Source organism: Schistocerca americana, chromosome 2, assembly GCF_021461395.2.
Source record: "Schistocerca americana isolate TAMUIC-IGC-003095 chromosome 2, iqSchAmer2.1, whole genome shotgun sequence".
Classification (NCBI taxonomy): domain Eukaryota; kingdom Metazoa; phylum Arthropoda; class Insecta; order Orthoptera; family Acrididae; genus Schistocerca; species Schistocerca americana.
In genome coordinates, this window is record NC_060120.1 from 506155098 (window position 1) to 506227186 (window position 72089).

The window sequence follows — 72089 nt, forward strand, 5'->3', positions numbered from 1 at the left end:
AAAAAAGAGTTGGGGATGCTTCAGCTGTCATCTACAGTTATATCACTATGTCCAACCTCGATTGTCATGAATATGAAAAACACTTTCGGAAGGAGCAACAGTAAAGGCAACAGACTAAAAGTTTGATACAGCTTAATATGTCATCAAACTTTGAGTAGCTGGATTTATGTGGTAATCATACATTTGGAAACATTCTCAAAACTGTCGATGTATTCCAGTCTCTGTCTTCTTCTACAGCTTTACCCTCTACAGCTATCCTAGTGCCATGGAAGTTATTCCGTGATGTCTTAACAGATGTCCTACCAACCTTTCCCTTCTTCTTGTCAGTGTTTTCTATATATTCCTTTCCTCGCCGATTCTGCACAGAACCTCATCAATCTGTAACCTATCAGTCCACCCTATTTTCCACAGCGTTCAGTAGCACCACATTTCAAATGCTTAGCTTCTTTTCCGGTTTTCCCACAGTCCGTGTTTCACTACCATACAGTGCTGTGCTCCAATTGCTAGTGTTTTCTTTATTTTCTTTATTCATTCATTGATATATCATGTTCCATAAACATCATTCAGCTAAACAAGTCAAGGTATACATTAAGAGCAAAAGGAGGCACTGTAGGTCATTCATGGGAACTTACAAATAAATCATGAGAGGAAAAAATCATCTGCTCTAAAAAATCATCTGTCTACACTCTCGAATAATAAAAAATTGATTAAATTTAGCAATATTGCTAACTAGAAGTTACCTACCTACGTCCAAATGTTCTGATAAAATATGGGAGTGGCTAGTAAGTTGGGGTTTTAGTTTTTTTCGACTATCTTTGGATTTTTCGTATCTTACTGTAACACGATACACTTTTCACTCAAAGTTTGCTAGCAAATTTCTCTGTTTCCACTTCAATTATATCCAGGCGTTTTAAAGGATAACTAGATTCGTGGCAGTGTAGGAATATTTCTTTGGAGAGACGTTTAATTATTATCTTCTGTGGTCTTAGTAATCTTCCTCGCGTTATTCATGTAGTAAATTATCTCCGAATGGCATGGCTGAATCAGTATTTAAGTTTCAAACTGTAATTTTCCTCTTCTTTAACCAAACATGACTGATGAAGAAGGTATATTCGTGCCATATGACCATCATAGAAAAACCATTTACTATGTAGTTCACATCACATACTTTTCATGAAAGACAACTTGAATCTATACACATTATGAAAATGTGTGTGTGTGTGTGTGTGTGTGTGTGTGTGTGTGTGTGTGTGTGTATGTGTGTGTGTGTGTGTGTGTGTGTGTGTGTGTGTGTGTGCGTGTGTGTGTGTGTGTGTGTGTGTGTGTGTGTCTCCACACCTCCTAAGCCACTGGATCGATTCAACGATACTTGGTATGCATATCCCTTATTGTCGAGGAGAGGTCCATCTGCCCATCAAATCTCTGGAGATAACACACCTTAAACAACGATATGCATGGTACAATGGCGCATCGCGCATGACATTTAAGTATATTACTTATGTTCTACTACCTGTGTTAACAATAAATTCCGGCCGGGGTGGCCGAGTGGTTCTAGGCGCTACAGCCTGGAACCGTGTGACCGCTGCGATCGCAGGTTCGAATTCTGCCTCGGGCATGGATATGTGTGATGTCCTTAGGTTACTTAGGTTTAAGTGATTCTAAGTTCTAGGGGACTGATGACCTCAGAAGTTAAGTCCCATAGTGCTCAGAGCCATTTGAACCATTTTTTAATAATAGATTTCGCAGGCAGTATTCACATACGCCGCTAAATGCATCTACAAAGTATATCATGCTACTGCACATAGTTCAGGAAATATGACGTCATAAGCACTGAGAAGCGTGAAATTCTGCCACACTGTGAATGACGTTTAAATTTATTACTTATTTGCTACTAAAACTAGTCGCAACATATTTCGATGACAGTATCCACATATGCCACTGTATGTACCTACACAAGTTTATAATTATACGATATATAGTTCTAGAGAGGTGACATATAAACACTGAGATATCTCATCACGCGTGACGTTTTCATACACTTATTTCTTTACTGCTAAGACACTCCTACAGTACAGTAAGCTTAAGGAAATCTCCGATTCATGGCAGCGATCTAGACAGTTTTCAACGGCAAATAGCAAGTAGTTGCAGGCGAAAACGATAGCCATGGAGACATATACAGAATCGCGTTGTGGACAAGCGAAACAGCTGCGCCCAGCTTATAGGAACTGTCCACGATGCGCATTTCTTTCTATGTCTGTTTCATGATTGCAAAGGTATTTTCACGAATATACATAGAAATGAGATTTTTTTCGATGTACAATTACAGTGCCTTGTTCGTTTCTAATAGAAGATTGCTAATACCCAGGCAATGCCAGGTTTGTCAGGTAGATATAAACTGTCAGTCACATTCTGTCTTCAGGCCTACAAACATGTATGTGAAGTAAATCGTCAAAACAATTTCACAGTCTCAAAAGTCGTACGGCGATTTTGTTCAGCAATTTTTTATGTAATGGTAAAAATTTGATTAGTTTTATTACGAAGCCATGTAGGGAAAGAAAAATGGAGAAACTAATGCAGTTAAGGTATGAAACTCTTGAAGTTCCTATAGCTGTACCATGCGTCACAGCGCAGTTCGTGATACAGACTCGGTCATCTGTAAGTGACGTCTCCAGGCTTGCGTAGGCTTGTAGTCCAGGTGGTGTTCCAGTTCAGCCAGATCGTCACGGTGAGCCATTGACAGAAACGAAATCATTTAAGTGTAGCGCATGTATTGCGTTGGTGCGTAAGTTCGTAGCTTTCTTTCCCGTAATTTCAATAAACACAACAGATACACATAACAGGAAATTAAGTAATCAATAATATGTTCTTCTGTAACATTTAGATGTCTGCCAATGCTGGGGCATCTTTTCTATTCGCCGACTGTAGAAACCACGTGGTTTTGAGACGAATAAGTCTTCAGGCCATGTTCTGAACGCATTTTCAAGCGAAGAGGAAGTTTCTTGAGGGTTGTTAGATAGAGAGCCGAAAAAGTGAAAATATAAGGGCGCAAGATCAGGTGAGTAAGGTGGGTGAGAAAAGACTTCGCAATCCAACTCCTGTACAGTGTTATTTGTCAGTCTAGCAGAATGCGGAAGGGCGTTATCGTGGAGTAGCATCAATTCACGCAGACTTCTGAGTCGTTGTTCTTGGATTGGGTCTGCGAAACGTTTCAGCTATTGCCAATAAATGTCAGCAGTGATGGTTTCACCTTTAATGCCATCACCCCTCTACTGAATTCACACAGAAAAATATGTCGGAAACGTTCCTATTTCTCCTCTTGGAACTCCAATATCTAACGTCCACAGCTCCGTTCACTATTCCTGAAGGACAAAATGAAAACATGTTAACTAACAACAGTGAACCGCTAATTAAAAACGAAAATCCATATATAAATCCACAGCAATTCCGTGAAGACGGTGCTTCACTATTTTCGTCAAGTCAACGGCACTGAATTTCTTATATTTCAAAGCATTGGACGATGGCAGCAGCGGCTTCATCCTTTTTTGCGGAAAATGTGGCTACAGGCTATTTTTACATAAAATTATTGGCCATGTGACTTATCCACAGCGTGCGAGAATATAAGAAAACTTTCGTTTAACATCAGGACGGAACACCACAACACAGGTACCAGTGTGTGAGAGAGTTTCTTAACAACGAGTTGCCGCAATGAACGTACGGATCTCGCTAAATTGCCATTGCCCCCCAAGGTCGCCTGATTCATTATATGTCAGAGTCTGCGAAAGTCTCTGTCTAAGTGCCTCCCCTTCAAACAAGTGTGGCTGATCTACAACGACGAGTAGCAACAGTGTAAATCCAGACATGAGTTTGTCTGTTATCTGGATATCTGCCATGCATCCTATCGGTACCATGTTGTAAACTCTTGAAAAAAAACTAAAAAAAAGACTAAAACTCCGTCCGATCACGCCTTGACAACCCAACAGTGCCGACCGACCGCAGTGCCAAGCTCAACCCACAGGCGTGACTGAACGGAGAGATGAAGGGCATGTGGTCAGCATAACGCTCTGCCCGTCGTTGTCAATTCTTGTGACCGGAGCCGCTACTTCCACATCAAGTGGCTCCTCCATGGGTCTCACAAGTGATGAGTGCATCCCGCTTGCCAACAGCGTTTGGCAGACCGGACAATCGCTCATCCATGTGCTACCCAAGCCTGACAGCGCTTAACTTCAGCGATCCGACGGGAAACGGTTTCTCCACTGCGGCAAGGCCGTTGGCGGGACCCTCTTCAAAGCTAACTCAAAACTTTGATTCTAAAGATCACTTCAAATATTAGCTCAAGACATTTTTTATTTACTATAATGATCGAAGCAGAAGAAATGAATTAAAATTTTAGCTGCGGTCGGGACTTGAACCAAAGTCTTCTTGCTTGTTTGGTAGAAATGCTAACCATTGAACCATTGCAGTACAATGGTTACTATTGTTGCAAGAACAACTCAAGGTGAGTGCCTTCCCCAACACAAACGCCAATTCATATCTTCTGCTTATTTTCACTGACCCCAACTATATCTAGACTGAGCAGTTGTATTACCCTTTAAAGATTTTCTAGCTTCCCTACCACACTCAAGCTTCTGACATCCCCAACTCTTAGAACGTTATCCTTCCGTTGATTATTCAATCTTTTTCTCTTGGTCACTTCCCTGTTGGCTGTCCCTTCCCCGAGATCTTCAGTCAATGGAGAGATTTTTCATGACACTTATTCAGTTACAGGCCACAAGTCCTGTGGATACACGTTATGTGTGTTTAATGCAATGGTTTCCACTGCCTTGGCATCCTCATGCCGTTGATCATTGCTGATTTTTCCGCCTTTAGGGGCAGTTTCCCACCTCAAGGTCAAGCGAGTGCCCTGAACCTCTGTCAGTTCCTCCGCCCTATTTAGCAAGGCTATTGGCAGAATGAGGGTGACTTCTTATGCCGGAAGACTTCGGCTACCATTGAAGATCATTAATCAAATTTAAAGCATTAACTCTTTTTGCATTTTGTTCGTTATTGATCGTTGTATTTAGTCGTAGCGGACGTCATGTGACATGCATTGAAGTTCGTTGTTCATCCGTTAGCTCAGTTTTCTTATTACAGAGACCAGCCAGCTGTCTGATGGAACACGCTGAGTTACCGTGACAGCGTGGCCTTCGAACCCGGCGCTGAGGACGTTTTCTTTATAAATCAAAGCTGCTAGCACTATACCACAAGTGCTCCTCATGTCCTCAAAATGTCTTCCACGAATGGCATCCTTTAATGGCCTAAAGACGTGGAAGTCCGAGAGGGCTGGGTCTGGGCTGTAGAATGGATGGAATAACACTGTCAAACCCTGTTTTGCGATGTGTTCAGGAGTCCTCAAGTTTGTGTGGGGCCGAGCGTTATCGTGTTGCAGTGAAACATCTCCTGGGTTGCTGTGGCACCGAAGTCGCCAGATGTGCGTCCTGAGTTTTGTTAATGTGTTGACATGCGCTTCTGAATTAATGGTACCGCCTCTTGGCATCACATCAGTGAGAGCCACACCTTCAATGTCCCTGAACTGTAATCATTCCCTTACCGGCGGAAGTAATTGCTTTGAATTGGAAGTAGGAAGGGCGGCATTCCGTCGAGTGTCGTTTTGTTTCGGGCTCAAAATGGTGAATCAGGTTTCATCACCTGTCGCAATCCGGACAAGAAGGCCTCTCCTTCAGATTCACAACATTGCAACAAATCAAGACAAAGGTTTTTTTTGTGCGGTTTGTGATCCACACTTAGACAATGCGGGACCCATCTTGCTCACACTTTTGAATATCCAAGAACGCGGATAATTGCATCCACACTTCCTTTGCTGATTGACAGATGCAGCGCCAACTCCCGGTCGTAATGCATCTATCCTCTCGAATGATAGCACCAGCTCGCTGCAACATGTCAGGTGTGACAGCTGTGGATGGTCTCCCCGACCGCCCCAAATCGTGGAGCTCCGCCGAAACGCATTCTGATGACCTCACCATACGTGCCCAGCGACTAACTGTACATCTGTCGACAGCAGAAGTTCCATAGACTTTGCACAAGCGTTTGTGAATATTCCCCACAACTTCTTTCTCTGCAGTGGGAAATTCAATGACGGCACGTTGCTTGTAACGTACATCACCTACAGACGCCATTTTGAAGCTGTCCTGCTGCTGCGCTGTGGGAAGTGACGGAAACTTGGCGCGCTCACTCAGGAGGCTTCAAATAACACATACATAACGTTTCACATTCGTAGCATGGTTTCCGACTTAGAAAAATAAATGCGGCGCATTACTTTCTGGGCAACCCTTGTAGGTGCTGAAAGAGGGCGATAATGTCAAACATTGACAACTACGATCACCATATGTTGGCACTTTGATCGTGGTAGATATTATAAACATGCAAGGAAGGGTCACCTAGCATAATCCGTGAAATTAAATGAATAACTTTGAGGTCACATTACGGATCTTCTAATTGTTAGATGGTCCTTCCGAAGGATTGCACAGCACTTTTAACTGGAGGCAGTAACTCTGTATCATGCCGGGTACTTTTTGGCAAAGATAAGTGGAAGTGCTATATCTACTGTATCTGGACATACGAATTGATTAGACCCAAGTAACAGACGAACGAAAAACTTTGGACAACGTGGGACCCACTGTGTCAGTTAAGTCAAGAAGGACACTTTTGGCAAATACTGGTCTCCAATCAACATTAATTTAGTTGATGACTGAAATCAAGGGGTGATTGGTGCGAAACTGCGTTTCATGGCAAAAGAAATTATGCCTCGCCTTTGTTAAGGTTCGTTTTGACGTGTGTTCTAAAAGAGACCAGTAGCCTTTACCAGAGTGAATGAGGCACAGACGTTCAGAGCGAGAAACCGTAATTCATAATGAACGTACACCTCTGGTGCAGTTGTCGAAAGGGTGACCACTGCGTTAGCAGGCGGCACATCACACCGACTACCCTGCGGCCCTTCCTACAGCGATAGCGATGAGTGCTCTTCTAGCAGGGAAAACCCGCAACAGAAATCTCTCGTGGTACCGCACACACTCTCATACATCTACATCCGTTCATCGAATCTACAGGCAACACGTTCCCAAGATATGTCCTTCATTCAATGTACAAAGGCTGTTCTTATTTTTTCAAAGGTCCGACCGCTCGTGAAATGGAAACCACAGTGTAAACCAAAAATGATTTTCCGAAACATTTAGCTACATCTTCCAGCAAGTTCTCTTCACAGTCCCCGCTCCGACTTATGTTGTAGTGTGGCACCATCTTTCCAGTATCTTCGTCAAAGAAGGCATCCGCAAGTGCTTTCTGCTAATTCTCCACACTGGTTTGCAGCTCGTTGTCTGTGCCATAATACTGCCGTCTGTAGACTCGACACAGGAAGATTCCAAGAGTAATAGTGGCAGCGGGATCGTAGAGTTCGTGCATTCCAAGTCACGCTAAAAATTTTAGACGAAATGTCGACTGTCATGGCAACAGCGTAGCGCCGCAGTACAAATCTGTAAATCGAAACAGATCACAAAAATGCAGAATCCTTCGCATTTCAGTAGGTGGCAGAGAAATAACGACAGCTTTAGGCCTGGGCACAATATTAACCGCAACGATATCAACATGAATGGTAGAATTAATTTGGGACTTAATGTCACATGAATATTATGAACCATGCGCCATCTAATAAAGATACCTGAAAATCCAGCAATAGAAAAGCCTTAAACCACAGACCGCATCCAAGTGGGCAGCAACAACAACACAATCATGTGATAATCATTGTGGAGGTGGACATTCCAACTAGCATATCAAACGCAACCTCACCAAACTCCTTGATGCTGGTCACAGGTTGGGGTGCGGGCACAAAATTAAACCAAGAAGTTCATGTGGTATGTTACAGTAATGGTACTGATATTAGGCATGACCTCTGTTATGACGTTTTATTGTGTAAATAACGAGATGAAGAAATTGTTCAAGCAGCTGTAAATGCAAATGTTGGTGGATTCCTATTACCCTGGTACGACACTTGTGCTATGGTTAATGTGATGGCAAGTAATTTTTTAGAGGGGTAGCTGAGATAACTAAAGTACCCCCCTTCCTGCTCCAGCCAGTACAGAATTTTGTAATCTCTAGCGCTACTGACACTAGATCTCAGAATGTAAATAGGTAGGCATATGTTACAGTAGATTTTGGAAGTAGAGTCACATATTATACTTCTTAGTAAAAGGCTTACCTCTCAACTGTCTATGGACATGGATTTCGTGAATCCGGGAAGTTATCTCTAGTGGATAAAGTCTTTGACGAATGGTATGAATAATATTGTCTTCGACTTATCGTTAACTAAGGCCCATCATGTCAGATTTTGCCAAAGGGTCAAGGTTAAAATGATAACATCCAAGGTGCTATAAACTCACAATAACTGGCCTCGTTCCTCACATGCACTTACGGCGAACCACTCTGTTGACACAAATAACTACTCGGCTACTATTTACAGGAAAACCAAGGAATCGGAGTGTCTGAATAATAAACGGCGAGCGGAACTAATCAATTTATTATTAAGCCGATTTTTCTGACAAATGAGGAATAATAAAGGTTATTAGTAGCATATGGATGTAGTATCTCACAAGACATACTCCCTTCCTTGGGCAGAGAAGGAGGCAGTCAAATGGACGACTAAGAGAATGTTGGGACGGGGAATAATTGAAGCATCATAATCATTTTCTTTATGTATATACGTATGTAGATACGTGGTTAACGACGACGCTGTTCTAAACTTCAGTATAATGCCCTCTTACGCAGAGAGTATTAAAATGTGCTGAACATTGTACACTAGAAACGAGTGTACCTATTGACTGTAAGTAAATGAGTGATGAATTTTTCTAATGGAGTGTCTTATATTCAGTGATTAACGCAATATTTTGTAGTGCACAAAGCCCAATGAACTACCTATGGAATTATGGAAGACTAATCTTGTAAATAAATTTCTTGTGTCCATGGAACCATTACCACAAAAGAGAATTTAAAGCAGTTCTTTTTTGTATTAAGAGACTGCACAGACCAGTATAATCTGCACAAATCAGTATAATTTAAGGCTAATGATGTTCACCATACACATTTGCTAAGTGATTACTCACTTTTCTTTTTCTTGATTCAGTATCATGGTACTGTATTCAGCATGGGACATTAATTATCTAGTGTATGTTTATTTACAGTCAAGACAGGCACTTCCTGTTCCCATAAGTGCATATCTTTTCACGTACATGGTAGTTTTTTTTCTGATTCATGTTCCGTTTAGTTTAAGTACATGTCAGAATTAATTCTTCGTAATTGAGATAGTGATGTCCTCAATGTAGTAAGTGTGTTTAATTGATGGAAAAGAATACTTTTATCTATGAGTGTCAGATCAGCGCGTTAAATACGCAATCCATAAGGCAATACAGATAACAATTACGAAAGGCTTTGTACGCAAGAGAATACTGTAAAAGCAACAAATGTTACCTAAACCATATGTAAACATCAAATCTACGATCCGGGTTACAAAGAAAGACACTGTTCGTTCCCATGTGGAATTAAATGCATAATAAATATCTATGAGAAAGTGAGTGCAAAATGAATGTTTCTGTAAAAAGTAAATGCGAAATAAACACTTGTGTGATCTGGGTGCTACTGAACAAGCGCTCAAATTTACGTAAGCTCACATTGTAAGATTTTCACGTGAACGATATCATTGAGTCCAACAAGACGACGAAAGTTTGAAAACATAAGGCACATGGTGAAAGTAAACTTACCTCAGTCAAGCTGGAAATGTACTGTTGTCGTAAAATTCAATCCATGGACAGCAGCTGCCTGGTGAAACTTCTACACGAATTGGGGAATGCTGCCTCTTCCGAACACTTAAGCAAGGACACAAATCCAGTGAATTTTATAGCTGTAGACGAAAATAATGCCTGAAGTACATTTAACTGGTATCCCGTGTTATTCTCAGTCTGTAAGCATTGAAGTGTTAAACGTTTCGACTGACAACTGTGAAACAGCATGATGAAAATTAGCTACAGAGACGCATAGAGATCTAATGGTCGTTTATTAGTGTTAAACTTTTGAAATGAAGTCATAGATCATAAGCAGGCTTACCAACTAAAAATAAAAATAAGACAAAAATCTCCACTATGTTTTGTAAATAACTAATTATTATTCTGGTACCACTGCATTAACAGAATTTTATTTCAGAGCAGCCTAGAACAGTTTCGTTATAATTTAACACTGACACTGTTTACTCTCTGCGAGGATCGACAAATCGGACCTGACGTTTCCGACAATCGGCTGTTACTCGGGCTTCTGCGTCGGTGTTCCTACCAGTTCATGGGGGATCATGGGGTCGACGGCCGATATCATTACTCGTCGCTGGACCGTGAGACACCATGAATTCGTATCAACGATATTCTCTTTGTTAAAAAATTGTAAATGAAATTGTAACTCAACTAGGTTGTCACACATTATGGTATTCATTCTTTGATTCATATTTATACTAGATACAACGTATGAATTAAATTTTGAAAGAAAGCCTATTTAACCGTGATTACCAGGTCATGAAAAACCAAGCACTAAATATGCACCCATCACAAGTCATAAAAAGCAAATTTATAAAAGAAAGTACGCAAATTCGAAAAAATTGTCAGTGTTTGATAGTCGTAAAACAGCATATTGCATCTAAGCCTATTGAAAGTTTATTTTTGACATCGATTTGAAAGCCTTGGTGCGGTGCTAGGTTAGGTTTTCCGTGATGCATGCCGTAATGGGGTGGCACAATGTACAATACTAGTCCATGCACGGTTATGTAGCTCTGCATTCCGTAATGCGCTAAAATATTCAAATGTTTCTGCCAAATAATCTGTATATGGCAGCCTAATGACAAACGAAAATTATTTATGTGACGGAAAGCTCGAAAAGAGTGCTGTTAACGCCCGTAACTCCTAGCATTCAAGGAGGCGACATAGCATAAATTTTTCAGCCACAACTGAAACATGTGAGAATTTTTTGTATAGGCGATACTTAGAATCTAGAGAAATGAACTTTAATCACTCGATATCCAATTACCAATGTACATCACTAAGAAGACACGGGCGCTTTATTTTCTTTGTCAGGTTCATGTTTTAGTTACACTTGACCTTTACGTACACTCTGTCTGATCGTGGTAGAAGCAACGTATTAGATTTATGTAATATCTTTGTATGGGATAATAAATTAAAAAATAACTACCTAACTGTGCCTAATTTCATGGTACCAGATGAAACACCTTATCTAAAAACCGTTTTTGGAATACATATGCTTCTTAGTATTTTCAGAGACTGACTTAAAAGAGTTGGAGCGCCAGATTTCCCAGTCACCAAACAAGTCGACATCCATTTGTAGTCTTCCATTCCTTAAGTAGTGAAAGAACCTATATCCGCCAATATCGAAGTCTGATTGCATTAATTTCCACACTTTTCAGTGTTCGAATATCATTAATGTTTCACAGTAAAGAGTCACTGAACAATGACAGCAGACGACAAAAATGCACTGGCCTGAGGTGTTATAATTTATGTTTATTTGTTTTTTTAAATTTTTTCGTAATTTTTCAACTGCCAAGGGATAAATACACATTACCGACTTCATCACATATTCTAATCAGACCTCATACACAGTCCAGTGCATCTTGTCTGTTTAACTGAATCACTGTCTTGTCACTTTATGTATCTATAGTATGCGAGCACCTGTATTTCAAGTTTTTAACAGTCGCTCTAGAATCATCAGTTCATTACTTTCCTGTAACTGATTTACGATTTAACAAATGTTGCAGGTTTCAAAATGAACGTCTTTTATTTTTTCATTTACTTTTTTCAAAATCCTTTCAGTAGCTCTTTTCAGTACCCTAACAATTAGAATTCGTCAACAGACTCAGTAATATTATTTTTAATCGCTATATTCGTAGGAGACTATCGGTTATTAAACTCATTTACAGAAAAAAACAGAAAACGACTAGAGACAGGATGTTCATATTCACAAGATACGTACATTAGTATATTCTGCTGAAATGATTAGCATTTCAGTCACTTCGGTTCGGCCTGTCTCCCAGCAGACACAGGGACACCATGGGGCCTGATAACTTGTTCCACGCATGATGGCATCGATGGGTATAAGGCACAAGTGGCGTCCCGTGGTATAGCCATCCATGCTGCATTCACGTGGTTCCATAGTTCATGTGTGGTGGTTGACATTGGGTCACAGCGTAGCACCCGTCCTTTCGCCGTATCCCACACATTTTCGGTCGGCAGCAAGTCTGGTGACGTTGCAGGCTAGGGCAAAGGGCTGAAATGTTGTGACCCCAAGAAGGCACATGTTCCTGCAGCAACATGTGGTCGTGCATTGACTTGCTGAATAATGCCGTCTGGGATGTTATGCAGAAAGGGTATGGCTGCGGGTCGCTGTATGTCATCCACATAGATCACACTGGTCGCACTGCAGTGGACACGCACGAGCTGTTGTTTGCGGTTGTACCCAACAACAATTCACGACATAAGGCCTTGAGTAGGCGCTCTATGTCTTGTGCGAATGCAGTTAGTGCGATGCCGCTCCCCCTGTATGTGGCGAACAAAATGCGGCCACAATTTTCAAACAAACAGAACCTGGATTCGTCCGAAGACACTACCTGATGCCACTCTTGTCCCTAGTGACATCGTTCCATTCACCATTGCCGTTAAGCATGTTTCTGCACATTCGCCGAATGTAGGCGGAGAAGAGGACGACGCGCACGTAACCCATGCCGTAATAAACGACGACGGACTGTCGCCCCTAATAGTGTACGATGTTTTACACTCCTGGAAATGGAAAAAAGAACACATTGACACCGGTGTGTCAGACCCACCATACTTGCTCCGGACACTGCGAGAGGGCTGTACAAGCAATGATCACACGCACGGCACAGCGGACACACCAGGAACCGCGGTGTTGGCCGTCGAATGGCGCTAGCTGCGCAGCATTTGTGCACCGCCGCCGTCAGTGTCAGCCAGTTTGCCGTGGCATACGGAGCTCCATCGCAGTCTTTAACACTGGTAGCATGCCGCGACAGCGTGGACGTGAACCGTATGTGCAGTTGACGGACTTTGAGCGAGGGCGTATAGTGGGCATGCGGGAGGCCGGGTGGACGTAACGCCGAATTGCTCAACACGTGGGGCGTGAGGTCTCCACAGTACATCGATGTTGTCGCCAGTGGTCGGCGGAAGGTGCACGTGCCCATCGACCTGGGACCGGACCGCAGCGACGCACGGATGCACGCCAAGACCGTAGGATCCTACGCAGTGCCGTAGGGGACCGCACCGCCACTTCCCAGCAAATTAGGGACACTGTTGCTCCTGGGGTATCGGCGAGGACCATTCGCAACCGTCTCCATGAAGCTGGGCTACGGTCCCGCACACCGTTAGGCCGTCTTCCGCTCACGCCCCAACATCGTGCAGCCCGCCTCCAGTGGTGTCGCGACAGGCGTGAATGGAGGGACGAATGGAGACGTGTCGTCTTCAGCGATGAGAGTCGCTTCTGCCTTGGTGCCAATGATGGTCGTATGCGTGTTTGGCGCCGTGCAGGTGAGCGCCACAATCAGGACTGCATACGACCGAGGCACACAGGGCCAACACCCGGCATCATGGTGTGGGGAGCGATCTCCTACACTGGCCTTACACCACTGGTGATCGTCGAGGGGACACTGAATAGTGCACGGTACATCCAAACCGTCATCGAACCCATCGTTCTACCATTCCTAGACCGGCAAGGGAACTTGCTGTTCCAACAGGACAATGCACGTCCGCATGTATCCCGTGCCACCCAACGTGCTCTAGAAGGTGTAAGTCAACTACCCTGGCCAGCAAGATCTCCGGATCTGTCCCCCATTGAGCATGTTTGGGACTGGATGAAGCGTCGTCTCACGCGGTCTGCACGTCCAGCACGAACGCTGGTCCAACTGAGGCGCCAGGTGGAAATGGCATGGCAAGCCGTTCCACAGGACTACATCCAGCATCTCTACGATCGTCTCCATGGGAGAATAGCAGCCTGCATTGCTGCGAAAGGTGGATATACACTGTACTAGTGCCGACATTGTGCATGCTCTGTTGCCTGTGTCTATGTGCCTGTGATTCTGTCAGTGTGATCATGTGATGTATCTGACCCCAGGAATGTGTCAATAAAGTTTCCCCTTCCTGGGACAATGAATTCACGGTGTTCTTATTTCAATTTCCAGGAGTGTATATTGCTCCACTATCGCGCCAGAGCCAAGGAGGACACAGATCCGTCCTGTAAGCTGTTCGGATGAGGTAACTGGGTGATGCGGCTTGACCCATCTCGTCGTGTTCTTCGACCTTGCGTGAACTATTCTGCACACACCCATAGCAGTGCCGGTAAACTTCGTCTCGCTCGAGCAGCAGTTTCCTGGTTACATCCATTACATTCACTCATGCCAATAATGCGCCCTCTTTCAAACTCACCGATGTAACAGAACAGTTCGCGAATGTGTCTCCGAGGAATCCTGCACGTCTTCTCTAGTCACGCTGGCCGCGTGGAGTGGCGGTGCGGTTTGAGGCGCCGTGTCACAGATTGCGCGGCCGCTCCTGCCGGTGGTTCGAATCCTCACTCGGGCATGGTTGTGTTTGTTGTTCTTAGCATAAGTTAGTTTAAGTAGTGTGTAAGTCTAGGAACCGATGACCTCAGCAGTTGGGTCCCTTATGAATTCACACTCATTGTTTTTCAAGTCACGCTGATCCAATACCTTCGCTTTATGGCGACAGCGAGAGCCGCAGGCACAATTTAGCGGTAGGTGCTGATGCGCCGTGATATCGATGTTGACCTTGAAACCGCGGGCCGACATGGTCCAAATTCTAATCATTTATGAAGAACATAGTAATACACTCGTGCTGTGAATATAAACATCTTATCTCCAGCCGTTCAAAGTGCTCGTTTTTCATTTTTTTTTATTAGTGTACATCATTTTTGTCTTACTGCTTAAAGGTAATTTTAAAGTCTGTCAATAGTCTTGCTCTCATACTTGTACTACTGAGTTCATCCAGTTTTTTAATAAGTTGTTCGTCAATTAAAACAAAGAGAAAATAAAACTAACCTAGTATTTCTACGGCATGTAAACAGGATTTCTCTTTTGGAAACTATATGAACCTAATGGCAAATAACGGAACTACGACTAGAACCACTTTTTAGCAAGTATACCACCGTTTAAGTAGGTGGGCTAAGTAGGTACGCAGGTCTATCGTCGACTTATAACCTTTCATCGTCCAGTAACACTCCACACAGTTCTGTGATATTTTTCGCATCAGATAAATAACAATTTAAAGTACATCCGTAATATACAGCTCATATTGTTGAGCACTTACAATGAATTTCATAATAGTGGCAGTTCCAGATTACTAAGTGGAGAGAAGGGCTCTGGCAATAGGTGGCGTATTATTCTTCTTCAGACGGTTTAGTCTCTATCTGAAGATGCTGGTAAGAATGTCCATTTACTTGTAGCAACAGTGTTTGCTTTCTATGAAGAAGGCAAAAAAGAAATGATTACCTGAAGGACTGTCTCAGCATGTAGAAAAGTCAAAGCCACTCTCGGTGACATTAAAAGCAAGGGTCTTAAATTACGAACGGGAATTCCACTGTTAAGTGCAAAGGAGATATCAGATAGGTGGAAAGAGTGCATTAAAGGCCTCTACGAGATCGAAGATCTGTCGGATGACGTGATAGAAGAAGAAACAGAGTTGGTGGAGAATAGTTAGGGGATCCAATATTACAATCAGAATTTAAGAGGGGTCTGGAGGACTTATGATCAAATAAGGCAGAAGGGATAGATAACATTCCATCAGAACTTCTCAAGTCATAGAGGAAGTGGAAACAAAACGACTACACACGTTGGTGTGTAGACTGCGTGAATCTGGCGACATTCCATCTCAAAAAAATGGTTCAAATGGCTCTGAGCACTATGGGACTCAACTGCTGAGGTCATTAGTCCCCTAGAACTTAGAACTAGTTACACCTAACTAACCTAATGACATCACACACATCCATGCCCGAGGCGGGATTCGAACCTGCGACCGTAGCGGTCTCGCGGTTCCAGACTGCAGCGCCAGAACCGCGCGGCCACTTCGGCCGGCATACCATCTCACTTACGGAAAAAAAATTGTCCATACAATTCCCAAGACTGCAAGAGGCGACAAGTGGGAGAATTATCGCACAATCAGCTTAACAGCTCGTGCATCCAAGTGGCTGACAAGAATCGAATGAAAAGAAAATCCAGGATATGTTAGATGATGATCAACTTGGCTTTAGGAAAGGTAAAGAACCAAAGAGGTAAATCTGACGTTGCGGTTGATAACGGAAGTAAGATTGAAGAAAAATCGGAACACGTTTATGTCGACTTGGAAAAAGCATTTGACAATATGAAATGGTGCCAGATGTTCGAAATACTGAGAAAAAAGTGGGTAAGGAATAGGGAAAGACATGTAGAACGTGTTCAACAACCAAGAGAGATCAGTAGGAGGGGAGGCCAAGTAAGAAGTGCTCCGATTAAGAACAGTGTAAGACAGCGATGTAGTCTTTCGCCCCTGTTGTTCAATCTATACATGGAAGAATTAATGATAGAAACAAAAGGAAGATCCAAGTGAGGAATTAAAACTGAAGGTGAAAGATTCGCTGATGACAATGCTGTCCTCAGCGAAAGAGAAGAAGGATTACAGGATCTGCAAAATGCATTTAACAATCTGATGAGTACAGAGTATGGAATGAGAGAAAATCGAAGAAAGACGTAAGTTATGAGAAGTAGCATAAATGAGAACGTCGTGAAACTTAACAATAGGATTGGTCATGGCGAAGTAGATGAAGTTAAAGAATTCTGCTACCTAGGCAGTAAAATAACGCATGACGGATGGAGCAGGGGTGAATAAAAAGCAGACTAGCACTGTCAAAAAGTGCGTTTCCGCCCAAGAGCAGTCTACTAGTAATAAACACAGGCCATAAAATTAGGAATAATTTCTGAGAATGTGTGTTTGGGGCACAGCATTGTATGGTAGTGAAACATGGACATTTGAGATGTGATGCTACATAATAATGTATAAAATTGTGTGGACTGATAAGAAAATAAATGAGGATGTTCTCGGCATAATCGGCAAGGAAAGAAATCACCGAGAAGAAGAAGGGACAGGATGGTGAGACATCTGTTAAACTAGCATGGAACAATTCCATAGTTCTAACGGAAGGTATAGAGGGTGAAAACTGTAGAAAAAAAAACAACAAAGATTGCCATACATCGAGCAAATAACTGATGTCCTATGTTGTAAGTCCTACTCTGATATGATGTTGGCCTAGGAGAGGAATTTGTGGCGGCTCGCATCAAACCTGACACGAGATCGGTGACTCAAAAAAACAAAAACAAAAAGAAACTGTATACGAAAATTCTGTACACCAAAAATGAGGTTTAAAGAGAAATGTTTTAGATCGTTACTTGATGAGGCCGTTATTTCATCCGGTAAGAACGAATGAACTGGCAAACCATTAGGATTGGTTGATTCTTTAGTTCTGTTACGTCATTCTCATGTTCTTAACCTACCTCTTACGATGCATCATTTTCATAGCTAACAGCGGGCCTTTGGGTGACTAGTACGGAAAAAATGATGTAATTCTAAAAGATGATAATGTTATTTGTACTTACGCAACTTGGATTTTGATAAGACAAGTGTGACCTTGTCTCACCTGGTGTCTCCCACGTCGTTATCTCCTTCATCACTAGCTTCAGACGGCGACCGTCGATCGTCCATTTTGGTTGATAGCCCACTTACATACATATCTTACACGTACATATTAATTTGGGTGGTTTTGTGTGCGTCCACAGCATGCTAACATGAGACAGAACGTTGGACGCCGTGCTTCCAGTTCAGTTGATATTCTTCAGTTGTGTTTCTAATGGTTTCAGCATTTAGATCTTGTCTAATAACAGTATTTATTTTACGGTCCAACAATGAATATTCCGATGCAAAGCGAATGAACTTCACCTTTGATGATTCGATTCTTCGTAATTGATTAGGCGTTACGGTCCAGTATTCTATACTATTCAACAGGAAAGGAAACGCTGTTAGTCGGTAGAGTGTAATTATTGTTTCTTTCCTCATGTTATGTCTTATTGTTTGTCGTGTAATTCCACAGAAATATTTGGATCTGGCCAGTCTTAGCTCTATATCAACTGGCTTTGGACCCTATATACTTAAATTCTCTTACTTTTGCAATTATTTGTCCTAATACAACAATTTTGGCTATTGAGAGTTCCAGTTCTTGAAGTGCCATCACTTCTGTCTTATCTAACTTTCCTTACTCAGCGGCAAATTGACTCCACTTTTGTACTGTAATTTGAAACTTTTAATGAAGAATCTGCTATTATAAGCTGATCATCATCAAACAGCAATGTCACAAAATTCAGATTACCATTTCTTAATGTGCCATTTAATAAAATCAAGCATTAACGAATGAAATCGTCAATATAAATACTGGAAAGAATTAGCGACAGTGGGCGGCCTCGTCTCACTCCTTGATCAATGTTGGCAGATTCTGTAACATTCCTTACAGTACGGATACGCCTTTCGTTGTAAGTATTTTTGTGTAATGACTGAATTTACTTAATCAGATGAGGTGGAGCTCCCATTTTTTAAACTGATTCCGATACCTCTTTCCGCTATACCTTGTCAAACCTCTGTTCATAGCCGATAAAATGTAATATGTTGGCGAGAGGTTAATAGGGAATTTACAACCGCTGCAACACTTTTTATTTTATTTGCAAAACTAAATTCTCTTCTATTCTCGATTTCTTGCGCACAAAGTGTAAAGACAACGGGAACGTGATCTATATTTCTGGTTGTACCTCTAACGTAAGGGCTTTCACTACTGATATAAATCTCTTGCTTATAATTTAAGATACCTTTTATAACAGGAATTTAGCAGAATTATTCCTCGATAATTTTCGCATCGTGATTTATCGCCTTTCTTGTATCAAAGCTCCATTTTTCATTGCTCAGGACGTTTCGGTAGTAATACATTTGGTCTTCATTTTAAATGCACAGAGCAGGTTTAGGCACCACGTTGTCCATTATGCTGTAGTCTGATTAGGTTTCTGAGGATCATTTGATCAAGCAGTAACACTGCAAAACAACAGCTAACAATAGAGCTTTAAGTACCAACTGGACGTAATGTTTCACGTTGTAAGAGTGGGTTGAAGACTGGCACCCACCACCTCTGTCTTTGTATAAGTGTGTACAGCTACTGAGCTTCACGTTTGCTAACGTGTGAAGTGTGTACTGTGAGTGCATAGTTTTGAGTAACACCCTGAGCAGGCAGAAGGCGTTTTTTCATGAAGATAATGACCGTCTTGCCTCACATGGGATAAATGTATTAAGATTTATGGTCATTACTTTTGAAATAATAAACAGTTTACTTAAGTTTTTCCATCTGTCAGGTTTTAAATTGATACCTCTTATATTATACGTTACTTTCAGCATTTTTTTAAGACAAACGTATGTCAGTAATTACACAGGTTTCTTCATTGTGTCTCTGCATATTATTCTATTCGAAAAAAGAATATGAACCAGTAAGAGATCTAAATCCCGGCTCCTTTTTTAACAACTTCAGGCACTTCTGTTCCATCAGAAAAAACTTAATCTGGTTTTGTAATCTTTCTGCAATCAGCTAGTAGCGTTTACGTTGATTCCTCGTCCTAGATTTACAGTAGATGAATAAAATGCAAAAGAACGAGTGATGTGTTGCAGTGATTGAGCCACTGTACTTACATTTCGCGTTCTGGATCCAAATGTCATGTAGCCGTCCAGACTCAGGTTTTACTCGATTTCCCTTACGACGAGGGCAGGGCTGCCACCCTTTCCATTTACCGGTCCTTGTCTGATCCGAGCTAGTCGCAATATCCATTGACCCCTCTGTCGACGGGACGCTAAACGCAGCGTTTCCTGGACGGCAAGGTCTCTGTGCCGCAAGTGTATACCAATAAAGCTTGGCTCTGTGGCGAGGTTTTTACAGGAAATATCTAAATACGGGATTCCGACTGGAGGCAGCACAAAGAGCATGGCAACAAGTTCGCGCTCCAGGAGTCGCCATCGGGCGTCCATAGTGTGTGCTGTGATGTACTGTGTTTTATATTATAAGTTATCTGATTAAAACTGTGTACTATTAAATGAACATTATACGGTGTGGTCCAAGTGAGGGAGACAGTGCAGTTGTTAAGAAATTGATCTCACATTCTGAGTGATGGAGTTTGCTCTTTCTGTCCATCCTGATTTAGGTTTTCCTTGGTTTGCCTAAATCCTTTTATGTAATGCCAGGATGGTGCCTTCATCAAAGCCACGGACAATAACCTGTCCTAAATTTGTTAAAACGCGTTTATAAGTTCTATGTGTGTGCATATTTTGAGCCGTCCGTTTTCATTGTATTATGGTCATTAGACCTATATCACTATGACATAATCCATGGGAAGTAAATAGAAGAATTCACATAATGTAGTTGCATAATACAATTATTTGGCAACGGAATGTGATTATAGACTGTTAATGTAATATATAAACTGAACTACTAAACTAAGTTGTAAAATAATTTGATTTCAGGTATTATCCAGAGTATGGCTCTGAGCACTATGGGACTCAACAGCTGTGGTCATCAGTCCCCTAGAACATAGAACTACTCAAACCTAACTAACCTAAGGACATCACACACAGCCATGCCCGAGGCAGGATTCGAACCTGCGACCGTAGCGGTGGCGCGTTTCCAGACTAAAGCGCCTAGAACCGCTTGGTCACACCGGCTGGCTATCCAGAGAAAGTGTAACGTTAAATGGCATAGCTTTAAGTCCTGCACACTCCCTTTAGATAAACAGGTGAACCTCTGGTGTATCGGCTATGAGTCACGATGTATAGCTGATTGCCCACACTGTAACGTGGTTCCCGTTATCTGCGACATATCAGAGATTATGATCTCGTCTTCTTTCAGCCCTGTCAGCTGTCAGTTATTATAATCGACATGCTGTTGTCTATTAGAATCAAATAATTTTCACAACTAATATGGAGAAGCACTTAACTCAAAATACGTTTTCTTGTCATAATGTCAATCTGCTTAAGAACGAATACACAATTTAACACTTTCCTTGCCTTCGTAAAAGCTCTCTTCCTGTAAGTGACAATACCATAGTATTGTAACCAAATGGCTATAAAAGATATCATTAAAATAATTCTATACTGCTCGACTAGACAGAGAACAGAGCACTATCGATATCAAGATCTTAAGTTTCACGATCAGTTTTGCTTTAGTTAGTCTCCTGGAAAACTACACTCCTGGAAATTGAAATAAGAACACCGTGAATTCATTGTCCCAGGAAGGGGAAACTTTATTGACACATTCCTGGGGTCAGATACATCACATGATCACACTGACAGAACCACAGGCAGATAGACACAGGCAACAGAGCATGCACAATGTCGGCACTAGTACAGTGTATATCCACCTTTCGCAGCAATGCAGGCTGCTATTCTCCCATGGAGACGATCGTAGAGATGCTGGATGTAGTCCTGTGGAACGGCTTGCCATGCCATTTCCACCTGGCGCCTCAGTTGGACCAGCGTTCGTCCTGGACGTGCAGACCGCGTGAGACGTCGCTTCATCCAGTCCCAAACATGCTCAATGGGGGACAGATCCGGAGATCTTGCTGGCCAGGGTAGTTGACTTACACCTTCTAGAGCACGTTGGGTGGCACGGGATACATGCGGACGTGCATTGTCCTGTTGGAACAGCAAGTTCCCTTGCCGGTCTAGGAATGGTAGAACGATGGGTTCGATGACGGTTTGGATGTACCGTGCACTATTCAGTGTCCCCTCGACGATCACCAGTGGTGTACGGCCAGTGTAGGAGATCGCTCCCCACACCATGATGCCGGGTGTTGGCCCTGTGTGCCTCGGTCGTATGCAGTCCTGATTTTGGCGCTCACCTGCACGGCGCCAAACACGCATACGACCATCATTGGCACCAAGGCAGAAGCGACTCTCATCGCTGAAGACGACACGTCTCCATTCGTCCCTCCATTCACGCCTGTCGCGACACCACTGGAGGCGGGCTGCACGATGTTGGGGCGTGAGCGGAAGACGGCCTAACGGTGTGCGGGACCGTAGCCCAGCTTCATGGAGACGGTTGCGAATGGTCCTCGCCGATACCCCAGGAGCAACAGTGTCCCTAATTTGCTGGGAAGTGGCGGTGCGGTCCCCTACGGCACTGCGTAGGATCCTACGGTCTTGGCGTGCATCCGTGCGTCGCTGCGGTCCGGTCCCAGCTCGACGGGCACGTGCACCTTCCGCCGACCACTGGCGACAACATCGATGTACTGTGGAGACCTCACGCCCCACGTGTTGAGCAATTCGGCGGTACGTCCACCCGGCCTCCCGCATGCCCACTATACGCCCTCGCTCAAAGTCCGTCAACTGCACATACGGTTCACGTCCAGGCTGTCGCGGCATGCTACCAGTGTTAAAGACTGCGATGGAGCTCCGTATGCCACGGCAAACTGGCTGACACTGACGGCGGCGGTGCACAAATGCTGCGCAGCTAGCGCCATTCGACGGCCAACACCGCGGTTCCTGGTGTGTTCGCTGTGCCGTGCGTGTGATCATTGCTTGTACAGCCCTCTCGCAGTGTCCGGAGCAAGTATGGTGGGTCTGACACACCGGTGTCAATGTGTTCTTTTTTCCATTTCCAGGAGTGTAGATTTCGACTAATAGCGTTACAGTTACGGTTTCGCAGGTGCCGCAGAGACACTTGACAACTCAAAAAATACCTGGAAGTGAAATTTCAGCTTTCTGCAAAGTTACTTTAGATCCAAAGTTCATAAATGACTTAATAACGAGCCTCAATACGGATTAGTGAACACAGGGCTGTCGTAGCGAGATTGAATATTGTAACCCCCAAATCCTCCAAAACTAAACGAAAAATATGCCTATTCAAAAAATCAGATAAAAATTCAGTTGACGCCTTCCTGAAAGACTATCTCCACTCCTTCCAAGTTAGTTATACAATTGTAGGCCAGGTGTGTCTTGAATTCAAGGAAATAGTATTTGCAGCAATTGAGAGATTTATACCAAATAAAGTAACAAGCGACGGAACTGATCCTCCTTGGTGCACAAAACGGATCAGAACACTGTTGCAGAAACAACGAAACAAACATGCCAAATTTAAACAGACATAAAATCCCCAAGATTGGCGATCTTTTATAGAAGCTCGAAATTTAGTGCGGACTTTAATTGGAAATGCTTATATCAGTTTCCACAACTAAACTTTGTCTCAAAACCTGGCAGAAAATCCAAAGTGATTCTGGTCGTATGTGCAGTATGTTAGCGGCAAGAAACAATCAATGCCTTCTCTGCGCGGTGGCAATGGAGATACTGTTGAAGACAGTGCTGTCAAAGCAGAGATACTAAACACAGCCTTAGGAAATGCCTTCACAAAAGAAGACGGATTAAATATTCCAGAATTCGAATTGACAACAGCTGCCAACATGAGTAACGTAGAAGTAAATATCCTCGGAGTAGTGAAGCAACTTAAATCACTTCATAAATGCAAGTCTTCTGGTCCAGACTGTATACCAATTAGGTTCCTTTTGGAGTATGCTGATGCATTAGCTCCATACTTAACAATCATATACAACCGTTTGCTCGACGAAAGATCCGTACCCACAGACTGGAAAGTTGCACAGGTCACACCAATATTCAAGAGAGGTAGTGGGAGTAATCCACTTAATTACAGGACCATAAAATAAGGGAAATCAGACCTCGTACGGAAAGATATATGTGTCCCTTCTTTCCGCACGCTATAGGAGACGGGAATAATAGAAAACTGTGAAGGTGGTTCGATGGACCCTCTGCCAGGCACTTAAATGTGATTTGTAGAGTATCCATGTAGATGTAGATGTAGATAATTACTTGCAGATGTGAGTGTAAAGAAGCATTCTATAAAAACGAAGAAATTGCAAAGTCTGATTCCTAGTGTCACAGCTGAGGAAAGAGCTACTGTTCTATTAAAATGAACTCGAAGACGTCACAGAGGTAAAAAATACTTTCGTGTTGATGAAACTAGGACAGCGTATGAGTAGCTCCATGGATGTGGGAACTCTACATACTGATGCTGGATGTTTGCTTTAGTCTACGCCTGAGATACCCACACCTCCCACAGTTAATTTTTAGGCTACTTTCGTACTTCTTACCCTGTTCCGGGCTGCCAGTCTGTAAGTATAATTAAGACAACATAGCGGAAATATCTATTGACAAAGCATTCACTTACTGAATAGCGATTTATTTACGCTATCATAATTTAGGTTTTTAGCTGAATCTTAATCTTCATACTTGTTCTATTTAATTTTACCTTCTTTCTTGCAAAGAAGTATGTAGTGCATCAGCTATCTCGTAATCAATGAGCTCTTGTATCTATTTGTCCAATAATGTGTGGAAATGGAAAAACTTTATTACGACTATACCAAAAGATGCTTTGGGAGAATTTTATTTTAAATACTGTTAAATATATATAACATTTACATGTGAGAGAGCAGTTTCGACTGTTTCAGAAAAATGTGTGTGAAATCTTATGGGACTTAACTGCTAAGGTCATCAGTCCCTAAGCTAATGCACTACTTAACCGCCGGCCGGTGTGGCCGTGCGGTTCTAGGCGCTACAGTATGGACCCGCGAGACCACTACGGTCGCAGGTTTGAATCCTGCCTCGGGCATAGATGTGTGTGGTGTCTTTAGGTTAATTAGGTTTAAGTAGTTTTCAGTTCTAGAGGACTGATGACCACAGATGTTGAGTCCCATAGTGCTCAGAGCCATTTGAACCATTTTTTGAACTACTTAACCTAAATTATCCTAAGGATAAACACACACACCCATGCCCTGGGGAGGACTCGAACCTCCGCCGGGACCAGCCGGACGGTTTCAGAACAACATAATAATGCAGGAAGCAAACTGCAGCACTGGTTGATTGGATTTCGATCTGTGCAAAGGCTCACATACAAAATTCTTTGATTTTTAAAATTGTTCGCTGCAGTCTTGGCACAAACAGATATGCAGCACAGAACATTAGCTTTGAATAGTTTTCGTGAATCGTGTGTGTGATTCGAATGCCTCTGAGATAAACGCTTGTTTTACTGGTTTGAAATGTCGCATCTGAAGAATTACGAAATTAACATAGCGAAGATATGACTGTCCTGAGAGATTATTCAGTCCTGAGAATGGGCGAGATGAGGTTTCTTCAGCACACCTTTAATTTCAACGATGAAGTCTACGATGTAGATCAAAACATTTCAGTGTCAATTACATCCTCTCAGTTGCTGGGTGACCTTTCATTTCCAACTACACTTCCCCGTTGGGCCTCTCGAAGCCGACGCCGAACTGCATCCATCTAAATAGGAAACACACTAATGTAATCTGGCTACACTGCGCTTAAAACCGAATTCACAACACACTCGGAGCTAGTTTTCCCTTCCAGTTCGATTGAGGGTACTGTAGAAATTTAAGCACTAATAAACTCAGTTCACCACATTTCTTCACATAGACCTCATTTGCAAAACCGAAATTTCTCCAAGTACACTACACCCCAGACCTTGCAGTAAAGGAGCTTAGTTCACGAGCTAGAAGGACATCAGGTAGCGCTCTGGACGGTAACAAGCTGTGTGATTCAATTTCCCTGGCATATTATATTTTACATTTTGTTGTGAAAGCAACGTTTAAGAGTTTAGTATAGAAACAAAATTACAATCTGATGTGATCAGTAACTATTACTGAAATCATTCTGAAATAAATTACTTTAAATTCCCCTAACAATATCCTGTGTGTTTGCCTTAATATGCAAGTACGCTAATTTGCATAACGAGCTGGATTTCTACTTCGAATTTGTTCTACATGTTTTGACAGCTTGCCTCTTTGTTCACAATCACTTGTGATCACACTATGTGTACGGCCAGTATTTGCGTCCTGGGGGATTTTTATATTATTGGCATTAGGCTGTGGTCTGAGGTATATTCCTATTCCACACGTTTCGTCTCCCCATACTGCAGACATCATCAGAGGCAGTCTCAAACTCATGTGTATCCAAGCAATGTCTGGTTCGTGACGTCAAGAGATCGGTGCCTAAGATCACATAATCTCGTCGCCTGCTGTTATACAGCTTCTCGTGGGGAGTTGTTGATGCCGGTACTTCATGTAGCTCAAGGCCCACAACTTTTCTAATTTTAGTTGTTCAAATTCTCCGTTAAAGTTATTCTTGCACTTACGACTTTGTACGTCCTCTACACATTCTTATAATGTGGAGGCGAGGTATCATACTGAAACTTCATTCTTTGCCTAAAAAGTGGCAATCCCATCAATGATATGCTCAATGACAGGTTTCAAAGTACTAATGAGCAATAACATGAGCTCACAGTGTTATATTCTGGTCACTCTTGTCTTCAATATGAACATATCTGATACAAATGGAACCACATAAAAAAAACTTGAGGTATGCTGATGATTGGGCACTTCCAACGAGGCACAATGACCTTTAATTTACCTAGTATGTATTGGCCACTGCTATGCTAATTACTGACGAATATCTCTGCAAATGAAGCTTGCAGTCAAGTGTCGCTAAGACAGAAGTCTCAACGTTTTACCTAAACAACAAGGTGACCAAAAAAGAGCTCACTGTCCACACTGAAGAAATATAGACGTAACAGGGACCCTAAACAAGACACTAAGGATACGCTTGATAGAGCGCTGAGTTGAAAATAACATCTATTAAATCTGCCAAATTCAAAATTCGAGATAACAAGCTCCAGAAACTCTGTGGCACACCATGCAGATCACCTGCATCGACAGTCCATACTTCAGCTCTGAGGTTGGTTTACCCTGTTCCAGAGTAGTGTTTGCCAGCCTGTATGAACAGTGCGCACACGAAACTTTTTGATACACAGCTCAACCACACCGTACGTTCTACAACCAATCTACATGGCACCTCCATCTATGCAGCGGGAAGTGCACTTGCACGGGAGTACATTTAACTAAAGAAAAATCCTTATCTTCCTCATCACACAAACACTTCAAGCATCGGTAGAGTTAAGTTTCGCTGTTGTCACTCATCCCTGGAAACCGCAAGAATGACAGTTGGAAACTGAATTGATACTGCTGACTGCTGGAAACACACATGGCAGATTAATGCTACGACACAACAGTTTAAGATGTCATGTGTATCGACTAAGCTACGTGGCTTTAAAGTGCCACGTAAGAACTGGTAGGTTCTTAACCGAATAAGACCCAAATGTGTGACAACTCTTTGCACAAGTGGAAGAAAAAAACCTTCACCAAGTTGTGACTGTGGCGCTGAAAAGCAGACTGTTTGTTATTTAATTCAAGGAAAGAATATCCTATGACAGCTTTCTCTGGCGATCGAACAAAGCTACTGGGTATGACGCAGATATCAGGAGACTATATCGGTTGTCTGGATATTAGTTTTTAGCTCGAGATAGTTGTAGTAATATTTGTTTATGATGTAACCATTTGCTAAATAAAGAATATAAATGAAAAATCCTAGGAGAGTAATTCTTATTAAATCTTGGTAAAACCGTAGTACTTGCGAAACAAATTTCTTGCTTCCCTGATCCCAGTGCGTGATCTGTTACCGATTGTCAGGTTTCTCAAACGACATTTGCTATCGTGTTTCTTGAGCAGTATGTGAGGTGTTAATGCATCTGTTTGTGGATACTATGTATGCTTTCCCCATATGCAAGGCATTTGACAAACTCTTGTTGTGCTAGGCGCAGGCCCTAGATACTTCGAATTTTTAAAATAGTGGTATAAGAAGCATTGTGTAACTACCGTGTCTTCTTAGTACTCTGCTGATGCCGTCTGTGATCGTTTCTACGAATTCGAGGAAACTTTTCCTTTAGCTGGCTGTTTATCACTGTAAGTCCGAGATATTTCACAATGTAGTTCAAAATGGTTCAAATGGCTCTGAGCACTATGGGACTTAACAGCTATGGTCATCAGTCCCCTAGAACTTAGAACTACTTAAACCTAACTAACCTAAGGACAGCACACAACACCCAGCCATCACGAGGCAGAGAAAATCCCTGACCCCGCCGGGAATCGAACCCGGGAACACGGGCGTGCCACAGTGTAGTTCCCAATTGATATATTTACCAGTTCGGATTGGAGGATGTGGTGCTACCTTTTTGTCTTTATCAGAGTAGCTATTTCTTCTGAACGTATGTCTTTAGTGATCGAGCTTTTCCTCCTAGTGTTGTCGTTCACAGATCCTTTTAGCGCAGTCTACCAATGGTTTGACCAATATTCTGTTCTGTTTGCGATGATTACTGGAATTTTTCTGAAGGTACCTATTCACTTGAGTGGGACATCTGTACGTATTTTGCTCTATAATTCTGTCGCGTTTTCTAAGTAATCGCACATCCATTAATCGAATTTGACTTTCTTTGACTTTTTCCGTACTGACATTCAGTAAATTTAGAAATCTGAGATTTCATTTACATCTTGAGACAATGTAACCAAAGTAACGTTAAAGTACCGAAACTAATGTTTATTCTCGGCCGTAAGAAAGGCTATTTCTTCCGTCTTTTCCATTCCTCAGTTCTCTATCACTGTGCTCAGTGGATTCCTCAGAATCACACCATCAATTTTCTGTTAAAATTTGTTTGCCTGCTGTAGTAACTTGATGCGAGACAATGATTAATGACATCGGGCACATCCTTTGCGAAAATACCTTCGAAGTACTGCGGCTGTCTTCACATGGCTCGCAGTTCCACAGCGCTCTCCACTCCAGGGCTTGCTTTGCTTGGTAACCGTGTATAAACTGACAGCTCGCCACTGCCTTGACAGCGGCACCTTTAGTGGATGACTGATGCCAACCCCTCGCGACAACACTGATGGCCGGCGCACAGTACAAGGTCCTGGGAGCCGCCCCACGACTTGTCAGACGGCCGTCACACTGGCTCAAAAGTTGCCTTTGCTTACGGGACCCAATCTGCGCGCCAGAGCACCTTGTCGGCAGAGCCAAACCACGGTTGGCGCTACATCTGCGAACTCGCATCTGCAGACGCCCTCTAGCTAGAGTTGCTTGCCCGGACCACGCTGATGCGACCAGCCGGGTGAAGATAAACTTTAACTTTCACGACGATTTTTTTTCCCTTTTTGTCTTCAATATTCTGACTACTTTCACGCGGCCGCCATGAATTCCTCTTCTGCGCCAACTTCTTCATATCAAAGTATCACTTCCAACCAACGTCCTCAATTACTTGCTGAATGCATTCCAATCTCTGTCTTCCTCTACAGATTTTACCCTCTACAGCTTCCTCTATAACCACCGAAGTCATTCCCTGATGTCTTAACAGATGTCGTGTTATCCTGGCGCTGTTCGTGGTAGCTGTTTTCAACATATTCCTATCCTCTCCAGTTCTGCGCAGAACCTCCTTATTCCTTAGCTTATCAGTCCACCTAATTTTCAACATTCGTGTGTAGCACCACATATCAAATGCTTCGATTCTGTTCTGTTCCGGTTTCCCCATACTCCTTTCTTCACTGCCATACAATGTGAGGCGTGCGTGTCTTGTGTTCGTGCCATCTATTACTTAGGATCCTGTTTTTATGTACTGTCACCTTGTTACGTTAATTTTCAATTACTGGTGTCACTGAGTTGCTGCCTTGCCTGCCCGTGAGTGGCAGCAGCAGCGCTTATCGATATAGGCCCTGCTGTATTATCTTTGCTGGACTGTTAATACTTCCCGGTAGTCGTGTGTCGTGAGTGAGTTAATACCTGCGAGTGTTTGAATTAGCACGTGGCAGAAGTTCAGTCGGGGCGCGGTAGGAGTGAAGTCAGGACAGCCATAACTCGACCGACGGTTGCCGACACATATGACTTGAGTGCGGATCACCTTGGTCGATCGTCGGTCGGTCGTCTTGTCCGACGACGTGTATTTTGGCCGGCGATCGGTTACGGGTTGGCTCTGTGGGTGCCAACTCGCGATTCTTCCTTGTCATTGGAATGTAACTGCCGTTAGCATTGTGTCCGACCCTGGACACGAAAGCTGAGTTTTGATTTAACCTACCAGCAATTCAAGACTGTTCACATTGTGTCGTTTGGAGTTCGTTGTCAGCTGTTTGGATATACCAGCGAGCAACAACGTGGTTTTGAAGTTGGGAAATTCTAGCCACCCTCTGGTCGAGTGTCATTGTATTTGGTTATTTGAATTGAAGTGCACCAGCGGAATCTTCTTTCTTGTGGCCGTTAATGTTCCGGTTACCTGCCCTGGCCGTTGGCGTAGATTTGAGGCAGTGTAGTTTCCTCATCGTGTTGTTGCTGCCCAGCACGGTGTGTAGTTTGACAGCTCCGTGCATGATTGGTTGTTGGCGCCAATATCTTCTACGTTGCACAGCTGTGTAACGAAAGAACTCTGGGTCAATTACATACGGCGCTACTCGCAAAAAGCAGGGGATTCGTTCCCCTGCAAGATCCCTAAAAACCGTACGTCTGCGACGAGGACTGGTGATCATTGAAACTACGACAGACGGCGCAGAGGAGAGATTCCGCCACTCCTGTGGCATGGATCCGCTGATTAGTTGGATACTTTCTACAGGATGCATAATACCAAGTCGACCTGATTGCGTCGGAAAGAGACGGTGATTAATTTGGCACCAAATCACTTGCGCTCTACGACGTTGCAGGCGACGCAAAGCAGAAAAAGGACGTAGAAACCATTTTCCCACGGCCGGCGCATTCGTGGGAGTTCGACGGGAGCATAACTGAGTCCCACAATGATTGCTGCGATGTGTGCAAACGCGAACATGATATTGCCGACCGGGACCGCTGGAAGAGGGATATTTGGCACAATAACGCCAAGCAAATGGTACGTAATGGAGACCTCGCCACCGCGCCGTTGTTTATACAGGGTAGCCACGTAAAGTGCCGTCGCACGATAACGTACGTTCGTAAGACCAAGCCCTCCTGAACATGGCGGGGGCAGGGGACAAGTGAGTTTGTCACAACGGACTTTGAAGACAATGTTACAAACTTCCAGCCAACCGGTTGCAAACAGAATTTAAAATTCTTTAACTAGTTTTCAACACCAACTACGGGCGCCTTCAGCAGAAGAAACAGTTACCTTACATGTAGTTAAAAGGAAAAGAAGGCGCCCCTAGTTGGCGTTGAAAACTACTTAAAGAATTTTAAATTCTGTTTGCAACCGGTTGGCTGGAAGTTTGTAACATTATAATTAATTACGGTTGCCGAGCACAGCCATTTTCAAAACATTAGTACATTGAAGATGGACCCAGCCGTTAGAAAATACCCGAATGCCGCTTGACTACTACTACATCCTATAGTAATCTGCATCGGTAGAATCTGCGTATATGAACCATTCTGGATGCTACAGAGGCATTCAGGCAGGCAGCACGCTTTGCAGAGAGGGAATTGTGACTGATCATCACACAGGTTACTCCCAAAAGTTGACGAAAGTTGACTGCCACTGCCACCTTGACGAAGTAAAGGTGATCCCAAGATAGTTGAGCCTTTGGACACAGGGAAAGGACGGTAGTGGGCCCACGTAATTCCAGGTGTCTGTTTGTGAATGTCAACAATAATGCACTTGAAGAAAGCTTGCAGAATCGCAGCTGCAGATGTGATCAGTTCATTATACATCTCCGTCCATCGTATAGATATGAACCACAAAACGTACTATAAAATTAGGTTGAGTGTCTGCCGATGCCTAGCGACTTGCACACCGCATCCCTGAAGATAGCGGTGGTGACCTCCTAGGAGGTGAAAGGATCCATTAAAGTCACCCCCTATGACGTGGCCAAACAAAAAGTGATAACAGTTTTAGAAGGGGAACGTCGAAACGGTATGGACGGTTCAGGAAAAACATCTTTCACCCTTGGGTTACACACTTTATTTAAACAAGACCGAAATTTTTTAATTAAAAAAATTCCCTGTGTCTTAAGAAATATAATTTAAATAAAAGGATTTGTAGCATAACCCACCGCCCAACTTAAGCGCTTGAGACAGTTTACAATTTCCCAATTCATGAGAGGAATGTTAACCATCAAAACCTGCGCATTTCTCTTAGATAAAGGCGTCAGGAAAATTCTTTTTTTTTTAAAAAAAAGTATTAACCATTTAAGAAAAACAACCATTTAAGAGGATGTTCACAATTACCCAATTCTTAAGAGAATTGATAACCATCAAAATATTCACTTTTCCTCAGCGACAGATTTTTTTTTTTTTAAAAAAAAAAGGTTATTAACCATTGAAGAAACACAACCATTTCAGAGACACCCCAACAAATGATTCCAAGTCTAGCTCCATATTTTGCATGACTGCCTTAAATATTAAAATCCAAATGATTATACCATACTCAATAAAATCTAACACTTTCTAGCAGTTAAAGAGACGATAGAAAAATTATTGAGATGTAACAATGTAAGAAAAGAAACCAACCATTTGAGAGAGCCCTCCTAAATACACCTTCAAAGCAATATTTCAAATATGAATAATTGCTTTACATTACTCTTGATTTTGTGAGGCATTTGCAGAGCTGTCGTCCCTCGGTTGTCGCAGGTCAGGGTGTCCTTCCACCCTGTCACGCCGGTATCGTCTTGTCCAAGGCGTGGCCCTGACGCCAGCAAAACTAGAACACTCTAAGGCAGAGTTAGTGGCCGTTCCATACCACTAGTCGAGAAGTAGTTTTAATAGACTCACACGGAAGGGAAAAACAAGTCCTGTGCGAAATAGCACAGTGTCTTAAAGGTAAAGAACAGAGACCAAGGCCCGCAACCCCACACGGCCGTATGGAACCAAAACACAAGAGAAACTTTACAGAGACGCAGAACAACTTAAGAGTTGCCGACAGACGCAAAGGTTAAAGCAAACAGCCGCACAACTTAGGTCGACTCCGGAGAAGGCAGAAAATTGCACAGTTTAATGGCGGGTCAACGATATTCACCCTTTGCCGGAAAAATGTTAGTAAATCTCTGGAACTGAACACTGGGTGGGACTTCAGGTTAACTGAATAAATATAATAGAACTGCCTCTCTGGAATTCATGTAAGTAAACAGCTAAGCCATAAGTCAGTCTTTGTAACTAGGATCAAAATTCATGTCCAGGATCACAGTACTAGTTCCACTCCAACAAGTAACAGAAATTACAGACGGTCACTAAACTGTGTAAAAACCAACCAGAGCTGACATCCTAAAAACGACTAGGGTGGACGATGATCCCCTTCAATTAAACGCAACACCTGTGGCCCTCGCGTTCCGGAAAATGATGGAGCCTTCTCCTGTCAGTTTTCGCGGCCACGTCCTAACTCACGCTGTCACTACCATTCAGCCAGAGCCACTTCACCTGACTGCCCTGCATCGATCACTCTGGTTGCTGATCAGCTGATCATGGCCTCTCGCAGTCATCGTCACTGAAATCGAGCTGCCACCGCGAGGTGAGCACCCCCATCAGAATAAGAATATCTCATAAGGGAGCCAAAAAAGGACAGAGGGACACAGGGAATTTGAAGGGAGTTGAGACGCATGGCTAACTCTCCACATGAGTGAGGGGCGAAGAACACCCACTGTTACAGGATCGAAGTACAGAAGATTCTCATGATCGGCTCTCTAGACTCGGCGATAATGTTCGACAAATCTATCGACTGTGTCCACTTGGCAGGATACCAGCTGCGCACAGTGATCGACGAGTTCAACGACTAAGTCTGCTGTCTCTGCAGTCGCACACACTATGATGCATGGAGGGATTCTCCTGCCACACCGCATCAGGTTTCCAGACACGCAGCGCAGAATCCTGCAGTTTAAGGCGAGTAATTGCTAGTAGCTTTGCCTTAATCATGTTGCGTTGAGTTTGGCATCAAAACAGCAGAGGGTGCAGAAGTCAGTAGTGTGCCTGTGCCAAGTGCTCACCTCCCTGCTATAAATAAATACTGTGTAACGGAGCGTTGGTTTCGCGCGTTGCAGCCATCAGTTCAGCATTGATGGATATGATCGGAGACGCTATCTACACATTGTCTATGTCTCATTCATAGTTTAGCACCGGCCAGGATCCTGCAGATGCTGAGTTTTGAGTTTCCACGGTTCCCAACTCCTCCAGACTTTATGGCAGGGAAGGAGCGGCTGATAAACAAATATGGAGTGGTCACAGAACACCAAACGCCAGCCTCTACATCGAGCATAATGTCAAACACCTCACAGGAGACATAAATGTAGTCTAACTGACTTCCCAAGGGGCTCGTGTAAAACTGAATCTCGGGTCTTCCGAGAGCCGTACCTACCAGGTATCCTGTAGGGCTACATTGCAAACAATAAGACACAGCTCCTAGCACGTTGTCAAATTCGAGTACGGATCTATCTTTGCCAGTTAAAGTCCCTTCCAAACAAGAGATGTACATTTCGACCTAAGAATAATGCGGCAATCTCCATCGCATAATATCGCGCCCTTCCATGCCGACACCAATGATACGCGTAGAGTGAATCATATACCCCTGGCAAAAGCTAGACACATGACGCTGTTCTCGATGTCGTGGGACTGAAGATCTGGATTATTAACTGTCGAGACTGGAATGGGATCAGTCTTTTTAATTTCCGTAAATGGCATCAACTGAAAAAGTGATTAAGCTTTCCCTGATGTTCAACACCCATCGCCCGCTGTATGATGACAGGAGGCGAAAGCCGTCTCAGTCCTGAAGGAACTCAGGATCTCGGCCGACCCCCCATGAACGCTTCTCGGAAGGATGGGTGGTGAGACTTCAACCCAGGCTAACGTGCAACACGCTGTGGCAGGATGCCTGAAATTAAGACCACAATCACTACCTTCATCTTCGAAGTAACTTAGTGCAAACTTAGCAACGTGCTTAACGAGTTAAGCTTCCGATGAAGTGTTATAAAATTTTTTCGACCATTTTTAGCTCTAATGGCCCTAACCCATGCCCTAACCTCAACTAGTCAGCCCCACGATAATTATAATTGTCACAGAACAAGAAATAGCGCTAGGCAACTTCAATACTTGGGTAAGGCTTTAGCCGTCAGGCGCATAAATGACAGGCAAAACAGATTCAAGCTATAGCAACATTATTCTCACAGCTGAAACTGAATAGTGGCCAAGCATATGATTACTAAATTAAGCTTATAGGACTCAGATTTAGCAACAAGAGATTTAAAACTTATTATGCTAAAAAAAAAACATTACAACGGCCAAGCGCATGATTACTAAACTCAAACAGAACGGGCTACCAAGACTTAGCAACAAAACTTTTTAAAGCTTTCTATACTCAGCTTGAGCCGGCCGTGGTGGGCGAGCGGTTCTAGGCGCTTCAGTCGGGAACCGCGTGACTGCTACGGTCGCAGGTTCGAATCCTGCCTCGGGCATGGATGTGTGTGATGTCCTTAGGTTAGTTAGGTTTAAGTAGTTCTAAGTTCTACGGGACTGATGACCTCAGATGTTTTGTCCCATAGAGCTCAGAGCCATTTGAACCATACTCAGCTTGATAATGGCCAAGCTCATGATCACTGTATTCATACGATGAGCTACTGTCGTCCAGACGCGCTCGAAACTCACAGGTCCACTACCGCAATGCGATAGCTTAACCTTAACGTGGTGTAGCAATGCTAGTGAGGCCGGACATTATCCAGGCTTTTAGCCGTACGGACACTAAGCCTCTGCGCAAACGTTGGGTAAGCCCGTGCCACCGTACGCAGCTCATCAGCCGCGGTCGTACAATCTTACTTAAAATACACTTTACTATTCTACAGAAGCGAAGCGCGCTACTTCATTAACTTGCCCCAAAGAGCAAGATACACACTTTATTACACAGAAGAGGCAAAGAACCTGGTTCACCTGTTTAATATCGTTTGGCGGCCCCGAGAGCAAGCCGAAGTGCTGCAACACAACGTCGCATGGACTCGACTAATCTTTGAAGTAGTGCTGGAGGGAACTGACACCATGAACCCTGCACAGCTATCCATAAATCCGTAAGAGTACGAGGGGGTGGAGATCACTTCTGGGCAGTACGTTGCAAGGTATTCCAGATATACTCAATAATGTTTATGTCTGGGGAGACCGGTGGCCAGCGGAAGTTTTTAAACTCAGTCAAGTGTTCCTGGAGACACTCTGTAGCAATTCTGGACGTTTGGGGTGTCGCATTGTCCTGCTGAAGTTCCACAAGTTAGTCGGAATGCACAAAGAACATGAATGGGCGCAGGTGATGCTTACGTACACCATGTGATCGAAAGTATCCGGACACCCCCAAAAACATACGTTTTTTTTTTCATTTTAGGTGCATTGTGCTGCCACCTACTGCCAGGTACTCCATAACAGCGACCTCATTAGTCATTAGACATCATGAGACAGCAGAGTGGAGAGCTCCGCGGAACTCACGCACTTCAAACGGTGCCAGGTGGTTGGGTGTCACTTGAGTCATATGTCAGTACGCGAGATTTCCACACTCCCAAACGCCACTAGGCCCACTGTTTCGAATGTGGTATTGAAGTGGAAACGTGATGGGACACGTACAATACAAAAACGTACTGGAAGACCTCGTCTGTTGACTGACAGAGACCGCCGACAGTTGAAGAGGGTCGTAATGTGTAATAGGCAGACATCTATCCAGACCATCAGAAAGCAATTCCAAAGTGCATCAGGATCCACTGCAAGTACTATGACAGTTAGGTGGGAGGTGAGGCTTGGATTTCATGGTCGAGTGGCTGCTCATAAGCCACACATCTCTCCAGTAAATGCTAAACGACTCCTCGCTTGGTATAAGGAGCGTAAACCTTGGACGATTGAACAGTGGAAAAACGTTGTGTAGAGAGACGAATCACGGTACAAAATGTGGCGATCCGATTGCAGGGAGTGGGTATGGCGAATGCGAGGTGAACGTCATCTACCAGCCTTTGTAGTGTCAACAGTAAAATTCGTAGGCAGTTGTGTTATGGTGTGGTCATGTTTTTCATGGAGGAGGTTTGCACCCCTTGTTGTTTTTCGTGGCACTATCACAGCACAGGCCTACATTGATAAGTTCCTTCTTGCTTCCCACTGTTGAAGAGCAATTCGGGTTTGCAGATTGCACCTTTCAACACGATCGAGCACCTGTTCACAATGCACGGCCTGTGAGGGGTTGATTACACGACAATAACAACCCTGTAATGGACTGGCCTGGAGAGAGTCCTGATCTGAATCCTATAGAACACCTTTGGGATGTTTTGAACGCCGACTTCGTGCCAGACCTCACCGACCGATATCGGTACCTCTGCTCAGTGCAGCACTCTTTGAAGAATGTGCTGCCATTCCACAACAAACCTTCCAGCACCTGACTGAACGTGTGCCTGCAAGAGTGGAAGCTGTCATTAGGCTAAGGGTGGGCCAACAACATATTGAATTCTAGCATTACGGAGGGCGCCACAAACTTGTAAGTCATTTCCAGCTAGGTTTCCTGATCACGTAGTGTACGTGTCACCTGTCACAGTCATATATAGACGCATCAGGGGTCCCTTATCACTCCAACTGCACACGCCCTACACCATTACGGAGCCTGTACCAGCTTGAACATTCCCCTGCTCATGTGCACGGTCCATGGATTCATGACGTTGTCTCCATTCCCGTACACATCCATTCGCTCGATACAATTTCAAACGAGACTCGCCCGACAGCAACATGTTTCCAGGCAACAACAGCCCAATGTCGGTGTTGAAGGGCCAGGCGAGGTGTATAGCTTTGTGTAGTGCAGTCATCAAGGGTACACGAGTGGGCTTTCGGCTCGGAAAGCCCATATCGATGATATTTCGTTGAATGGTTCCCATGCTGTCACTTGTTAATGGTCCAGCATTGAAATCTGCAGCAATTTGCTGAAGGGTTGCGTTATTGTCACGTTGAATGATTCTCTTCGGTCGCCATTGGTCGCGTTCTTGTAGGATCTTATTCCGGCCGCAGCGACCGCGGAGATCTGAGTTTTTGTAGGTCCATCCTTTTGGCAGGAGGTCTCTGGGACGACGGCAGTCTACTATCGCGACGAAATAAAATATCTATAGCCGTCCTTATGATATTATTTTATTTTGGTGCAGCCAGTTTCAACGCTTCAATGAAGCATCGTCAGGCCCGTATTCATAAAACAGTAACGATAGCACCATCAACGTATCAATCAAGTTGCATAGAAACAGATTAAAACAAATGAAAACCAATCACAAGACTCTACAAGTGAATTTACACCGAACATTTGACACAACGAATAGATATGTCTATTCTCACATATCTAAAATATACCATCACGAATTTCCACTCAATACATTGTACAATTATACTACGTATTAAAAACCTCTTTAAATAACTATTCATGATTTGTATTGAACAGTCGGACATACATTATCTGCACAAGTTTGAAATAACCTACTGAAAGATAAAATAACTGTAAAAGGCGATAAGTGAATGGAAACAGTACCTCACAAACTAAAAATAAGTAACATGACCTATGCTTCGTGTCAGAGTATAAAATGTTTACTTGTGCACAAATGAGGGGCATTCGCTATGTCATATCTATAAAATGAATGTCCAAGACTTGTTATAAACCGAATGTAAGACGCACCTCAGATCATAACATATGTAGAATGTATGAAAGACGACCACAAGGAAACAGTTCATCATGCAAACATTCATATGCGGATGCATCCTATATCATGTACTGCCATGAAACAACCACACACAGGGATACTAAGTAGCCCGCAAGGATGCAGTTAGCGCACCACTCAAAAAGTACTCATGTGTGTTAAACATAATTGATCAAGAATAAATAATTGAGGTCGAAAATAATATATAGTTATGAATAAATGCATTGTACCCAAGACACACTTAGGTCTTTCGATGACATTGAAACCAAAAGCCATTGCATGCAAGCAATTAGTTTTTCTTATGTCGAAAATGCCAGCCATACAAATCGTGTCAGTCAAGCCACATTATTAAATTAGCAGTGAGGAGGCCACACACAATGCTCATAATTAAAACGTAAGTAATAGTAATTTTTCTGTGAGACGTGAACTGTTTAAGAGTGACAGCAATCTGTAAGTTGGTAATACATACACTATTACAACAAAAACACTGGGAATGCCGCCGGCCGTGGTGACCGAGCAGTTCTAGGCGCTACAGTCTGGAACCACGCGGCCGCTATGGTTGCAAGTTCGAATCCTGCCTCGGGCATGGATATGTGTGATGTCCTTAGGTTAGTTAGGTTTAAGTAGTTCTAAGTTCTAGGAGACTGATGACCTCTGAAGTGAAGTCCCATAGTGCTCAGAGCCATTTTTCTGCGAATGCCACGAGTCGTATGTAGCGGAACTTCAGATAATGTAATCCATATCTACGCGAAATTGAAGACGGGTACATAATCACTAAACCTTTCACATATGACTAAAGTAATCGCATGTTAAAGAGAGCGACATTTAACATACACAGTTCTATCACCAAACACGTAACTAGAGGCTGCTGGCACCAACGTTAACGTCAGCTTCTTGATCAGCAACCCACTCGAAGTACTCATGTGTATGAAACCCAAGTAAACACGGAAAAATACAACAAAATTTTAATTGCATATACCTACGAGCAAATGCATTGTAACCAATACATTTACTCGTAAATATATACAATTTAACCAATGTCCACCTTGGTCTTTGAGCTACACCAAAACTAAAAACCATCATATCTATGTAATCAAATTTCAAAAAGCCATACTGGCCACACATATCGTCACACAAACCAATTTATCAACTGACCAGTGAGGGGCCCACACAACATTCCAATAATTGAATCGTAAGTGAACCTTATACTTAGGTTTGGTGTGAGACTGTGACCATGTCACAGCAGTCTACGAGTTGCATTATGTCCACTATTACAATTGCAACACTGGAAACCCCATAGTCCTATCCAGCAGAGTGATGGAAAACGCATACTTAAGTAAATTTGAAAATGTGTGTATAACCACTGAGTGTGTCACATGTGACCGAAATAGGGTTGGCTTTTCGACACTGGCGTATAGCTGCTTGATAAGTGTCGTAATTATTCAAAGCAAAAGTACAATGAAATACCTGACCACACAACCTCCTGCTCCGCCAGGACATTGTGACCACATAATAAAGCGCAGGGAGGTCTCACCTTTCCACAGTTCAGGATTCAGTTTTTAAAAACACAACCCACCCTGGGAACAGACCACCAGTACCTCCACAGTTGGCGTTAGAGCAATAGCAACGACCAGATAAGGACGATCCAGAATCGACACAGGTAAGAATGGTATTGGTGCTGAATAAGTATCTTTCCGTCAGCCTACAACCACGGGTATGTGTGCTAAAAGTCCGTGGCAGGTAATGAAACTTTTATCAGCGTTGCTGCCGGAGACAGTCCTTACAACATTTCATAACAGCCTTACCACACCACAGCATGGGAAGGGGAATCAAACGCAGCACCTCTAGAATGGTGGCAGCTCCTCAGTAACGTCGTTGCTTTCACTTTAATTCGGTGGGCATGCTTTATAGTTTTGTTTAGCAGCGAGCATTTTATCAAACTCAGTAGTTGTTATAACCAGTCCTTGCAGTAACTCACAACAGCTGCACCATAAATGAAGGCAAGGAAATCAACGCGTCTCACAGAATTGAAGAACAACGCTAACAATCCGTAGTCAAGGTTGCAGTCGTTACCGGTACTTCAGTACGATAGAAAACAACACCAAGGAGCTAATAAATGGAAATGTCGTGTGGCTAGGGCCTCCCATCGGGTAGACCGTTCGCCTGGTGCAGGTCTTTCGATTTGACGCCACTTCGGCGACCTGCGCGTCGATGGGGATGAAATGATGATGATTAGGACAACACAACACCCAGTCCCTGAGCGGAGAAAATTTCTGACCCAGCCGGGAATCAAACCCGGGCCCTTAGGATTGACAGTCTGTCACGCTGACCACTCAGCTACCGGGGCGGACCAAGGAGCTAATGAACCAGCGTAACTGCCTTACGCAGTTCTCGTAGTCAACCATCGTGGCAACGCAACACGGCTTCTTATCGTCGGCTTGGCTTATCGACGTATTCTTAACGTAGCAAGAAACGTTATAACAGCGTTACTCACCACTTAAGCGAACATAGACGGCAACTTTGAAGAAAACCCGGGACCGTCAGCCAAACCTAACCCAAAATCTTGGCTACGAATTACTCTCTTCAGTATCCTGACAGAATTACAATAGCCAAAACGAAAAACAGCAAACGTGGAACTAAACTATTACAGACGCATTTCAACGCTCTCGCAGAGCTCAACGATAACAGACATACTTGCTATCACCAGTCACCACCCTGTCCAACACAACTGTGCCTCGTCGCTGCGGCTGTAGACACCGGCAGTCAAGAACTGGTCGCCCAGCCTGGTCTACGCTACTCCACTCTGTCACCTTTAACGTCGCTAGCACCACAGCACTGACGCTCACTCACCTAGGCACAACCAAGGCTCCATAGAATGCCGAGGAACTGTGGTAGAACACCCAATGGAGCGATATTGTCTGAGAATGAAACCAAACAGCACAACCTCCTCACCCGAAACTCCATGGTATACGTGGGTGTGACCCATACCAAGTGGACGACGCCTACGAACCATACGGCTTGATCTGTGTTACGGGTGCCCAAAGGACTTTAGCGCTCTGAGCGTCTTGCAATGTAACTGTGACCGGAGTAACAAATCCCTGAGTGATGAAGGGACTACTGGGGTAGTAATTTCTTAGATATTTTTTCGCTAGTCTTGCTTATGGGTCCAAAATACCTCGAAAAATCTCTTTCCCCTACACATTATCTGCAAGGTGGTCCGCTCTGATTAAAACGGGCTTCCCGCTTCTGGTGTGACCGGCAAATGTCTCTCCAGGCCTTGTGCCACTGCTCTTTAATGTAAGTGAGTGAGATTCACTCGGGTAACACAACAGTTCCCCACAAGCTGCTGTGTGGAGAATTCGGGATGTAAGCGAACATCAGTCGAGCCGGCGTATTCAAATGGGTCTCGCGTCTCGCAGTATTAAAGGCATACGCCTTGGTTCAGCTGCTCCGGCTTATCGCAACTTGTGAGGGCCCCTGCCAGTGTGACGGTGAAGACGGTGAGCGGTTTTGAAGGCGGAAGACGACATCTATGTCCCAACGGTGGATAAATCGGATGAACTATCTTCATTTAGCAGCGAGTGTTCCTCAGAGAAGCGTCTGCGAAGGGCGTCTGACTCCAGAGGAGCGGCCTACTGTCAAGTTCCGGGAGCTTACAACCTCGGTTCTATTACCGGGAAGGATTTGTCCGCCCAACACTAGTATAAACAACCAGGCATCATGGAATGTCGTCACAAAATGAACACTACGCCAGGTAGTACCCCAGATAGTACCTCTGTGAGGATTGTAATCAGGAATATGGATGCTGGGGAGCCTGAACCTAGATGCTTTGAAGACACGACTGCGCATACAAAAAATTATTACTTTTGGACTTTGAACGTCAACTCTCTACTGAAAGTTGACGATGATGATGGACAAACATGACATAACCATCTTGGCCATTCAAGAAACCAGAAACCTAGGTGAATATACAATGGACATTAAAGGTTACTGTATTTATAAAGGCAATAGTGCAGTCAAAATAGGTAAAAACATGCCTGTACTTGGCACAAGTGTTTTTGTTCGTAAGAAGGTTGTCAGTTCAGTCGTGGAGTTCTTCGTTCTTCAGCCCTTCTGAGAGACTTCCCGTCCTAACTCTCAGCTGTGGTAACAAAGGATACACACTGATCAATGCGCATACAACAATCAGTGAAAACAACGGACGTAATCCCGAGAAAATTGAACAATTCTGGGAACTTCTTGATGAACAGTTAAAGAAAATACCATATAAGAACGCAATGGTCCTACTAGGTGAACTTAACGCTCAGCTGGGAATAGAAACGCTATTGAGATCAACAGTTGGAAAGTATCCTGCCCACAACATGACTCACAATATGTTATAAGACTCGTCAATCTGTGTCGATCCTTCAATCTTTAGATAATGTCTACATTTTACAAACAGGAGCCAAGTAAACAGAAGACTTGGCGATCACCAGCCAATGTGTGTGGAGAGAACAGTTTGATCATGTAGCAATCCCTAGGAGAACAATTAAGGAAATAATTAATGTTGAAGTACAGAGATGTGCCCTGTTTGACTCGGATCATTACCCCTCCAAGATCAAAATGAATTTCATCCCTTTCAATAAGGCCGTGAAAACCAGAAACAAAATTCGTAAATATGATGTTGCGAAGCTCAAAATCAATCAAAACATATTGGAACAATACCACCAGCAACTGACATTTGAATCTCATAAATTGACGGACATCGCCTCCAAGATCCAAAAAGCAGCTACTACTGCAATCCTGACAGCTAAAACGAGAAGACATAGACGGTGGAATGAGGTTTGTGATGAGGCGGTGGCCCAAAGAACAAATGCAGGGAAAAAGTGGATCTCAACCAGGAGACCTGAAGACTTTTATGTATTCCGTGAAGATCGAAAATATGCAGCAGGAACTTTACGAAGGACTAAGCGATTGTACGTGAAACAACAGTTACAACAGATTGATCAGGATTTCCGGAAAAACAATGCCACAGACTTCTATCAGACATTGAAGTCGAATTTCAAAAGGATACCAAGCCCCTAGTCTCTGCTTCAGAGACGAAAGTGGAAAGCTCGGCCTGACCACCAAAGAAAACTGTACGATCATGTCTCGTTATTTTCAAAACCTACTTAATTGTGATGAACTGAGAGAAAGATTCCCTGTATGTACCCCGAACCACAAACTACCCAACTCATCTCCACCTGGTAAAGAAAAGATCGTCAACAACATTAAGAATAATAAGGCAGCTGGGGAGGATCAATAGTGGCGGAGCTACGGAAGAGAATATTAATAACTACAGGGGCACCTTATTAATATCTGTTACATATAAGATTCTCTCCAAAGCAATACAGAACAGAACAGGTCATCTTGACCAACAGATTGGGGAACAGCAAGCTGGTTTCCGAAAAGGCCGTTCTTGCCCCGAACGGATATTTAACCTGATGAACATCTTCAGATACAAAAAAACTGGAGGAAATAACTACGTGCTCGTGTTTGTTGATTTTCGGAATGCATATGACTCCATCGCCCAAGAGGCATTAATAAATATTTTGCAAAAGTTTGTGGTGGATGATACATCAAGAAAGCTGATCAAATAAACTCTCACTAACACAGTGTCAAAAATAAAATTTATGGGTGAGATTACAAAACCCTTTGAAATCAGAACGGGTGTAAGACAAGGAGATCGACTATCTCCAATCCTTACCAACTTCGTCTACATCTACATATACATCGACATTTATACTCCGCAAGCCACCCAACGGTGTGTAGCGGATAGCACTTTACGCGCCACAGTCATTACCTCCCTTTTCTGTTCCAGTCGCGTATGGTTCGCGGGAAGAATGACTGTCTGAAAGCCTCCGTGCGCGCTCGGATCTCTCTAATTTTACATTCGTGATCTCCTCGGGAGGTATAAGTAGGGGGAAGCAATATATTCGATACCTCATCCAGAAAGGTCATTCGAGAGTGGAGAAAGTTGTTAGCCCAAGAAGAAACAAATGAAGAGCGGTTCATACATGGTCCTAAGAACAAAGGGGTTTACATTGACTGCTTAGCCTTTGCTGATTACCTGACCGGTTTTACTAACAACATAGAGTCAGCATTAAACGAGATCAATGGGCTGTTAAACATCGCTGAAAAAGTTGGACTCCAGAACTCTATTCAAAAGACAAAATATATGACGAACATCTGTGATGGACCTGAATGGTTCATCACCAGTCTGGGAAAAATCGGACGAGTTAAAAATTGCAGTTATCTCGGTGAAGTCATCCAGGAGATTGGATTGGAAGAAGAAGCAATTAATGTCATGATCAGGAAGTTAGACCGTGCATACCAACTGACAAAGAATACCCATGACAAAATGTCTACGAGTATAGGGGTCAAGTTCCGAGAGCTGGAAAGCGAGAGAGTAGGATGTTAAGGAAAATTATACGTAATAGGTGGGTTGGTGGATAATGGTGAACGAGAGCACATGAGGACTTGTACAGCAAGACAGAACCTATCACAGCATCCATTGAGAAGAGATGATTGTTATTTTACGGTCATCCCATGAGGATGGATGGTGACCGACTAACAAAATGGTTATGGAGTTTTATCCAGTCTAAGAAAACAAGGCCAAGATGGTTCAAAGAATGTGAAAAAGATTTTAGGCAGATTGGCATCTCAGAGAGAGACAAATTCCTGACGGTAACAAATTTAGAAGATTGGTGAACAACTACCAAGGATTTAAAATGGCATCAACGTCCAAAAGACGGAGAGGACCTTTGTCCGAAGAGCATGAACAGGAACTTCTTGGTGGGCTCAAAAGATACTGGCAGGAAGTCAAAGCTGGAGCAAGAGCTAAAATGAAATTGGTTGTTACGACGCAGTCCACAGGGGCTCAACTCGAAATTTAAAAAAAGGCAAAGGTTATTCAACTCAGGGATTCATCTCACTTTAACTGATTCTCCTGATGGTAAGCGATAAGTGGCTGCCCAGAGAGTTAGGTTGTCCCTTTCAACGAGAGAGGAATTGCGGCAGTATATTGTATTCTGCTAATGTTTCATCTCCATATCAAATTATTAAATTGCTTGGAGGTGAAAGCGGTAGCAGATATCAGGATTCTACTAGGACCAAACACTCCGAGTACATCTCTCAGAGCCTCTACTGGCATTCTTGCAGTAGCCGTTCCGTTAAGTATTAACCGGTAAATCTGGAGAAAGCCCCCACAGCGACAAATTCACATAAATTTGCTATCTTAGAAAGGGGCAGTCGACCTACAAAATCCACGAATATTCTCCATAGGATCCTTGGCTGGTTGTGAGGTCATATATCCCGTCAATGTATTATGCGCAGGCTTACTACATACGCAGTTTTGACATTCCTTGTCAAACTTTCTTATGTCCTTGTCCATACCTGCCCAAACAAAACATTCCTTAAACTTCTCCCTTGTTTGAAACAAACCCGAGTGACCGCCCATTGAAGACAAATGAAAGTAACGTAGAAAAGGAATTACTGTGGCAGTAGTTTCACCCTGCTTCTGACAACTCAAAATCCCTGGCAGCTGGGATTACAACTCTTTCTCGATTTTCACTCCGCTTCTGACAACACGAAGCCCCTTTCTTCAATAGTAAAGGGTAGCTCTCCTCACCCTTGTTGATCTTATCCATCACCAGCTTTAACTCTGAATCCTGATTCTGATAATAATTCTCAATTCCGAGAAATAGTTCGGAATACTCAGCCAATGTCGCGATGCTCTCGTAAGGCAGCTGACCATTTCTTTCCAGATATTGTTCATGCTGATCCTGATTTTCAAACATTCGACTTAAGGACTATGTTGTCCACGCCCTTGATTGTCATATCCTGAACTGGAAACCTGAATTTCGCGTCACCCATCGAGCTATCCGCCCAGTTCTTCTAGGGCGCCCCAGCACGCAACTAAGGGCTTGATTGTCAGTCTCAAGTTCAAACATCTGGTGTTCCAAATTCATCTTAAATTTGTCCAAAGGAAATGAGACTGCTAATGCTTCAAGCTTGTAAACAGAATATTGTTGCTCCAAGTGATTAAGTGAACGTGAAGCGAAGGCACCATGTTCTTGTAGGAAGACCTGGATGCATCAGTCTAAACGATGCACGCTAACATCGGTGCCGCCACCAAGACTTCTTGACAGCGATGAAAGCAGCATCGTGAGACTCACCCGACTGAAATTTCGCCCCTTTTTTCCTCAAAGCATACAAGGGCTGCCCTTGGGAAAATCTAGAAATGAACTTCCTAAAAATAACTGGCCATACCTATTAAACGTGTGACCTGTTTCACATTACAGCGCGTAGATTATTTAGTAATCGCACTAAATCGTTCACTATCACTGCAGATACCACATTCCCAAGAAACTTTATTGAGGAGCAAGCGAACCTCACCTTGTCAGGACTGACCGTAAGGCCGGCCTTACGTAACCTCTCGCAAATTATCTCAAGACGTTTGAAATGATCTTCGACAGATACACTACAAAGTACCGCATAATCTAGGTGATGATACAGGAAATCAAATTTAATCTCCTCGAAGACTCTATCCCAGAGCTGCGACAGTACTGCAGCACCTGTTGAAAGGCGGAACAGAAACCGGATAAATTGACATAAGTTCCAATATGTGCTAAATGCGACTAACGCCTTAGAGACTCCTCAGGAGGTATTTAAAGCTAGAGTTCTGAAAACCTTAGCTCCCTTAAACCATGCAAAACAGGTGTGGAGATAGGGTAACGGTAACGAACGCAACTTGCCTTCTTATTAAGTTCACGGTAGTCAATATGTGTTGCTTTTTTATATACACGATGTTGTGTTCTGTACGTCAAGTGGTGTGCTTTAATTGTGTGTACAAGTGCATTTCATTGAACTGTATGATTTATAAGCACATTGTGTGTACAAGTGCATTTCATTAAACTGTATGATTTATAAGCACATAACGTACAGTGACACACACTAAAGTAACAACACAACTTGTCACGAGCAAACTACATAGTCTTTTTTTATGGAAATATTATTTGAAGGTTTAATGCCCGCAATATCAAACTCGTAAAGAACGATGCGACGCACTGTACTGGCCGTAAGTTAATAAAATGTGTCAGGTTCTTTTTGCACTGAAGATTCATCGAAATTAATAATGCGTTAGCGTCATGAGTTCGCGTAGAAAAATGTTATTGTGTAGCGTATGTATCACTAATCATTTCGGAGTAAGCTAATTTCTGTGAATTTACGTAGCTGAGATAAAATATAGCCGTTATGCGGCAACCGCAAGAATTTAATAAAAACTACTATTAATCTTTGCAAATAAAGTAAAAGGACACTGAAGTTAAATATAATTAAAACTCAAACTTCGTAAGTTATTTCTGCAGTTCTGTGCCGCTTAATATTGGCAGTATTCAAATAAAACGTTGCGTCCATGTAAATGGCCGACAACAATCGATCATAGGCTCACGCTGTATTGCGCTTTCTGATACTCTGACAAAATAATTCGTTGGTTTTCTGAGATGTATGGATGCTAAAGATGCACAGCTAAAGGTTTTAAGAGCTGACAAAGACATATATTCAACCAAAATGAAACGTAAGTACACTTACATCTATCCTGACATCTATCCTCATCCACGATCAAGGTCATAGTAAGTGGTGGTGGTGGTTAGTGGTTAACGTCCCGTCGACAACGAGGTCATTAGAGACGGAGCGCAAGCTCGGGTTAGGAAAGGATTGGGAAGGAAATCGGCCGTGCCCTTTCAAAGGAACCACCCCGGCATTGGCTTGAAACGATTTGGGGAAATCACGGAAAACCTAAATCAGGATGGCTGGAGACGGGATTGGACCGTCGTCCTCCAGAATGCGAGTCCAGTGTGCTAACCACTGGGTCATAGTAAGTAATTATACTTACATAAAGTCATGTGAATGTTTCAGAGTTATTAATATTTTTAACAAAGAACATAGAATGGTATACATAATAAACCGATTTTGCTTTCAAACAAATTACGTTGAATGACAAATGTATTTCCTGTACATCTTTCTGTACGTCTTAATTCATTGCACTGTTCGTAATTCCTTATGAATAAATATAATGCACATTTGTGGTCAGTAATTCCACTAGTATTGGTTCTGCGCTGCCCCAACTGATCACCTTGTTCGCAAATGTGAAAGAGAGACTTTATATTAATTTTTCATTATTACAATTTGTATCAGCTCCTTTTCAAAACGTTCGTCACTAGTTAGAATGATTAACCAACTTTTGAAAGTTTTTAAAAATTTTTGGATATCAGATGACATTGGATATTATTGGTTATATATATTCTTTGCATAGTTATTTGGGTTCACATGGCCACTGCATTCTTGTCTTTTGGCTCCCTTGTACATTATCAGAAACAGTCTGGCAAATTTACATTGCCCGGAAGATATTGACTGACTCCTCCATTCGGATTACCGGCAACGGGAGAAACCTAGTACTACTAAAATCCCTGCCCAGAGTCTTCAGACCGCGAATGACTGAGCTTTACATTATAATTATCAAGGCCTTTTACAGGTTAAGTTATTCCAATTATTAAGACTGCGGTAAGAAATCAAAATTATAAAACAAATTTGTTATCTAAAGAACATTACAACAATCGTTTTCAAGATTGCCATTTGAGATCAGAGACATGAATGACTTCAAAAGTCTTTGGCAAAAAAGTTTGACAAACAGTTCATCCTGATAAAGTTTGCGCAAGTACGAAGTTTTTACAATCTTAGTTCGTGAATAAACAAATAATTCTTCTTCAGTTGCGTAGGTGGTGGTGGTGTGGGTGCGGTGCACTGGAAGGGAAATCCATCGTTCAACGTGTGGTTGGCCGGTGCGGTGCGACGGCTCCAGGTCAGGAACACCACTCCCCTGACAATCAGCTGTTGGGCCGGCTCCGCCCCCAGAGGCAAACGATCAGCTTCTATGGTTCCGCAGCCCCAGTTAGTTGCAGTGATTTTTGCCTCAGTGTATGAAATAACACCGAACACAAAATTCATATCTTACCAGCAGTTGTGGTTTAACTCTAAAAAGGTTTCGTTTGTATGCATTCATTCCTCAGTTATTCTTGCGTGTGAATAAATGTTCTATCATGTTATAGAAAGACATATTTCAATCCCGGTTTCGTACAATTTTTGGTCGTTGTTTTTAAGAATCTAGAAAGAGCATCACTTTCTATTTTGGCACAGCGCTTCTGACAAAATGGCTCTGAGTACTATGGGACTTAACTTCCTAACCAACCTAAGGACTTCACACACATCCATGCCCGAGGCAGGATTCGAACCTGCGACGGTAGTGGTCGCGCAGCTCGACTATAGCGCCTAGAACGGCTCGGCCACTCCGTCCGGCGCGCTTCTAACATCCCGCATCGTCTGTAGACACTGTGGTTAGCGTTCGTAACAGGTTTGGCGGGTTGAAGTGCTTGTAGTTTTCACGGTCGGTGCATATGGCGTTGCAACGCACAGATGCATTATTCGTAACTTCGTAACTTCGCGAGTAAGCACAGCTGGTATCCCACGGCACCGTTCCAGTCTCTTTTTCGTAACACACAATTCTAGAGGTATGGGCGTGTCAGGTGAAGCATTACTCACCTAAATACTTAACTGAGTAACTGAGCTCACTGCTAATTATATATCACTTGATTTCTGTGATTACGCAATACTTGTCTGTTTGGCTCACGTACAGTTTAGCACTCGAATAGAGCATTCTTGCACTTAAAGCTCAATTCACAAATTCATAATGAGAATATCTTTCACGTCATTCAGTCTGTACATTGTACACGATGGTTCAAAAATGATTCAAATGGCTCTGAGCACTATGGGACTCAACTGCTGCGGTTATAAGTCCCCTAGAACTTAGAACTACTTACACCTAACTAATCTAAGGACAGCACACAACACCCAGCCATCACGAGGCAGAGAAAATCCCTGACCCCGCCGGGAATCGAACCCGGGAACCCGGGCGTGGGGAGCGAGAACGCTACCACACGACCACGAGATGCGGGCTGTACACGATGAAAAAGAAGCACTATGATATATAAATTTCAGCAGTTCATGAGCATATACACAAAATGTGGTCGCCCCCGTAGGAGATTCGAGTGCTCCCTCGGGCATGGGTGTGTGTGTTGTCCTTAGCGTAAGTTAGTTTAAGTTACATTAAGTAGTTGGTAAGCTTAGGGACCGATGACCTCATCAGTTTGTTCCCATAGGATCTTACCACAAAATGTGACTTGCTTTTACAAGTTACATTTTTTCATTTATAACGCTTTGAGCTATCGTTACTTATAATCATATCGGAAGTAACGTAGTGTCCCTTCACGCCGAAAACTTGACCATTCGTCATTCTGGACTACTTCTTATGGTTTTACTTTCATTCGTAGTGAGTCATTCTGCAAAATACTGTCACATACAGGACGCGGCTTCATCCTGCCAAGTTTCGCTATGTTTTCTACTGTCGAGCATGAGTCAACAGTTAATAACATGCGCATAAAGCGTACAAATATTTACAATCATGACGAATCTCATCCTGGACGAGACACAATTTTAAGCAAAGTGAAAATCAGAACAGTCTGACTAGCAAGTCGAAAATATAAAAGCTTTATTGCCCCCGGAGCACGCGATAGTTAGTTATTGAAGACTCAGTTTGACTTAAAATTGCTAATACGGTTCCCATACCGTTGTGAGTTCTATATCAAAAACATTGAAATGTCTGTGGCTTTACTTACTGCCTCAAAGTCAGACAAAACACGACACATATACAGTTACACAAACGTAGAAAAAACTTAAAACTGTTGACGTACATAAGGAGAGGTCATTATCCCCCATTTTATGATCCGTTGTACCTCTTTGGATAAAGCCTCTTTCTTGCTCCAAGGGTTAAGAGTAGGTAGCTGGGACATATGTCTCACGTGGTTTAACTTGCATGTCATATATGTATCCTTTTATTATGCTCGATTTCTCTGAGAATACTTCTGCTTAATGTTTTAGCAATTGTGTGAGCTGGTGCTGCCGGATTTCGTCGAGATAATTCGGCTCTGTGACCTTAGTACCGATGTCCTTTTTTATGACGTATATTTCATTCTCGCTGTTCCTACGTATACGTGGGTAGTCTTCAGGTGTATACTCGCAGGCGATGTACAATACCTTCGACTGCTCGTAAGTAATCCTTAACCCCCTGCAGTACTGTCAGTGCAGAGCGGTTGTTTTTATTATTGCCCGTTCTACAATTCTCCCTTCATTCCTTACTGAACAGACAGCCCGAGAAAAATTCCCATCCCAGGATACAGGGAACGGCCAAATTCCTTACAACTAGGAATGAACATTTAATCGCTTCATTTTCCACTTGTATGATAGCTTGTGCCTAGTTCAGAATTCGTAGCCTTCGTCCATTTATGGCGCCGAAAATTTCACACTTCTGCACCGGCAAAGACGGTAACTTATGTACCTGGTTTATGCACCTGAACAAATCACAACCCATCACGGATACACTTGCCCCCGTGTCGATTGTGATATTCACGGTCGTTCCATAAATAGATCCCTTGATAGCAGCTTGCACCAATTCAGTGTTCCGCTGACCATATTTGCCTGTATAAGCGCACAATTCCTCCTTGAGGACCCACTCCTCTTTGTAACTGAGCATGGATACATTTATTTGACAGTTGTCCTCTCTGATTTGGGCTCCGACAATCACATGCAGAGAGCTTACGTGGGTCGTGTGCAGTTTGATGCTCAGTTTGACGCTTATGATATGCTGGGCTGGTGTTCGTCAACAACATCAACAATACTAACGCTACGAGATTGCTGCTGCATGTGCGGGGGCATCTAGTTTTGTGGCGGTGTCCAGAGTTGTTGCTGGTTAGGATGTGGCTTTGGTATTACAGCGACATTATTTACAGGATGGTTTCTATCACGTAGTGGATTCGATTGGCAGTTTACTGGACCTGTTCTTTCTCCAGGGTCATTCATCTCACGCACGTTTTTAGGTTAGTATTGGGCATTATAACCACTTTTATTCCGCATTTTTCCGTTAATATTACCGTTTCCACCGCGAAACTGATAACCGATCGATTTATTGTTGAGTTTTGTTACAGTTAGGCTGATTTACATGTCCGTTTGGTTGATTACTGCTATTCGAAGTACAGTAATCACTCTTGTCATTCTGGCTTTTGTTTTTACTGTAGTTGTCTTTACCACTGTTCACTTTTTCGATCTGCTTCGCATCCTCTTGGACAAGACCGAGCAATGTCAACTGCGGCCATAAACAATTCCAGGTCCGTCTCAGCGACGTGGAATAGCTTCTCGCGTAGAGAGATCGGTAGTCTGTCTTTTAAAATTCTTAACATGTCGTACGAAGACATGGGCTCATCCCAGTACCGCGTTTTGTTGAAGTACATTTCAAAGAATTTGCGCAAATTTCCCTGTTTTGGGTTGTACTGCTAAGGATTATAACCTTGTTTTCTTAAGCATTCTTGTGCACACGTCGTCCAGAATCGACCCAAGAATGCCTTCTCAAATTCGAAAAATGATTGGCACCTATTAGCGATCTCCATCGCCCACAGAGCTGAGCGCCAGTTATAAATGAGATCACGAACTGTATCTTTTGGTCTTTCAGTCCGTGACGTAGGCAGTTCATTCAGGAAACTCTCAATAAATATCACGCGATGCACAGTTTTGTTCTCTTCCGAGAAGCTTTCGAACTGGTGGCGTTTAAGTAAAGATTCCTCAAGTTTTATGTGTGCCAATGTTGGCACCGCAGCTCCAGGGCCCGCCGCGACCAAGGCATCTAGAAACAATCAGGCCGGCCATTCCGGGGGGTCGCGCTGCTATTGGCTAACGCGTATGACGTCAGCGGGAATAATCAACATCATTGCGCGAGAGTTTCAATACCAACATCGTAAATTGTATGTCGTTAAGTGCTGATGCACATTATTACGCATAGCTTAAATCAAAAGTTGTAATAAATAAACACTCGTATGCCACAATCAAAGACCTTATATTAAGAGCTGTACTATCTTATTGCGTTCACAAATACTCACCGTAGCTCAGGAAAATTAAAACGCAGCCCACTGAAGACTTTTCTTCGAGGCAAGCTTTTTATGTTTCCTGCTTTAGTTTGTGAGTTCAGATGACTTATTCTAATGAAGGTATTTGCCTTAAGTACAGAGAAACCCCGTTGTGGTGCATTTCGGGCAATTTTTAAGTCACTGTAAAAATTATCTTTTGCGCCACTCAGTCATAATTAGCAACACGTAGCCAATGAAAACTGCAAAATATCACTTAAAACTTCTTTATTTTATTGAACCAGTCAATTGGAGGAGACGTGAACTCACCTCTGAATATTACGGAGATTTAGCCATTTCCGGCGGTGTAATATGAACCGGGAAGAATTTTCCCTCAGACTGGGCAACTGTCGATAAGATCAAATCCGGCCTACTGTGAAACATTTTCTAATTTGTTGTTCTAATGCAGAAGAAAACTGGCAACTGACTCTAAATAATGAAAAGTGTGAGGTCATCCACATGAGTACTAAGAGTAATGTGCTAAATCTCGGTTACACGAAGAATAATGCAAGTCTAAAGACTGTAAATTGAACTTAATGCTTTGGGATAACAATTACGAATAATTTAAATTGGAATAGACAGATAATGTTGGGGGAAAAGCAAACCAAAGACTGCGATTTATTGGCAGAACACTTTGGAAACGCCACAGGCCTACTGAAGTGACGAATTACTCTACGCTTGTCCTCCCTGTTCTGGACTATATTTGCGCAATGTACTATCTGCGTCAGATAGGTATCGAAATCGAAAAAGTTCTAAGACGGACAACTCGTTTTGTATTATCGCGAAATAGGCGAGAGAGTGTCACAGATACGATATGCGAATTGGGCAGGATCTACTCATGAAATTTCATTCACCAACTTTGTTCTCCGAATGAGAAAACATTTTGTTGGCGTCCAACTACATAGGGAGAAAAAATCATCATAATAAAATAAGAAAAATCCGAGCTCTCACGGAAAGACTGGAGTGTTCGTTTTTCTACCGTGCTTCTTGAGAGTGGAATGATAAAGAAATAGCTTGAAGATGCCTCGATGAACCGTCTGCCAATCCGTTAATTGAGAAATTCAGGGTAGTCATGTAGATTTCCACAACACTCACAGAGTAGTTGGCTTACAGGACCCTGTTACTTCTTTTCAAAGCGTTATTTTCGCTCCTCAGCTGTGGTAGCTCTGTTTTTAATCTGTCTGTTACGTATTTAGCAGTAACATCTAGGCCAACAACTAGCTCTGTGCTGATCGACTAATCTAATTTGAATTTTCTTCGGAGATAAAGCTTCTAAGACAGATAATATACGCTTCTCTTCAACCATTGTCGATCTCCTGCTCATATTACTTATTTATAAAAGTAAATCTATTTACAGAAAGCATTATTGTCGCTGTAGAAAGGCAACGTTTGTAAACGCTGTAAAAATAACGTGCGAATAATTCCAAGAACTATAATAGGTAGAAAAGTGTGTTTGAAAGGGATCAGTATCTGGCAATCACCTGAACGTTGTCCTTGTTGGTGCTTGCGACAGCCTCAGATGCATCTGCATGCTATTTTGAAATCTACTGTGGTGGCAAAACGTCACCGTTTAATTGTCTTTTCAAAGGAAACCCCAAGCTCAGTTTTTAAGTTCTGTTCATATTCTTCGGGAAGAAAGTGATATCAGCCAATCTTTGCATTATTCGCATTAACAGGATCAGTTCTTTTACAGCGTGGGACTCATTTGCGCTATAGTTGTATTATCTTAACGAAAACGATGGTAAACGACATCCACAGCTTTATATGGATCATCTTTGCACTCAGCAGTAGCGCAGTGATTTCTAATTATGTTTGTTGTACTACAAAATTATCAGATAGAAGAATAGCTGATAAACAACTGTATTTTATTTATTTCACCTCATGGATGTGGCAATTTTCTTGCATTAACAATGCACGCGTATTGTTCTCGCTTCTTGCTTCCCGTATTCCTAATAACATCACGCCGTTTCACCAACAGTCTGAGCGGGAAGCGATTCTGGCATACACTGCGTTGCCCCAACACTGCATTCTTCGCAACACGGGCTGTACCTAACAGCAGCATTGCGATACAAATTCTCTCTCTTGTATGAAGTATCAGTAATTCGTCGATATCTTGTCATTGTTCTTATGCTCTAGCCCTGGCATAGTCTGCGTAACTTCAAGCCCTTCCTGTGCAGGGGTCTACTACGTTCGTTTTCCTTGCAACTCGCTAAATTATTCATATGCTGCAGAGTCGCGGCTACTTCGTTTTCAGTTCTTGTATTTCAGTTATTGGAAAAATCATCTACAGTAATTGTAATATTTTTAACCTGCCCTTCAATCGCTTGACGCGCTTCCCAGAGATAGTAACTCGTGCGTCCAATTCTCTTTCTTAGCTTAATCTTTGTGTTGCGTAACAAGTTCTTCAACCTGGGAATACATTTTATTTATTTCATCTTTAATATTGTCAACGATTTGCTTATGTCGCGCTTCGAGGACCTTATTGAGCTTTTCTGCAAACCTCTTGTCTCGGTTTCTCTTAGCCTTGCTTTTTTTTCGCATTCTAGCTTCTTGGTCCTTTTCCTGTCTTCTCTTTCCCTTCTCTTTCTAGCCTTCTCCTTCTTCTCGCCTTCTAGCTCCTTAACCCTTTCCCTCTCTTCCCTTTCACTTTCTTTCGCCTTCTCTTTCTCCTCGCGTTCTACCTCTTTACCAACTAGCACTTCCTTTACACAATGGATTGAAGCAGAGAGAAAGTCATTTCCTACGACGTTATGTGGTATCGCATTTCCTGCTGCTACTGCGTGTTTGGTATTGACCATGGCGTCAGCTGATCTGGCGTCAGCTGATCTGGCGCTTGTATGTGGTTCTAATGTCTCCACATTAGAACCAGACATTAATTTCCCTAATACAGACTCTTCGCTTTCCAAAGCTTGGAAATCCGGGCTAATATCTTCTGTATCAGTACACGTTAACACTCTGATATTCTCAGTCTCCTCTAAATCTGTATTATTGTCACCTTCCGCTCTATCCTGTATCTTTGACCTACTGATTTGATGACTAGTACACATTAGATGTACACAAGTATAACACACAAAACACAAAAAATAATATGACACTGAAATTGTTGCAATAAACTGAGTAAAAAGATTTCCCCACTTACTAAACCTACTCTCCAATAATCTACTGAAACGAATCTGTGACTCAAACTATCTTCCACAGTACTGCAGTATGTGCAGCAACAAGAAGTATTTTTAGAAAAATGTAAAAACACAAATCAATTATTGCATGTACCCAAGGACTAGTTGCATGTATCCTTAAAGCTTGGAGGGCATACAACCATCTCCATACCTTGAGTGTTCTGTCGTATTGCCAATTTTCTCAGTATCTCAGTTAGCAATGAATCCTCTCCCTTGTATAATCTTTGGAAATCAATATTTATGTCGTTGCTGTAGTCGACGTGGTACATGAAAGAAAATACAATAAGTATTATAATAAAGTTCAAATACTATATAACGTAATGATACAAATATATCTGGCAGCACGGTGGGCGCCAGTATATATATATTTATGTGCTTTAATTCTGTGTACAATCGGAGTTCATTAAATTGTATGATTTGTGGGCACTTATATGTATAGTTACACATCAAATGACGCCACACACGCTAAAATGACACCACTTATCACGGGCAACTTACATAGCCCATTTTTATGGAAATATTATCTGAATGCTTTGTACTTACTCGTATGTTAATAAAATGTCTCAGTTTATTTTTTCATTGCAGTTTCATTGAAATTAACGCTGCGTTAGTATCATGGATTCAAGTAGAGAAATGTTATTGTGTGGCGTATTTCAAAAAATGGCTCTGAGCACTATGGGACTCAACTGCTGAGGTCATTAGTCCCCTAGAACTTAGAACTAGTTAAACCTAACTAACCTAAGGACATCACAAACATCCATGCCCGAGGCAGGATTCGAACCTGCAACCGTAGCGGTCTTGCGGTTCCAGACTGCAGCGCCTTTAACCGCGCGGCCACTTCGGCCGGCTATGTGGCGTATTTATCAGTGATTATTTCGGAGTAAGCTAATTTCTATGAATGTACGTAGCTGGGATAAAAGATAGCCATTACGCGGCTACCACAAGAATTTAATGAAAACTACTATTGATTTTTGAAAATAAATGAAAATGAAGAGGTTGAAAAAAGCCAGCCAACCTGTTGCAAAACGAAGGTTTATTAGCCCTTGACCTTCATTCTGAAGCACGATAAATGTAATCTGGCTACTATCTAAAGCTATGGATTGGGATAATTCTTGTTATGTCAATTTTATATATAACAAGACCCGATCGGCTTCAATTAATTTAATGTACCAACATGTGATGTAACAAGGTCCTATTTTTAGAAATATCGAAACAAAGGTCGAGGGCTACCAAATTACTTTTTTTTTGGCAGATTTTTTTCAATCTCTTCGGATTTATACAGTTGCTGTTTCGGAGCCATGTTTAAGAATTTGTAATTAAAATAATACTTAGGTTAAATAATATAATTAAAATTAAAACTTTGTAAGCTATTTCTGCAGTTCTGTGCCGCTTAATATTGGCAATATTAAAAAAAAACTTCGCGGCCGTGGGAACGGCCAACAAGAACCAATCGTACGCTCGCGCTGTATTGCACGTTCTGATAATCTAAAAAAATTCGTTATTAGTTTCCTAATATGTAGGGAAGCTAAATATACGTAAATAATAGCTTAAGAGCAAATAAACACGTACGTGGTTGGGAAACTAGAAAATCTAAAAAGGAAAACGCAAATCCTCAATCTAGGCAGATTAGGTATAAGTGAAGTGTAATGGATGGAAGACAAGGATTTCTGGGCAGATGTGTGCAAGGTTATATCAACAGCAGCAGAAAATGGTGTAACCGGAGTAGGATTCGTTATGAATAGAAAAGTAGGGCAAGAAGTGTTTCACAAGAACATTTCAGAGATAGGGTTCTTCTGCTCAGAATCTACAGCAAACCAGCACCGATAACGATAGTTCAGGTACACATGGCGATGTCGCAAACTGAAGATGTAGAAACAGAGAAAGTATATCAAGATATTGAAAGGACAATACAGTACATAAAGAGAGATGATAATCTAATAGTCATTGGGGACTGGAAGACAGTTGTAGGGGAAGGAGAAGAAGAAAAGATTACAGGAGAATATGGGCTTGGGGCAAGAAACGAGAGAGGAGAAAGACTAATTGAGATCTATAATAATTTTCAGCAGTAATAGCGAATACTCTGTGCGAGAATCACAAGAGGAAGAGGTATACTTGGAAAAGACCGGTTGATACGGGAAGATTTGAATTAGATTACATCATGATCAGACAGAGATTCATAAATCAGATAGTGGATTGTAATACGTATCCAGGAGCGGATATAGACCAAGATCACAATACAGTAATGATGAAGAGCGGGCTGAAGTTGACAGACTAATCAGGAAAAAAATACGCAAGAAATTTGGGGTACAGAAGTATTACTGGGTGACGAGACGCAGTTGAAGTTCTCTAAGCCCAAAGATACAGCGATAAGGAACTGCTAAGTAGACAGCACAGTTTAAGAGGAATGGATATCTCTTAAAAGGGCAATCACAGAAGTTGGAAAGAAAAAACAGAGGTACAAGAAAGACAACTGTGAAGAAACCTTTGGTAACAGATGAATTACTTCAGTTGGTCAGTGAAAGGAGGAAGTAAAAAAAATGTTCCGGGAAACTCAGGAATACAGAAATACAAATCGCTGAGGAATGAAAGAAATAGGAAGTACATGGAAGCTAATACGAAATGGCTGCATGAAAAATGTGAAGAGATCGAAAATGAAATGATTGTCGCATGAACAGACTCAGCATACAGGAGAGTCAAAACAAACTTCGATGACATGAAAAGCAAGGGCGGTAATATTGAGAGTGGAACAGGGATTCCACTGTTCAATGAAGACGATAGAGTGTATAGGTGGGAACAGTACATTGAAGGCGTCTATGAGAGGAAAAATTGCTCTGATGTGATAGAAGAAGAAATAGGAGCCGATAGGGAAGAGGTAGGAGATCCAGTATTAGATTCAGAATTTACGAGAGCCTTGGAGGACTTGAGATTAAATAAGCCATAAGGGGTAGATAACATTCCATCAGAATTTCTGAAATCATTGGGGGAAGTGGCAACAAAACGACTGTTCACGTCGGTGAGTAGCATGTATGAGTCTGGCGACATATAATCTGATTTTCGTAAAAATATCATCCCCACTATTCCGAAGACTGCAAGAGCTGACAAGTGCGAGAACTATCCCACAATCAGCTTAACAGCTCAAGCAACAAGTTGCTGACAAGAGTAGTACGCAGTACCGAGGTTGTGTTGGATGACGATTGGTTTGGTTTCAGGAAAGGTAAAGGCACCATAGAGGCAATTATGACGTTGATGTTGATAATAGAAACAAGACTAAAGCAGAATCAAATCACGTTCATAGGATTTGTCGACCTGGAGAAAGCGTTCGACTATGTAAAATGGTGACAGATGTTTGCAATTCTGAGAAAAGTAGATGTAAACTATAGGGAAAGACGGGTAATATACAATTTGTACAAGAGCCAAGAGGGAATAATAAAAATGGATGACCAAGAACGATGTGGTCGAATTAAAAGGGTGTAAAACAGGGATGCACTCTTTCCCCCATAATGTTCTTTCCACCGAAAACGCAATGATGGAAATAAAAGAAAGGATCAAGATTGGATTTAAATTTAAATTGAAAGGATGTCAATGGTACGATTCGCGGATGACACTGCTGTACTCAGTGAAACTGAAGAAGAATTACAGCCCGCATCTCGTGGTCGTGCGGTAGCGTTCTCGCTTCCCACGCCCGGGTTCCCGGGTTCGATTCCCGGCGGGGTCAGGGATTTTCTCTGCCTCGTGATGGCTGGGTGTTGTGTGATGTCGTTAGGTTTAAGTAGTTCTAAGTTCTAAGGGACTGATGACCGTAGATGTTAAGTCCCATAGTGCTCAGAGCCATTTGAACCATTTTTTGAAGAATTACATGATATGCTGAATGGAATGACTAATTTAATGAGTACAGAATATGGGTTGGGAGGAAATCGAAGGAAGACAAAAGTAATGAGAAGTAGCAGAAATGAGAACAGCGAGAAACTTAACATCAGGATTTATGCTCACGAAGTAGATAAAATTAAGGAATTCTGCTTCCTTCAGCAAAATAACCCATGATGGACGGAGCAAGGAGGACATCAGAAGCAGACTAGCACTAACAAAAATGGCATTCTTGGCCAAGAGAAGTCTACTGGTATCAAACATAGGCCTTAATCTGTAGAAGAAATTTCTTTGAATGTACGTCTGGTGCACAGCATTGTATGGTAGCGATATATGGAGTGTGGGAAAAACGGAACAGAAGAGAATGGAAGCATTTCAGATGTGGTACAACAGAAATTAAGGTAAGAAATGAGGAGGTTCTGCGCCGATTCGGTGAAGGAAGGAACTTGTGGAAAACGTTGATAAAGAGAAGGGACAGGATGATAGGACATCTGTTACGATGTAAGGGAATGAATTAAATGATAATGCAGCCGTAGAGGGCAGGAACTATGGAGGAAGACAGAGACTGGAATACATGCAGGAAATAATTGAGATCATAGGTTGCAAGTGCTACTCTGAGATGAATAGATAGGAGCAGTAGGGTAATTCCGCCGCAACAAACCAGTAAGAAGATCGATGACCCAAAAAAGAAAAAGAAAACATATATATTCAACCACAATGCATCGTAAGTACACTCACAATGTCTTTCAAGTCTATCCTCATCCAAGATGAAGACCAGAGTAAGTAACTATAAATACATAGAATCATTCGATTGTTTCATAGTTATTAATATTTTTATCGCAGAACAAAGAATGATATACTTAATACATGGATACTGTTTTTAAATTAATTACGTTGAATGGTAAATTTTTTTTCTGTACATTTTACCTACTTCGTTCAAGAATTGCATTGTTCGTAGTTGCATGTGAATAAATATCGTTCCCCCTGGGGTAACCAATAAAACAGCATGCCGAATTCCTCCTTGTGGCTTCATAACCGTGAATATAGGGTACGAACAAGGCGGTGAGGATGATTGCGATACCCGCTGTTGCAACAAGCACCCTACTGCGATCTTCAGCCATTTCATGCGAGGTGGCGACAGCCTATAAGGCAGTCTCCGAATGGGTTTGTCATTACTTACCTCGATTTTATACTTTATCAAATGAGTAAGCCCTAATCTCTAAGTTAGGACACCAGGAAATTTATCATACAAAATTCTATCTTCGTCTTATCTTGCTCAGACAAATGTTGAAACAGTTCTATCATTTCACACAACTGTACCCGTGGCTGTAACCGCCATTTCCTCACCCGTGCCTTCCCTTGTTGTTTCGCACACTGATGCTGACAAAACGTAAATTTCTTTTCTTTGGCAAACTTAAACGGAAAATGCCGATTGGCCAACTTGAGCATGAGGCCTAGTTTGGCAAGAAGGTCATATCCTAGTACTAGCTTTCTCTAAGATTATCCACGACCCTAACCTGTACTTTCCACATTAAGTAATCAATCTGCAGTTTTACTTTCACAGTGGCCTTCCTCTGGTAGATCGTATCAGCGTAAAATTACAATGGTTTGCTTCTCTGCCACTCACCGACTAACAATACCCATAATGGAGCTTTCAGAATCCAATAATCCACAGACAGATTCACCGTTAACAAACGGGAGACTCCCCATCCATGGTTGCAATATTCCAGGTATATGGTGTTTCATTTTAACTTAGCCCGTTACTTCCTTCATAATTGTGAAATGTTTGTTCCACCTCTTCTCTGATCGCAAAACCTCAGGATGTGATCCCTCTTTCCTCTATCACCATTAACGTATCTTTTTCCAACCTCCCGTTTACACACAATCTGGAGACTAACCTGCCTTCTTTGGTCTGTACATATTATTCTCTGAACCTCCAACTGTTGATAACTGTGTGGTGTTCGACACCATACTGCTCTCACCCTATCCTCCGATCATAGCCCATTAATAATTAGGCTTACCGCTTGTTTTCCGGTATAGAGCAACCCCAGCGTTTTAACACTTAGTTTTACTCTCCATTTACAGTCACATATCGGTTCTTGGGATACCCTCTTGGAGGGCGCGATTGGGAATCATTTCCGCCAAAGTTTGACTTTAAAGTTAGCTCAATCCTTCCCCACGATCTACAGTTCTTTTCACATAAAATATGAAACCACTCTCAACTTTTCACATGATTAAAGCTGTCCATTTAGTGTCAGCAGTACCAAACAATCCAGCCTTCTCTTGTAAATCAATTAGCGTACATAAGAAAACTTAAGTACATTACAAATGGAACTGTCACACATCATTCCAGTATCACTTATAAAATTCTGCAAACGATGGTGCAGGTTACCATATACTCTGGTCCCCTTATTCACACCAGTCACTAATCTAAAATTCCATTGACGCTGCATTTCTCCATCTTCCACATCATCACAACTACCCGACTCCAATCACTGCGACAATTCACGCAAATTATTTTGCAGTTGCTCCAACAGGCTCTGCATTTTATGCACTCCTTGCTGTGGCCGCCCACTTCATACATCATAGCGTCTACTGCATCGGCATCCCACTTCACGTCCAACCGAAACGGGATGCCTGCATCACGAGGCATGTATTCTCCAGGAAAACCTACGTAGTCTGTGTTGTCAGCACAAATATTTACCGGCGGCCACAACAGAACACCATGTATTCACCAACGGCCGGCAGGAACCTCTACCTGTTCGCGGAGCCTGCACAACAGCTTCGCCAGAGGTCGCAACTAGCCCAGGAACTACTTTGCTACGACAGGCACGTGATAGCAAATTGTTCTGGCAGATGCATCCACCACACGGGCTTTATAGGGCGGCGCACTGCAGTTCAACGCACCGCTTGGAAATATATAGAGCTGCCATCCCGGCAACCACGGTCAGACGCCTCTTCTGCCTGGACGATCTCTTGCAAATACACTTGGTATAGTCGACGAACATCTTGACATTGTAGAATTGTTTGACTGTGATCTCTCCCCGAGACAAGTCGGGTCTTTTATTTTATTATTAGTTATTGTATATTGGTGACGATCCGCAGTTGGGATCGATTCTTGTGTTCTTTTTGAGATCGTTTTATTGTTTCGTTTTGGTGAGTCTAATAAATCGTTTTCGGACTTGTGTTTTCCGCATGTCTGTTCTGCTATTGCAGATACTTCACTCCTCTAATACGCCCAGCATCCTTCCACCTGTTTTGATTATGTCCTGTCCCTGCTACTGAGCAGTAACGGTTTACTGCTATCGATAAGTTCGCTAACGGCCTGCAACTCGGCGAATGCTTTTTTAATCACAGACAGCGTGTCACTCACCGTTACACTGCCACAGGACGAAACAGAAACACGTGTTTCCGCAAAATTCTTGAGTACGCCTAGTAGCTCTTGCACTGTACTTTCATCCTGGCCTCCTCGAATTCGGACTTCTTATTTTAGTTCCTCCTACCTCAGGTGGTGTGGGTCTCATACGGCGCAAATGCTCATTCTGAAACAATCGCAAAATAGTGACCAATAAATCAATAGCAGTCCCGCCTCGACTCCCATCCCCCTACACAACACTCTGCTACCAGTTTTGTTCCTAATATAATACGACTGGTGGGCCTCAGTATTTATTAACTGTCGACGCTGGAATGGAATCTGTGTTTTTAATTTCTTTAAATGGAATCAAGCTCTCCCGCATGTTCAAAATACATCGCCCCCGTTGTATGACGACAGGAAGCAAACGCCGTCTCGGTCCTGATGGAGCTGTGGATCTCGGGCGAACCCCCGCTCCCCCCCGCCCCCCCCCCCCACCCCCCAGGAACACTTCTCCCACCAGAGGAGATTTGAGTCCAGGCCAAACGTACAACACGCTGTGGCAAGATCCCTGAAGCAAATACCACAATCACTACCTTCACCCTCGTAGTAACTTAGCGCAAACTTAGTAACGGGCTTAACAGCTCAAACTTCCAATGAATTGTTAAATACGTTTTTACCCACTCTTTTCAGCTCTAATGAGCGTGACACAAGCCCAGAGTTCAACTACTTAGCGCCAAGATAAGCAAAATCATCAGAGAACAAGAAGGTGTGCTAGACAACTTCAATACTAGGGCAAGGATTTAACACATAAATAACAAGCAAGCTTTAACAACAATATTCTTACTACGTAAACATAATAGTGGCTAAGAATATGATTACTATATAAATCTACCAGGACTCAGATTTAGCAACAACGCTTTTAAAACTTAATATGCTAAAAGTAGACTTTGTATCGGCCAAGTGAATTATTACTACAGGCTAACAGAACTTACTAACAAGACTTTTAAAACTTTCTATACTCAGCGTAATACTGGTCAAGTTCAATATCACCACATTCAAACAACGAGCTACTGTCATCCAGATGCATCGTAGACTAACAGGGCCACAACCGCAATGCGCTAGCTTAGCCTTAATGGAGCGTAGCAATGTAAGTGAGGCCGAACACTGGCCCAAGGCCTCCAGCCATGAGGGCGCTAAGGGTCTGCGCAAAAGAATGTTAAGTGAGCCCGTACTACCGTACCCAGCTCATCAGCTCTTACTTAAAATTTACTAACTGCAGTAGTAGTGAAGTGAAGTGAAGTGAAGCGCACTACTTAAAGAACATACTCTGCAATACAGCCGCCCGAAAGGGTAACATACACACTTTGTTACAAAAAGTTAGTTTATAGTCAGTTCAATGAAAGAGTTCAATAAAAGACCCGACCTCACAACGCCCTGCACTGCCAGGACATTGTGGCCACACAATACAGCATAGACATGTCTCACAGTTCCAGAAGTTTTAGTTTTTTAAAAACACAACCTACCCACGCGATAGACCACCAGTACCTCCACATTTGGGGTTACAACAGTAGCAACAACCAGATACGGATGATCCAGAATCGCTACAGCCGAGAATGGTATCACAACTGAATAAGTATCGTTTCCGTCAGTCTGAAACGACGCGATCATGTGTTAACACTCGACTGCACGTAATGACACTTTATCAGAGTTGTCGCCGGAGACAATCCTTGCAGCATATCACAACAGCCTTACCACACCACGACAAGGCAAAGAGGATCAAACGCAGCACCTCTAGAACAGTGGCAGCTACTCAGTAACGGTCGTTTCTGTCACTTTAAGTCGGTGGGCATGCTTTTGAAGTTCTGCTTAGGAACAAGCAGGTTATGAAGCAGCAGTTGTCGGAGCAACTCTTTGCAATAATTCACAACTGCTGCACCATAAATGAAGGCAAGGAAATTTTTACGCACTGTTGAAGAATAATTCCAACAATTTCCATTCACAGTCGTTATCGGCACTTCAGTACGACGTAAAAACCACTAAGAAGTTAATAAAGCAAGTTCTCGTAGTCAACCACCGTGGCAACGCAAAACAGCTTTTTATCGTCGGCATAGTCAATCGATGTACTGTTCTTAACGATGAATAAACGTTACAACAGAGCTACTCAGCAAGTAATCGAACCTGGTCCACAAAGTTGAAAAAACAGGAATGATCAGCCGAGCGTAACCACAAATCTTGACAAATCTTGGCTACGAATTACTCTCTCCAGTATCCTGACTAAATCCAGTTAAGAACCAAAACTATGAACAGCAAAGTAGAACTAAACTATCTCAGAGGTATTTCAACACTTTCGCAGAGCTCAGCGCTAACGGACTACTTTCTATCACCAGCCACCACCCTGTCCAACACAACTCTGCCTCGTCGCTGCGGCTGTTAACACCGGCAGTCAAGAACTGGTCGCCTTTTCGCCTTTTGGTAGAACCGCAGGAGCTGGAAATGGAGATTGCCGGTAGAGGGAACTGAACGGTACAATGTCAGTCAGGATGCCTTCGCGTTCATACACCGTCGCTCCGCGGCCAATGTGATCTCCATGACAGACATAGACATCATAACATTTTATCCGAGATAGCGCTGTTAAGTGCTCCTCCTGTAACAGTGCAATGCCTAGTTCCAACTCCATATCATTTCTTTCAGTAGATCGATCTTGACTGACGCTCTGACGCCGTTGTCATTCAGTATCGCGGTACGATATGCATGGAGCTGCGCACTACGGTATTGGTGATGGCGGGGGGAGGGGGGGTAGCTACAGGTTGTTTCTTCAAGATCCTCACTCCACGACAACGGCGACTCCGTCGCCATGGTATCCCTATGTTCAACGCATGCCAATACCGCCAGAGCGTCTTGTGTCGCTCCCTCTTCGGTGGAGTTTCAGAGGCAGGAACATTCCGTTCCGTCGGTGCGAGAGCCAATGAGGGCCGCCGTTCCATAGACGCACTGACGACGTCGTCATCCACTGTCTCAGACGCTGAAACGTTGGTTTGCTCAATAGGGACTGTATCAACTGGAGAGGGAATAGTGTCCTATGCCGACGTCGTATGCTGTCTCTTTTCAAGTCGTTTAGGGGAGCATTACTTACGCACTCGTCCTTCTGTGTCCGAAGACGAGAGAGAGTATCGACCGTTAGGCAGAGAGTCGACCAAGGGCCGCGTTCGATACCAGCGTCATCGACGGATGCAGTAGGAACAACTACCGACGACATGGCTGAAGTCACTTCGTCTGTCACCTTGTCCCCAACCGGGTCATGAAATATCGGAATATTATCCATCAGCTGTTTACGTGATTCCGAAAGGCGCCGGACGGCGGACAGAGTCTTCGGTGACGTCATGTGTGTGATCCGAAATGACGTAGCCAACGAGGGAAGTACTACTCCTTCTGTCGGTAGCTGCGTTATCTGTGGCAGCAGACACTCACATCTTTCTATGACGCCCTCTTTTTACACCCAAACAGGTGCGCAGCTGTCCGTCGTACATGATTATGGTCTGACATCGGGTGATGGTTTGATAAGACGGAACGTAGCTGCGCTAATCATTGTGATCTGACGCAGCCCTTTGAGAATAGGGCCTTTGATTAAGGCGGTCAAGCGTTCTGTCTTACGTCCATGTACAGTGCCGTGTGGTTGGAAAGCTCTGTGATGTGCTCTGCAGGTATCTCGAATGCAGTTCGATTACACGCATAGATCATATACAAATGCCTATTCCCGTATGTGCGACTTCGACCACGCCGTCGTTACCGTCAGTGCGATGGAATCGGTGTCTGTGTTTGATCGCGTTTTAAACGGGCTCGCACGCAGCATCATTGATCATCTTAACGTAAACGCTGTTACTGAAGCTCCGATGGTGGTATCTACTGACGCAGAAAACGTTTCACATCTAAGGCTTTTGTTCGATTTTCTGAATTTATCTACGATGATCTGAGTGCGCGGAGCCAGCGCGCAGGCGAAGCCGCAATGTCTGCAGGGTGGAAGTACGAGACGTCTTCTCCGGGCGGCCGCTAAAGCCGTACTCTCCAACGGAGCTACAGAAGTGCGGCTGTTTCCCCGTCCTTACATACTGTAAAAGACAAAGGTTCCGAGTTTTCGTCAGGCACACAGTTTAAATCTTCCCGGAAGTTACATACAGGTGCTAACTCAGCTGCAGAGTGAAAATTTCATTCTGGAAACATCCCGAAGGCTGTGGCTAGGACGTCTCTTCACAATATACAGGGTGGTTCAAAAAGAATACCACAACTTTAAAAATGTGTATTTAATGAAAGAAACATAATATAACCTTCTGTTATACATCATTAAAAAGAGTATTTAAAAAGGTTTTTTTTCACTCAAAAACAAGTTCAGAGATGTTCAATATGGACTCCTCCAGACACACGAGCAATATCAACCCGATACTCCAACTCGTTCCACACTCTCTGTAGCATATCAGGCGTAACAGTTTGGATAGCTGCTGTTATTTCTCGTTTCAAATCATCAATGGTGGCTGGGAGAGGTGGCCGAAACACCATATCCTTGACATACCCCCATAAGAAAAAATCGCAGGGGGTAAGATCAGGGCTTCTTGGAGGCCAGTGATGAAGTGCTCTGTCACGGGCTGCCTGGCGGCCGATCCATCGCCTCAGGTAGTTGACGTTCAGGTTTCATAACTAACCTTTTTCGTAGGACTCTCCATACAGTTGATTGTGGAATTTGCAGCTCTCTGCTAGGTCTGCGAGTCGATTTTCCTGGGCTGCGAACAAATGCTTCCTGGATACGTGCTACATTTTCATCACTCGTTCTCGGCCGTCCAGAACTTTTCCCTTTGCACAAACACCCATTCTCTGTAAACTGTTTATACCAACGTTTAATACACCACCTATCAGGAGGTTTAACACCATACTTCGTTCGAAATGCACGCTGAACAACTGTCGTCGATTCACTTCTGCCGTACTCAATTACACAAAAAGCTTTCTGTTGAGCGGTCGCCATCTTAGCATCAACTGACGCTGACGCCTAGTCAACAGCGCCTCAAGCGAACAAATGTACAACTAAATGAAACTTTATAGCTCCCTTAATTCGCAGACAGATAGTGCTTAGCTCTGCCTTTTGTCGTTGCAGAGTTTTAAATTCCTAAAGTTGTGGTATTCTTTTTGAATCACCCTGTATTTTCATCCGGGAGTGCTAGTCCTGGTACGTTCGCTGGAGAACTAGTGAAGTTTGGAAGGTAGATGAGATACTGGAGGAAACACGGCTGTTTGTCGTGCTCGGATAGCTCGGTTGGTAGATCACTTGGCTGCGAAAGACGAAGGTACTGAGTTCGAGTTCCACTCCACCTCACACTTTTAGTCTGCTAGGTAGTTTCACTCGCATGGTGTATAGTAGTATGCAGAAGCCAGGCAGAAGGAGTATTAATAACTGTCAGTACTTTAATGGCAAATAGTGTTACACTAATGTCACGAGAGGAACATTAGCATTACTTTTCGGTTCTTTACAATTTCTCGAGTGTTTTGTGCTAAAGGAAGTCGTTTGTCAAGGACGCCCTTGAATTTACAGTAGAACACGTGAAGCTGCGGTCAGTTTACCTTCAGGATGGCATTACAGCTGGGAGTAAATGCTCTTGTACGTTTATGGTTGCTAGGCGCCTCGCCATTGTTTAGGCGACAGCAGAGTCGTGTGAGGGCCTTGGAGACGGTCCACCGGTCACGTCGACTGAAGTTTGTGGGGTGGCTAGGCTACTGCATGTGGAGAACGTCAAGCAAGTGATGTTCAGCGTAGATTTAAAGACAGTGGCATCGGTCTGATGGACAATTACGCGCCCTAGCTGGGCCGTGGCGCTTCCTTGCGGGCGAGTGCTCGAGCCTACTGGCGCCACCTGTGCGCGCTTTCCATCGACTCTGGCCTTCATCGTATCGTCTGTGTGGGGTTATGTGTTTCCTCTCGGACTGTGTGCTGACGAGTGCTGTCTAGGCAAAGAGCTGGCGACTGCAGTGAGTTAACACCGTTGAATTCTGGGCTATGGGGGCCCGCATTTTCCTGCAGTATTGACCGTAACTACCGCAAGTTTTGTGGGCAAGAAGCGGCTCTCCTCGCATGCAACCTGTTCACGACGTGCATCCCTCAATAGAGCTGTGCTAAACACGCCGAGATGTACTGAATAATTTGTTAGCAGCCACGAGCAACAGGGAAGTATTTTCTGGTGCCTACCTGGAGTTCTAACGCTATTGGCATCCTTGGTGTTTGTTTGAAATTATCTATGAAGATTGTTTAGTATCTAAAGACTGTTAATTCTGCCCGATGTGAGCTGTTCAGGATTACAATTTATTTATGCTTTTCGGTGACCCCTTTGGTCTGCGTGTCTTAATCAGCAAGTTTATATATGCGCCAAGCAAGTATTTTGCAATGTTAATCTTGTGCTTGATGTAATGGTCTGTTATTATTGAATATTTGATACTACTTATTGTAATATCTGTTTCTTGTAGACCTCGTGACCCTTTCTGGAGCGAAATATTGGATTTCGACTTTATCTTAAGCTGTGTGTGTTCAGCCTGAAGGTACGCAACGGTGGTTCGTGTGTGTGTATGTATGTGTGTGTGTGTGTGTGTGTGTGTGTGTGTGTGTGTGTCCGTGCGTGCTTGTATTTGAGTCTCTTACTCCGTGTTGAGGAGCCCTTCGGGCTATAGGGTACAATTTAACCGGCCATCTACCATTTGGTGCATATCCCGATCGCAGTGTCTATTAACCCCTAATGGATCGCAGTAAAGTTATACCTTGATTTTTTAAAATCCTGTTTGAATTATTATGTAATTATTCTTTATGACTTCTTGTTATTCCTAGAAACGTTAGCTTGCAATGTTATGACTGGGACACTCCCACACTGAAGTTTAAATAGTTGAATTTTTAATTGACCTTTTAAGTGTTACTCCATATGTTAATTTTTATCAAACTTGTTTTGCTGTTTGTTGTTTGGTGTATGTTGACAGCCTTGTATCAGTTGACGCGTTGTTGTTCTGTCGGTCCGGAGCAGGGACGCGTTCTTCTCTGCTTCGGTGGCTCTCCCGTCATCGCACTAAATTCTGTGGAGCTCCCGTTCCAGCCTCAAGTTGAGTAGTTTGTTTTTAATCTTTTGCTATGGTGCCACAGCGGTGGTGTCCCCGAATTAGGAAGTAATTGACTCAGTATTTCTGTATTTGTAAGGCCCCTGATGGTATGTGATGAACGTGTGTGGGAAAACTGAGCATTCAGTTTCTTCATTTCTTTAAAAATTAAGGGTTTAATTGTCATCATCATTTTAATTGTGTTTTAGGGGCCTGGTAGTTTATTTAATTGCTTAGCGTGATTATGTGGAACAGGTTTGTGGCCAATCAGTGAAGTACTACTGTTGTTTCGTTTTACGTGTGGGTAGACTTTCGACAACTTGGACGTATCTTGTGTCTATGAGAACAAGACAACCAGTGGAGATGTATGCATCTTAACGTCTTTTACTTAAAGTTTGTTGAAATATGCATCTTAAAGTCATTTATTTAATGTTCTTTGAACTTATATTGAAGGCCTGTTGTGGGATTAGGCCACAGTTACGATCTAGTTGAGGGGACATAGTGCCGCCGCAGGTTAATTTAATTAATTAACTGTTTGCAGTTGAGCCACCACTATGTTGCACATTTGACATTTATCGAGTACTATTTGTAATTTTATATATAATGCAAATGTCCTTATACATTGTGAATTTAATTTCGAAACGTTAATTACTTGAGTGTATTTCGCAAGAATTTTGGTAGCTGTAGTTGGCTCGTGCCTGAGTTGTTATTAAATAAAAACATTTGTTTGGGAATGATGAATGACATAT